Here is a 72,089-nt window from a genome sequence, read left to right as displayed (position 1 = left end):
TCTTGTGGATGGGTGAATGAAATTACTCATGTAGGTCAAAAATTTATTAGTGGTGCAAAGGATTTCCGGACTGTATTATGTAAATAGGCCATTGAGATAGGATTTGAGTTTGTACACGTGAAGAATGAGAAGTGTCGGGTCACTGCTGTGTGTTCAATGCGGGAGTCCAAAGGTTGTTTATGGCGAGTACATGCATCTCTAAAGAGTGCTAATAATTTTTTCTACGTTAGAACTCTACATGATGAGCATAGTTGTGGAGCTGCAGTTCGTACTTCTAAAAACTCAAGAATGAGTTTAAATTTGGTTACAAGTTTGATTGTTAATGAAGTTCTTAGGAATCCCCAAACTCATCCAATTGATGTTGTGCGTCAATTTACAGATCAATACAGTCTCATCATTACGTATAATCATGCTTGGTTTAGAGTTGAGAAAGCTAGGACTACTACTTTTGGGGATTTCTTTTTGTCTAAGGATGAGATTCGATGGTATATGGATATTGTGATGAGCACAAATCCTGGTAGCTATTTGCAGCTTGACTATAGCCATCAAAGTGTACGGTTCAAGAGGTTTTTTGTTGCATTTAATGCCTCTATTCAAGAGTTTAGGCATTGACGTCCTCTATTGTTTATCGATGGAACTTTTCTGAAGGGGAGATATAAAGGCACCTTGTTAACAGCTACAGCGAATGATGGGGATCAAGGTAGATATTACTATAGTTTATTGAAAAGTAACAAGTTATTTATTCTCAGAGTAACATGTTACTTATTTTCAGAGTAAAACTTTACTATATTTGTCCTTTTTGTTTAATATACTTACTAATTGTAAATGTTATTTTTCAAGTTTTTTCCCTCTTGCAATGACAATTGTTGATACAGAGATTACAGACAGTTGGGAATGGTTTTTTATGCATTTGTCAAATATATTGTTGGATGAAAGACCAATTACATTCATATCTGATCGGAACGCCAGACTTGTGGAGGCTTTACCCAAGGTTTTACCTACTGCTTACCACTATTTTTTTCTCTAACATTTGAAGGCCAATTTGAGGGATAGGTTCTTCGGTCCAAGTTTCAACAATACTTTCAAGAGTAGAATAGTTTTTTTGTTTTCTTCATGTACTTATACTCTGACAGTGGGATGTTTTAATTAGTGTTTGAAAGAATTACAATATGAGAAAAAATGGATTATTTGTAGGTTTCTATCTAATTTGCCTTATGACAAGTGGACTAATTCATATTTTAAAGGACAAAAATACGATGAAATGCACTCGAATGTGGCGGAGTCTTTCAATTCATGGATCCGTCAAACTCGTCATTTGCCTACTACAAAGATGATTGATGGATTTGATGTCAAGAAGGAGAGAACAAGCTAAGAAATGGAATACTTTTCTTTGTCCGAAGATGGATTCAACATTAGTAAATGCTCTTAAAAGTAGAACAACTTGGTTGGTTAGTTGTTCAAGTGATCATGTTTTTGAGATTCAATCCCGGCCATCTGTTAGCGTTGACCTCTTGAATAGAACTTGCTCATGTTACCAATGACAATTGAATGGATTTCTTTGTGCTCACGCAGCGACCACTGTCCAAAAGAACGGAGGTGATTTGTATGCACATGTGGAACCATTTTATTACACTAGCAAGTTCAAAGCTTGCTATGCTGAGTCCGTTTATCCAATACCCACTGTTGAGAAACCTCCTGTAGCTATGGACGATCTTGTTGTCCTTCCTCCAATTTGTAAGAAACCACCTGGTAGGCCAAGGAATAATAGGATCCCATCTAGAGGTGAGAAGATAAGATGAGTACAGAGTGGTAGATGCGAGAAGTACGGTCATAATAGAAAGACTTGCAAGGAAACATTGCCATGAAAGACATTATTGCTTTGTAATAAAAGTATGAAAGTAATGTAGTTTTTCTGCAATAAATAGTCCATAGCAATAATAGTATAGTCTTTAGACTAGACTTGTAAGGAGACATTGCAATAAAAGATATTTTTACTTTGTTCTTGAATGGTTGTTAATCCAAGTTTCTGATTTGCTTTGTGGTTGAATTTGACATTTTAATATATTTTTTTAATGTGGTTGAATAAGTTTCATGTAAATGAACTTATAATGGAGTTTGTTTAGCAGGTGTGAAGGTTTGAAATGGTTGTGCTCAGCCAGTGCTTTCAGAGTAAAATTTTACTGTATTTCAGAGTAAACTTCTACTTTATTGCAAAGTAAAATTTTACTTTTTCCAAAGTAAAACATTACCTTCATTCATATGAAAGTAAAACTTTACTGCCTTTCAAAGTAAAATTTTACTATGTTGTTGAATGGTTGTCTATAGTTGTAATGAGCCTGTGGTTTCACAGTAAAATTTTACTTTATTTCAAAGAAAAATTTTACATTTAGAGTAAAATTGTACCTTTTTCAGAGTAAAATTTTACTATGTTGTTGAATGGTAGTCTATGGCTGTGTTGAAGCTGTGGTTTTACAATTTTAGATTCAGAGAGTAAAATTTTACTTTTAAGCAGAGTAAACTTTTACTTTTATGCAGAGCAAAATTTTATTTTATTTTAGAATAAAATTTTACTATTAGACATTATGTTAGTCCTTTAGTAAAATTTTGTTGTATTTCAGAGTAAACTTTTACTTTATTGTAGAGTAAAATTTTACTTTTTCTAGAGTAAAACATTATCTTCATTCACATGAAAGTAAAACTTTACTACCTTTCAGAGTAACATTTTACTCTTATTTCAGAGTAATATTTTAATCTTAATTCAGAGTAAAATTTTACTTTTATGTAAAGTAAAATTTTACTATTAGACAGTATGTCAGTCCCTTGGAAGAACATTTCTAACCTGCACCAAAATTTACCATAATACACAAACTCCCCTGATGCTCATCATGCAATCTTTGTGTAAAAATAATCTAACAACACAATTACATATATCATCAAAGATACACAAGTATAAGCTATATCATTGTATTCTATCCATAACAACGTTCATTCCTACTCAAAACAATATCCTGCTATAATAATGTATTAATCACCAAACCACAGTAAAATTTACTAGAACAATAGACATACCATGTACAATCTATGCTCTTTTAGTATTCTTTCACCTACAATTACTTTTTCACCATTCTTTCATTTACAAAATCCAGAATTATATACATCATTCACAATAGTTCCCAAAAGTTATCCACATCGTCGTCCTCAAGGTCTTATCTCTTGGCTATTTATTTTTTTATTTTTTTAAGGTTGAATTATTCCTTACTCCATGCTTTTGGATAATCATTCAAAAATTGATGCACTATTGATGCTCGAAAATTGTTTATTTCATCATCTTCGATAGAATTTGCAATAGCTCATCTCTTATGATTTGACACATGATATAACATACAATAATTTCACAATCAACACTATTAATAAAAATCAAGATCTTGTTAGATTGAGTCAATTTTGAAAACTACCAATTCAAGCATGTAGTAGTAATGTAAAATACTTACGATGTTGGGCGTTGTTGTGGACTATCTTTCACCGAAACTAAGTTTGCAAACTTTCTTGTACCTCTCTTTCTTTTCTTGGCCAACTTGTTCTCCACATATGTTATCTAACACATTGTATAATTGTTTGGTCACGATTAAATACAAGAATAAAACATAGTAAAAATTTACTGTTAATATGATACAAAGCACTTACAATTTGTTTTGCATCCTTAAGGTAAGAATCTTCTTTGTTGTCTCTTGGCCTTAAAGAATTGTAATGCCTCCACTCACCAAATTCAGTGTCCAATACAAGCAACGTCCAGTAATAAGGTTTTTCTTCCTTCTTGTTCCCATTGGACTTCATGCAAAAGTGAAGGCATCTGTATCCACTTAAATCTTGCTCAAGCACTTTGTCAATTAAATGATTTCTCAAATCTCCATAACCCCATTTCACTAGTGATTGCATTTAATCATATAAGAGTGTCTTGTGTCAAGTTGTGTTGGTGACACACTGTATGAGTTGTCAATCTTTGGCAAACCAAATAGTAAAAATTAACTCTAAAATATAGTATAATGTTACACTAAACCACAGTAAAATTTATCAATTCAAACTAAACACAAATTGATGGCTTACCCAACAAAGGCTTGAGAAAAAGAATGACTTATTCTTTTCTGGCTTCTTTGCTTGTTGCTCAATCTGAAGCATTTCTACAAAGTTGTCATTGACCTACAAAAACAAAAATCAATTAAATATATGTTAATAAAATGAACTGTTTTTAGTTATTAAAGTGAACACTAGTCATTGAAAATTATATGGCCACTTACATTATTTACGGTATCACCATCTCTCAGAATTGCATCAACGTCATGCAATCTAACATATACTCTATTTCCTGTGTCGGACCATATGATTGCATTAGTCATAAGGTAAAAAAAATTTAATTAACACGTTGCAGTTTGATAACAGTAAAAATCTGTTGTTTGATAAAATTAAAATGGTCTTACTCTGTGGTTTCCAAATTGTAAATCTTGCTCAGTAGACACTTATCATTCTCATCAAGCAATTTGCATATTACAGCCTTATCTGGAAACAAAAATCTTTCAACTGGTTTTGATTAGCTTAAAGGCAAGTTGTCAACACAAATCACTTCATTTGATATCACTTCAATTGCTTGTTTTGTGGTCTTTTTTTTCTTTGCCTCTCTTGTCTCACATTCAAAATTAGACATCTATTTTTTCTTCCTTGCCTTGATTTTGATTTTCTTGTCCATGGATGTTTGCAATGGCTCTATGACTATAGGTGTTTCTTTCAATGTAGCTTGAATCCCAAAGTTTTGCTCTTGTTCTACTCTTTTAGCATGTGGCATTTCTTTAGAAGCAAAAGCTTGGGTAGCCGCATGAACAGCATTTTCTTCAATCTGTTCAACCAACTGTTTAATTTCAGATTCAAGTACTTCAAACTCCTTTCTCAGTTTCTCCATTTCTTTCTCTGTGTTGCTCATCTTTTCCATCATTTCTTTTGTTTTTGCCTCTTGATCCTCTTGTATTTTTTGCATTGTTTCCCTCATTTTCTTTACTTTTTCATATTCTCACTTTTCAGCCTCTTGTTTTCTTTTTGAACTCGTTCTAATTTCTCAAGATCAATGAAGCCCTTCAAAGGTTATTATCTCCTAAAGCTTCGGCTACATGATCTTCATCTTCTTCACTCTCCAAATTTTCTTTTATGTCCAATGTATCTTCTTCCTCATAATTGCAAATAAGATTCATTTCTTCTCTGGAAATGGGATTCAGTTCATTGTGATTCACTTGCATTTGAAATAGAAAAAGAAAAGAAGTCAGCAAGAAGCAAACTTTAACCACCAGAGTAAAAAAGTAAAACTTTACTCTGAATGTAAGTAAACTTTTACTCTGTTCAAGAGTAACATTTTATTATGTAAGTATAATTTTAAGCAAAGTGAACCAATAAGGCTAAGACTGAAAAGATGATAACTCTTTGGACTTTAGTGTTTGCAATAACCTCTTCATCAACTTTTTCCTCAATGTTGATAAGTTCTATTGAAGGAGCCTTGGACACAAATTTTTTTCCTTCAGGTTGAATGAGGGTAGTGTGCTCGCATAACCAGTACTATAAAATAAAAAATCAAAATTAGTTAATTCTCTAAAGATAGATTGTGTAATATTTCAAGTAGTTCAATTTACTTACCAAAAGAAGAAGTACATATCCAGTTACATTTTCAGAACTTCCTAATGAAGACTTGATTGAAGCAGTCAACGTGAATGTCACTGCAGTCGACCATGCATATGAATTCATCATTTCCAAATCTTCTACAAGGATGTAGACACCCCATTTTTGACCGACCTTAAGACTCAGACGTCATCGTTTGAGCGCTCGATGATTGTGTATGTTTGTGCTCGTTTTGAGTTTTCGGAGCCTTGGGCTGAGCGCCTTGTCTAGGGACCTCTTAACTTTCTCCTTTTGGCCTGGTTTTTGGACCATGCCTTGTTGTCTTTGCCTAGAGGGAGACAGAGGCCTGTAGACCACTTTTTGTGGCCGTAGACTACCTTTCCCTCTCGTGGGCCACCTTTTGTACCCGTAGACTAGTTTTCAGGGCTTCCGGCTGAGTGTCTCGCCTTGCGGACCCTTGTCTTGCTTCCTTTTTGGTTTGTTTTTGAACCAAACCTTGTTATCCTTTGCCTGGAGAGTGGAACAGGGGTATAGACCAGTTTCTCTCCCTATAGACCACTTTTTGTCCCTGTAGACCACTTTTGGTGGTCGGCCAGCTAGGGTGGGTGGTCTGTGGACCACCTAAGGTGGTCGGCAGCCTGCCACCACCTTCTACTCTCTCTGCAGACCCTCTCTCCCCCTTGCCAACCAGTTTTTGTCCCTGTAGACCATTTTTGTGGTCGATCGACTAGTGGTGGGAGTGGTCGGTCGACCACTTCAACTGGTCGGCAACTTTCTTGCATTTTCTACAGATATTTTTCTTGCCAGTTGTGCCAGCTGTTGGGCACAAAAAGCATCATCTATACACGTGTGTGGAGGGATTGCACCAAGCTTCTAGCTTGTTCAACAAGCTTGAAGCTTGGAATTCTATATAAGGGAGCCTGTGGACGCGCCCTCGGGCTTTATGCCACCACAGTTCGGACTCTCTTTTGTGTCACGGTTCTTAGTCTGAACCAAAGAGTCCAAATCTGGCAAATCATTTTGAGAAAATAGATTTTTAGAAAAGAAGTATCAAACATGGACTGCTTTGCCAAATACAGAGTCGCCACCTAAATATTTTTTTAATGGGGGAATTTAAAAAACCCTGACTCGTTTGCCTAAGGCCACGTGTCCGTCATTACCAAAGTTGCCTCGGCTCGGGAACTTGGGTACGATTGGGGAAGGTCAGCTATGAGCACCCCCTCTAGCCCGATCCGAAGATCGGCCTCTACTAACCATGATATCCAATTTTGAAAACGTTATGTGTTCTTATACCGGTTATTAGCCTAGAATTACTATGTGATGCGCACAGCAAGACAAGTATAGACTAAATTGCCTAAGTCGGAACGAAGCATCGCATTTCCGTTTGTTTGGAAAATGGTTTGAATTTTGCTACTCGCGAGTAGGCTAAAATACGGATTTCAATGAATTATCCCAACTCAAACAATCCAACCTTCACCCACAGGCATTCAGGCAGTTCATATCACATAAGCATCTAACCACATGGTAAGTATGCTATCATGTTAACATTCACACTCATGCAAGATGCTAAAACATAAAAGCTTACCGAGTACTCCAAGCCAAAACAAGAAACTAGTTAGTAATCATGCATGACCTTAGTTAATGCTTAAGATGGCTAATGCAACACATGCAAAATGTAACTAGAAATAGGCTCGGCTATTCTAAGAATGACATGTGAGATGTTACAACTAACACGTATTCAACTTGGAATTGAAATACAATGCAGTTAGTATGATGCACCGAGCCCGGTGCATGCAAGATAAATGTATGGATGCACGCATGCATAGCATAAGGTTTGCTAATTTAAATATGCTCTAATACTAACCATCAAAGCAGGTAAGTAAAAGGGAAAAAGAAGTGGGGATTGGAAGACATGCACACACGCACCCACACTTATTACAAATTTGCCCTCGCTCGAAGGGACCGAAAGAATAATACAATTTAACTAACTATCAAGCTAATTAAATATTACAGACAATTAACTAGTTAAGCAAATTAACTAAGCTAATTAAGCATTAAAAGCAGCCTCAGGAAGAAGGCCCAATGCATGCGCGCTCGGTTCCGCTCGAAAGTCCACTGCCATGCACAAGTTGCCTCTGTTTCCCCTGCTCTGCTCCTCTGAAAATTGCACAAATCCCAAGGTATGCTCCATGGACACTGTGGATCACCACTGACCAAGTGGAAACCACACCGACCATGTCCGGATGGTCATCGACCATTTGTTGAGCTCTCGGCCATCAATAATTGGTCGGTCGGCAGTATAGATGGTCGGCCGGCCAAAGCTTCCTGCAGCAACCTGTTTTGACAGCAGCAGAGGGCAAAACATGGCATGGCAATGTATTTCAAGCAATGTTTGCACCAACCACACTCCTTATCATGTTTATGACTCAAACAAGGATGGTCCTCGATTCTCGGACCATCAATTGCGCATTTCAATGCATGATGGCCCAAGAAACCAAGTGTGCCATTTCAATGTCGAATGAAATGCACTTAAACAAACAATTGGCCCAACCCCTATCATACTCAATTCAAGAGGCAAAGCATGCATGCCAATGCCATGTAACTTAGGCATGTGAGCTAGTATGCAACATGAGCATGCAAATGAAGATGCAAGGATGCAACTAACAAGAATGCAAAGTTTAATGCCAACATGCACACATGCAAGGCATATAACATGTTAGACAACTTAACAAGTAATGCATGCCAAATACAACACCATTCAAGCATGCAACAAAATGTCCTGAACCAAGTATCTAAACATACAATCATGCATACAAACATGGTTCATCACTTTGGCATAAAGAAGCAACTTCTAAGCACACTTAAAAGAGGCTAAACATGGGCATAGGGCAAGCAATATAAGCTCTGAAAATCATGAAAAAGATGTGCCAAACCAACTAATCAAAACAAGCAAAGCATGCATAAAAGCTTGGAATTAGCCCAATGACTTAAACCATGATCATGTGACACATGAAACAAATGATCAAAGTGAATCAAAACAGTCTAAAATCATGCAAAAGTATGCCCCAAAAATCACTTAGATGGCATCTAAATGATCTAATCCTGGAGGCATACACAATAGCACAAAAATGGAGCATGAAACACCAAACCTCTAACACATTAAAGGGGCATCAAATACAAGCATGCAAGCACACCACAAGGACTGAAATGGCATGACAAGTGGTTCCAAACCACTGAAATGATGCAAGAATGGCATGCTAGAAGGGTTAATGCTTAAGGCATACAAGAGAGGTTATATGGTAGCTATACAAAGCAAGGCATGGACAATCCAAATGACCAAAAACAAACCTTCAGCATGCTAAAACAAGCATAAAAGCTTCACAAAGCTAAGCCAAAAACATGCTAGAAACAAAGCTCAAAGCACAAGGCATGTTAAGGCAATTCATGGTATTACAAGACATGTATGCTAAGTAAGCATGGTGTGTCTAAACCAACTCACAACAATGCTATATTATGGCATAATAAGCATAAAAAAATAGTTAAGGCATGGCCAACATACACTTAGACAAGGTGCTCACTAATGAGGCTTAAACGGCCATTATTGAAGACAGCAAGGAGAGGGGGTGGCCCTCTCCTTCCTAGGACCTCAAGGCACCATCCTCACCACTGAAATCCCTCAAGATTTTAGTGGTGAGGAGGCCCAAACAAGGTTGTCTCGGAGCTCAACCAAAATAGCACGAAATGGGGCCAAACAAGCCCTAAGAGGGGTCAAACAACCCCAAAGCTTAAAACACTCTTAGACAACTATTTAGAGCAGAAAAAAATAAGACTTTTATATGTTATACACAAAGTCTAAAAAAAGTTACAAGATAGGTTAAAAAGCTATGCAAAAATGGGGAATAAATGGTGGAGTTCTTACCCTTGTAGACCACCTTCACAAACAATGCTCCAGCTGGTTTTTTGAGCTCAAAACCAGTCAAGAACTTCAAGAACAGCTCCCTAGCACCTCAGTAGCCAAGGTAAGGTATAATGGTGGGTGTTTGTGTGCAATAATAAGACCAAACACACACTTATACATAAAAAAGAGAGAGATATAGAGATGGGGGATATGCAAACCCTAACCCTAATATCAGAGCTCTCTGGAAAAATTTTGTAACCCTAATAGAGGGAGAAGAGGCTCCCTCTTATAGACAATCCCTCTTGTAAAGCTTTCCAAACAAGCTAGTCAAGAGGGAGATCCCTCCATACATGGAGGGGAGCAAAGTGTATGCCAGCTAGCATAGCTGGCATAAAAATATCTGCAAAAGCAGATGAACAGTGGTCGGCCAGCCAAAAATACAATTTGACCAAAATAGATGGCCGGTCGACCATCTAGAGTGCCGGTCGGCCAAACATTTGGCCGATGGCAACAAAACACAGCCGGTGGCCTCAAGCCATGACCGGTGGGGTGTAGGGATGGCCAGCAAGCCATTCCCTGCCCTCCAAAGCAAACACACAAGTATTTGGTGCAAACCCAAACACAAAACAGTCGAGTCGAGAGATCCTGAGGCAAGGCGCGTAGCCGAGACCTCCGGGAACTCAAGACGAACACAAACAAGGATGATCACCGAGTGTTCAAACGGCGACGTCCAAGTCTTGAGGACGGTCAAAAATGGGGTGTCTACAGAGCCTCCTCCCTCTTGCTTTAGGTTTAGAAAATTTGCTTAGGGCTAAATATATCCTTCTATCTCTATATTTCTTCCTATCTCTCTATATTTGTGTTGTTTTGTGCTTAAAAGTGAGTTTTGTTCATACTTTTGCACTAAACACCTAATGAAACACCTTCACTCTTGAGCTAAGGTTCTTAGAGGTTTGTTTGAAGCTCAAAACCTTGGTTTTTGCCTCTGAAGTTGCTACCTTGAAGTTGTTCTTCAAGGGTGAGTCTATACCCCCTTTTAGGCTTTATTTTCATTGCTTATTTGGCCCTATTTGCATGATATTTTAGGCCTAACTTTCAACTGAAAAAAACTTCATTTTCAAGTGCTTAAAGTGTTTGTTTGAGGCCTCTTTGGTGTTGGGGGTAGTCTACTCCCTTTTGTGCCTTGTTTGGCTTTGTTTTGTGCCATCTCTTTAGGTCTTTAAGACCACCTTCTCTTGGTCTTTTAGCCACTAAAATCCAGAGGAATTTTAGTGGTGGAAAGTGTGTTTTGAGGCCCCAAATGGGTGGGGGTTGTCCCCCATCCTCTTCTCTTGTGTGCTTGTGTTGATGGCTCACCAAGTTAGCATGTTTTTCTACCTTCTTGGGCCCCTATCTTAGCATGTTTTAGGCCTTATTTTAGCATGGCATAACACTTTTTTGGCTTGGTTTGATCACCTCATACATGTTTTTTACACTTGTAGTGTAATCTTGTTATTTGGCCTTGTGTGCTCAATTCTTTGATCCATCATGCTAGCCTATTTTGGTTCTATCTCAGCATGTTTTTGGTGTTATATTTGCATGATATAGCTCTGTTTTGGGTCGGTTTGATTACCTCTTGCATGCTCCTTGCACTTGTAGTGTAATCCTCCCTATAGCCTTAACATGCATCATGCTTTGGACCATCATTTTTAGCATGTTTTTTGCTCCACTCCAGCAAGCTTTTACTTATGTTTTGCCATGCTTAAGCTCTATTTTAAGTGTTTTTGGTCATGCATGCCTTGCTTTGTATAACCATAGTGCAATCTTGCTCACTAGCTTTGAGTTTCCAAGTCTCTAGCATGCTTTACTTGAGTTGTTTGCATGTTTTGGCCTCATTTCTACCATGATTTTAGTGTGTGTAGTATGGTCATACTCTCTCATGCGTCACTCTTTCAATGCCTTTGGAGAGTCATGCTTTATGCCTTGATCATGGCCTAACTTGTATGCATGCATGCCTAAGCTTTTGGGCTACCATCTCAGTGTGTTTTGGGTCTTATTTTGCCATGATACAACTCTATTTTTGGTTGGTTAGAGCATCCCTCATTTGCTTCTTACACTTGCAGTGTAATCATGCTCATTAGCCTTGCATGCGTCATGCTTTATACCTCTTGTTCTAACATGTGTTAGCTCTACTCCATGCATGTTTTGGCATTATTTTGACCTGCCTTGGGACTGTTTTGAGTCACCTTGGCCCTTTGGGGCTTGCTTGATATGGCTATGGTACAAGTGCCTTTGCTAGCCTTAAGTTTTGAGCCTCCTAGCATGCTTCATTTGTGATATGTGCATGATATGGCATCATTTAGAATGTAATTTCAGAGCTTTTGTCTTTTCTATACTCCCATGTTTATCACTCTTTCATTGCTCTTGAGGGTTATCCATTATGCCTTGTTTGTGAGCCAATGAATGAGCATGCTTTCCTTCCATTTTGAGCCTATGTTTTAGCATGCCTTTGGCCTTGATTTAGCATCCCTCAACTCTGTTTTGAGTAGTTTGGGTCATGTGGGACTTGTTATGCATGGTTGTAGTGCAATAGCTTTGATTAGCTTTCATGATTCAAGGTCCTTTGCATGCTATACTTGTGTTGTTTGAGTGATGTGGCATCATTTCACACATGATTTCAGTGCATATAGCGTAGCTACACTCTCACATTTGTCACTTCTTCATTATGTTTGAGAGTTGTGTTTCTATGCCTTGTTCATGAGCCATTACGTGAGCATCATTATCTTGCCTTTTATGCCATCATTTCAGAGCATTTTGGCCACTGTTTTGGCATGCATGAAGTCAGTTTGGGGCTGGTTTGGTCCATTGAACATTGCATTACATAGCTCTTGTGTTGTGTCCTTCATTAGTTCCAATGCTTAAGGACTCTAACTTGTCATGCTCATGTTGTTTGCATGTTGTTGCATTGCATTATGTTTGGAATGTTGTTGCATTGCATTGTGCTTGGATTGAACGTTAATCCAAACACGAGGAACGAGGGACGTTTCATATTCAAAGTGATGAAACGTGCCTCATTCCTTAGGTCATCGACACCTTTGATCATGTATGATAAGATGGAGGTTCATCGAGTCTTATTTGTGCATTCATTGACATCGACTCGTGCAATCTTGGCATCTCGGCCATTGTGCATTGCGATGCTCGGTTGGTGGCCCGAGAGACGAGTACCGCACTCCCTTGAGTTTAAGAAATGATAGGGAGGGTGGTTGTGCACACATTCCCTTGCAAATACACTGTCATGCCCTTGTTGTTCTCTATTACAACAAAACTAGAGTTTGGCAAAATTTCTGGTCGGCAGACCAGTAAAGGTGGTCGACCGACCCTTTTTTTTGGTCTACAGCAAGTTTTTCTGGTCTACAAGTGGTCTACACCACCCTTTTCTGGTCGGCAGTGCACCAGGAGGTCCCTATGTTGGAACAGAAACTATCTAGAGGTCTGTGCAGTGTTCTGAGATCAAATCAAATGCAAACAGAGGCAATTCTGGGCATAACAATGGATTTCCAAGCGAGAAACTAAGTGCATGCATTGTTCAACTTTCCAAAGCAGGGCTGAGTAGTGTAGTTTAATGCTTACTTGTTAATTAGCATGTTTATGTAATTTAATTAATTGGTTAATTAATTAAAGTATTGTAATAATTAGTTGTAGCTAGTTATTCAATTTGTTGTGTAATAATTAGTCTAATTAGATTATTAGATTAGTTAAGTAGCTTAGCTTAGCGTAGCTAGCTTGTATTATTTATTCGGACCCTTCGTCGAGAGGGCACAAGTGTTGTAATAAGTGTGCGTGTGTGTGATGCATGTCTTCCAACCCCACGTCTTTCTCCTTTTTACTTATCAGCTTTTAATGGATAGTTTTAGAGTATGTTTCAATTAGCATACTTATGCTTTGCATGCGTGCATCATTTATCTGTCTTTTATGCACCGGGCTCGGCGCATCATTCAAACTGCATTGTATTTCAATTCCTATTTGAATACATGTATCAATTGTTGCATTCATATGCCATCTTAGATAGCCGAGCCTATTTGGTTGCATTTTTACATGTGTTGCATTAGGCATCTTAATATAGCTAGGATCATGCATGATTTCTAACTAGCTTCTGTTTTGGCTTGGAGTACACTGTGAGTGTTTATGCTTTAGCATCCTTACATGTGTGCAAGTGACTGCCATGATAGCATGCTTTCCATGAGGCTATGTGCTTATGTGTTTAAATGCATGAATACCTGTGGATGAAGGTTTGATTGCCTGAATTGGAACAACTCGATGATTGTGCGTTTTAAGCCCACTTGAAGTGACAAAATCATGTTTTTCTAAGCTCACTTGAGGGTGGCAAATCCACGCTTTAGCCTACTTACAAGTAGCACTTTCAAACCACTTTAAAAAACAAACACGAGTTGTTTTGTTCCAATCCGTGTGATTGAGTCTATGCTTGTATGTTGTGCGCATCACATAGTAAGATTAGCTAATAAATCGGAAAAAGAACACATGTTTTCAAAATAACATATCATGTTAGTAGAGCCCGATCTTTGATCGGGCGAGCGGGGGTGCTCATTTCAGGACCTTCCCCTCTCGTACCCAAGTTCCCGAGCCGAAACAACTTTGGTGATGACGGACACGTGACCTTAGGCACGAGTCAGGGTTTCCTAAATTTTTCTAAAAACAAAATATTTAGGTAGCGACTCTGAAATCTGGCAAAGCAGTCCATGTTTGGCGCTTTTTGATTCAAAATTGATTTTTCAAAACCAATTGCCGGATTTGGACTCTTTGGTGATTTATCAGTCTTACATTGCACTTTGTGAGATTAGATTCAGAACTGTGACAGGAGTCCAAACTGGAGTAGTTAGAACTATAATTCGCGCCCTCGCGAACAGAGCGAAGTTCGGGGCAGTCTACAAAGGGCAACAAAAGCTCATCCAACTATTAGACTGGTTGTTGGTAATAGCAAAGTTGCCATAACAAATAAATACATTATTCATGTAACATCCTTAACATCAACTATCGTTGTGCCTTCCAATGCATCTCCTAAAAGCTCTTGTAAACTCTTTACGGATATTCTTGACATATTACGAAACCTTCTCTGCACAAAAGGTGATTCTTGTTTCTTCCCATATGAGACGTCTACTTTTTTCGTTCCAGATTTTATCCCAAAAATCAAAGTAACGTCACTGTCCCGTATGTCACATGCTTTCCCCTCATGCTTGAATCCCTTTGCATGAAAGTCATAAGACTTGATCACATCCATGACATTATTGTCAACTTTCTTGAACTTTTTCAACGCTACATCTTCTTTCTTCCAAAAAGATTTGAATAACATTCCAAAAGGTGTTCTCTCGATGGCAATAATGTGTCTTTCAGTGAACCTTGTGTCTCGCATTAGGTTTATCAATGAAACAACATTTGACCTATATTGTTTCACATAATTCTCCCTTTCCCATATTCCATGTACAATATTCGACTTTGAAGGTTTTCTTGTTGAAGGCATTGCATTGCTTTTATGAGAGCCTTCATCTTCACTGGAGGAGTGCTTTTTCAATCTCGTTGATGCAAGCACAAAATCATCATCACATGCATCGTCCACATCGTTCATGGATTTTTTGCTGCGCTTTTTAGGGAGTTTCTTCTTTTCTACAACTGTTGGTGGAACTTCAAAATCATCATCATCATCACCATCCCTACGCTTGCTTCTAGTAAAAACCATTTTCGAACACTAAAAAGTTTTCCTATATCAACAGTGTAACATTTTACTTTAAACAACAAAGTAACAAAACAATAAGTACTAAAGAAAATGAAGAATAATGCAACAAAACAAAATTGCAAAAACATTATAATGAAATAGTAAAGTTTTACTGTAAAAGTAAAATTTTGCTCTGATTAGAAGTAAAATTTTACTCTGATTGGAAGCATAAAAATGTACAAACATTGTAATGAAACAGTAAAGTTTTAAAGTAAAATTTTACTCTGCCTATAAGTTACACTTTACTCTCATTGAAAGTAAAATTTTACTCTGAACAATATACACTAGAAATTTTTTTAAAAAAAAAAAACATATATTGAACAATATACACTACAATCACATTCACATACCTAAATAGATACATATATAGACACATATTCATATACAAATTGATATACACATTTATATAATAAGCAAAGGCTAGAGAACACATATAACAAAAAATTAAGAGGCATTGATGAAAGCATAAAAATACACAAACATGGCAATGAAACAGTAAAATTTTAAAATAAAATTTCACTCTGTCTAGAGGTAAAACTTTAATATTGAAAGTAAAATTTTATTTTGAACAATATACACTAGAAAATAAAAACACAAAAAATACATATATTGAAAGTAGGGTTTCGAATGCTCACAAACGTGGTGGAATGAAGGTTTCGGATGCTACTTCGGTGATGGAAGTAGGGTTTTGCCCCAACATCTATATAACAAGGAAGCTAAGATTTTGAATCTGGATGGGACTTTTGCCCCTTTGTCCAAATTTTGACCATTAGATTGATTTTAATCTAAGGGCTAAAAACATCTGACTCTCATCTCTTTCAACACACACCCTCTCTCTCTCACACACATACTTCTCTCCTCTCTTTCTGTTTTCAAATTTTGAACACACACACACACACACACACACACACACACTCTCTCTCTCTCTCTCTCTCTACCTCCATCGGAGCCCCTTCTCGTGCTTCCCTGTCGGAGCCCAACCCTTACCGTGCTTCCATGTCTTCATCTTATCTCTTCCTCCCTCCCTCTCTGCCGAAATTAAATAGATCAACAGAGGAACAAGGGTTGAAAGGGAGTCGTCACTGCCGGAACCGGACCAAAGTCTATCCTCGGCCAGAGCGTCACCGTCCCCGAACCGAAGTTTGTATGTATTTGTGTGTATAATATATATAATTTGCATTTTGGATGTATGTGTATATATGTATGTATATACATATGTAAAAATTTAAAATAACTTTTCTTGATATGGTTAATTTGAAACATTTCAAATTAATTTCCTGAGAAACATTTGCTGTTTGAATGAGTTATGTTATAAACATGTTAACATTTCAAAATTGTTCTTGAGAAACATTTCAAAACTCTTCTTGATAAAAGCACACCCTCTCAAGAAGAGTTAACATTTCAAAACTCTTCTTGAAATGTTTCTCAAGAACAGTTTCCTTTAAAAAAATGTTTCCTGTTTTGAAACATTTGAATGAGTTATGTTATAAACATCTCCTGTATATATATATGTTTTATCGAGAAGAGTTATATAATTTCCTGTTTCTCTTAATCTAATATGGTTAATTTGAAATGTTTGATTTTTTACATGGTTTTGATTTATGAAATGGATTTGATTATTTAAAAGCCAATATGTATGTATTTGTGTGTATTATATATATAATTTTGAACACACACCCTCTGTTTTTGTCTCTTTGTCAATATGTCTGAAAATGTAATATGATGGCTCTGTTTTTGAACACACACCCTCTCTCTCTCTCTCTCTCACGTACTCCTCTTAGCTCTTTCAAATTTTCTTTGGGAAGACACTATGCTGTGTTTGGCAAATTAACAATTTTCTTTGCGTTTGTTGCTTTCAGAACTTCAGGATTCAGTACAACTTTTTCCTCACAGCTCTTCATACCTTTCATCTGAATCCTCTCCTTCTCTTATCTGTAAACTCTCTCTCTCTCTCTCTCTCACACACACACACACACGCATCTTGCACGGATTTTCTTTGGAGAAATTTTTTTTGGTCCCCTCTGACTCTTTATTAAAACACCCATTATTCATCTTCTTGATGTAAAATTTTTTGTTATTGCTCACTTTTTCAAATTTTGTTTGTTGTAGTTGGTTATTATCTTCTGAACCAATAGGATATTCTTGATGCTATGGCTTTAATTTGTGATAATCTGTTAAACCTATGTTTCAGTTTGTGAAAGTTTCTTAGACCTATCTTTATCTCATTGTTTTGGATCTAATATCTAGAAATCTTTTTTTTTTTCAAAGAGTCAAGGTAGAGTTGCAGTAACAAAAGTTGTTCTTTGTAGTTGTCATCTAGGTAGAGTTGTGCTGTGTGGGGATGTCGAACAAGATTCAGTACTTATTTAGGGGTTGGATTGATGTAATGAAACATACAAACTGAATTTTGAGACCTCCACAGCAAGGGTGCAAAAGTTTTATCTGGTTACTCTAATTTTGTATGTATATCAACAGGTTTACACTAGGTCTTTCCTTGCTGCACTCTACTTCCACCATGCATATCAACAAGTGAAAAATTCAACTTCAGTGTTTCTTTTATTTGTCCTTTTAAATTTGTATATTAAAAAAAAAATTGTTTAGTACAGTTAAGATGGTCTGAATCTTTTGATAAGTTCAATTAACAATGACTATTCTATTGTTGCTTCTATGGTAAATTTTGTAATCACTTCCCCTACCATATTGTTATTAGCTTGCAATTTGTTTCGTTCAGCATCTTAATACTCAATTGAGGGTTCAATGCACTTTTGTCTTAATAATTACATAGAGTACAGGGATGTATATGTACAGTGTTTCTCTTAGTTTATATCATTTGTTCAATGCACTTTTCTCTTAGTTCATATCATCTGTTAGTTCATTTTGACAGATTACTATTTTACATAAAACAACATATTACTATTGTTCCTCATTTTGAATTTTGGAGAAAAAATATAACAACAAATTACTATTTTACATAATATCAAGGGTTTGATGATATAGATATAAAACAACAGATTATTGCTCCTTTAAAAATAAAAACATTCAGTGTGTTTGGTTTAAGTTTTTTGAATGAAGTTTTTTGAAAACTGAATTTTTTGGTTTTCGTATTTTTTTGTTTTTAGTGAATATTTTTAAAATTTTAAACATTTTTTTTACCTTTTTAGATGCACCTTACTTAGATGTATCTAAAAAGTAAAAATATTATGAAAAATTATTTTTAAAAATTAATAAATACAAAAAAATACAAAAAATGTACTGAATTCTCGTTTTTTTTTTTTTTTGTATTTTTGGTATTTAGTGAATTTTTAAAAGGTTTTTTCAATTTTTTTTTACTTTTTAGGTATGTTTATGTTAGGTATGTCTAAAAATTAAAAAAATTGCTCAAAATATTAAAAAAATTCAGTAAAAATAAAAAAACATGAAAAATAAGAAAGTAAAATTTTCTGAAAAGTGTTTTTGAAAAGTGGTAACCAAGCATAGTGATTGACACTTATAAAATTTTATTTTGATGATATTGTTTCTTTTCTCTTATCCAAGGGTTTGTTTGGAAATTGTTTATTTTATTTTATTTTATTTTATTTTTTGTGGCTTTTTAATTATTTACGAAAAAACTTGTATAAAATAAATAGGAGTTATTCTTTGTGTTAGTTTTTGGCTTTTTAACCAAAATATATAGGAGTTAAATTAATCTTTTTCTTTTTGTTTTTCTTTTCTCCTTCAATTAATAGGTTGATAGAGTAATGTTATACAAACTAACAACTTTATAATTTTTTTTACTTATTGATGTGACACTTAGGGCGTGTTTGATTAGTAGTATTATAGCATAGGATTAGAATTGTTAGTTCATGGACTCACAATCTTATATTTGATTGTTAGTTCATAATTTTAAGTATAAAAGAAAAGAAAATAAAAGAAAATAAAATGAATACATAATAAATGGTTATGTCACGAATTTGATTGGATAACGAATTATTCACTAATTCCTAGGATTATTAATCATTTTATTATTAATCCTATTAATCAAACAAGGCCTTATTACGTTATTAAAGTGGTACTATTTCAGATTTTGAGTTTTAGTTATTGCATAAAACACCCACTTATAAAACGTTGGTAAGAATTCTTTTGCAAACCATTTTGATAACATTCAAATTTGATTTACAAATAACCTCTCTAATTTCATTTGGAATGCTATTAAATGTCATTTTCAATATACACAACCAACCAATCATTAATTACGTTTTTTTTTTTCCATATGCTTTTACTTGAATAAAATTTTAATTGGCAACCCCATAAAATTTTAAAATTTTTTTGTTTGTATTGATAAATTTTTTTCTCTCTTTGTTTTGTTTAAGAAAATTTAATCTATTAAGGGTATTGAATGATGGTGTTAGGTAGAGATTTGGAAAGATAAACGAAAAAAAGTGAGTAAAATATGAATGAAATATAATTCACATTTTTTCTTCTTTTTCATTTTTATTATCTTTTTCAAATACATATTCTAGTTCATGATCCAAACACAGTTTAAAATAATTAAATTGTTGGTGTTTAGTTTCTCGCACAAGCTCATAATGAGCAAGACATTATTTGCAATTTATCAATACCTAAAGCAGTGTATCATAACTTTTTTTAAATTGAGGAATCAAAACCAATTTATAGGAGAAAAAAAAAATTAAGTAAACCAATTTATTTTTTATCTTTTCCTTTTTTTTTTTTTCACTTGGTAGAAATCAAATTTCAGGAATAGGTTCACTTGGTAGTTATTTATCTTTCAATGCTGTAGTTATTTATCTTTCAAGGTCCACAAAATCCACAAATTTCATAAATAATGTGCTATGAGATAATGTTCTTTTGTCCACTTTTTTTGTGTGTTTATTTCACAATCATTTTAATAACACTTGGAAAGTCAAATCTTAGATCTTTTAAGGTTAATAATTCAATTCTCATAATATTTCTTTAAGGTTAGATATTTTGTTATGTACATTGAAATATTTCTTTATCATATCTATCTTTTGTGAAACAAAGGTTAGCGTAGTTATATCTTGGAGACGTTTTAATGGTTAACCACCCGATGGATGAATTATTTTTTATGAAATTATTTGTTGGCTTTTTGACTTTAGCGGTTGACTTTATGAAATATATACTTTTTTTTTTCTTTTCTATCTATTTGTCCACTTTAGGTGCACAAGTATACTTTTCACCTTTTGTTACTATATATATTTCTACTCATTTGCACCCTTTTCTATCTATTTTCTTTTGATGTTGTTTGGAGTCAGATTGTGTTACCAATCCCTCAAAATGTCCTCATATAGACTGATTTATTATTTTTATTTAATGTTTGGAGTGAAATTATTATTTTAAAACTGTGTAGATGTGCAAAGCTTTTGTTATTTGTTAATTTTAATAAATAGATTCTTGGAAGCAAAGAACTAAGTGATTGATGTGTTTTATTGATAGTTTCTGTTGGAAATACAACTCATTTTGATAAATTGTTTAATTTTAGTAAAATTTGGTGGCGGAAAATGATTGATAGGTTATTAGTTTGGCATCTACATATCTATGTGATTTTTTTTATCAATTCTTTGAATGAGCATCATAATGTTTGCAGTTACAGTTACACCTCTTTTTGTTCAATACAATTCAATAAAGCTTAAGCCGTCGATATGTTTGATTCCTAACAATAATGTAGGAGCCATCAATATGTTAAGTATCTATTGATTGCTATGTATATAATATGTATTTAGTGAAGTTAACTTTTGTATTACAGGTTTGGCAATACTAAGCTGCATCAACCTCTAAAATTTCCAGCCATTTGTTATATTTATATAGATTTACAGTCTAAATGGGATGAGATAAAATGGGATTTAATTTTATGATAATGTGTTTAGTATGTATATGATAATGGGTCTCAAATATAATAAGATTTAAGTTTCTGATAATGTGTTTTATACAAACGAGTTATCCTCTACCGTCTAGAACTTGATGTTTAGTGGATGGAGCTCTCAATTTTGCTAAATAAACTTTCAAAAGGCTTTGATAGTCAAATATGCTAGTTTTTCGACATTTTTTTTTGTCATTACTTTGCTGGTTTTTGGTTTTTCTGGGTGTTTGATTATTGAAAAAAAGAAGGATAATTTTATAGCTTCTGAAATTGTGAGATTGACTTTGACTTGGTTTAGTTTGACTTGACAAAATTGTGAGACTTTCAATACATTATTTTTTGTTTGCTTTTTTATCTATTTGTCCACTTCAGGTGCAACAATATATATTTGTTGACTTTACAACTACATATATTTCTACTCATTTGCACTCTTTGCCAAGTTAATATTCAGATTGTGTTACCAATACCTGAAAATGTGGATTCATATTGTATTACCAATACCTGAAAATGCTTGTTAATTTTAATAAATACATTCTTGGGAACACAACTCATATTGGTGGTGAAAAATGATTGTTGGGTTATTAGTTTGTCATCTGCATATTTGTGTGATTTTTTATTAATTGCTTGAATGAGATATTTTATTCATGGTATATGAATTAACTTTATAAATTTTACAGTTCCATTTAAACCTCTTTTAGTTCAATTAAATTCAAGAAAGCTTAAGCCATTGATATGTTTCATTCCATTTAAGTATCTACACTTGGTGAATTAAAACAACCTATGTATTGCTACCTTTCCATGAACAAAAATAACTCTTGTCTTGCTTGGATTTATATGTATTTACTGAAGTTAACTTTTGTATTACAGGTTTTCGCAATACTAAGCTACAACAACCTCTAACATTATGGATAATGTAAGTTGTCTTTTTTAAAAAAACTAGTACATAGATTTTAAAAAAAAAAATTGTATTACAAGTTTTGATTATAAATTTTTTTTCCCTTATTTTTTACAGCTAGATGGAGACTTACAACGAACTGTAATATTCATTCCCTTTACTCATCGTCTTACAAAATTTCATTTTGTGTACATATCAACTACTCATTTGTTTTTGTATGTATAGGTTCAGTTTCTTCAACAAAGAAATATCGGTGTAGTGATTCGTGATGAGCATGATTTCAATGCTGTTCGTATTTCTAAGGTCAGCCCAAAAATCATTTTCTTATCATTTTGTTCATACCCATTTTCATTTTTATTATTATTATTTCTTATAGTTTGGTTATTTTTTAAAGGCAATGGAAAAGGGAATATGCAAAGGCAATGTCGAAGGGAAAAGAAAAGGTGACTTATGCTTGCAAGGGCAAGGGAAAGGAAAATGCATGTCCAGCGGTATGGTTCTTATTGGTTTTTGTAGAGTGTTTTTTAAAATTATTTATTTTCGTATGTTTGTATTTTAAGCCATAATTGTATGTCCAATTGTTTAGTTTAAGCCATAAACAATTGTTTATTTTAAGCCATAATTGTAGAATGTTTTTGAAAATGCATGTCCAATTGTTTATTTTAAGCCATAATTGTAGAGTGTTTTTGAAAATGCATGTCCAATTGTTTATTTTAAGCCATAATTGTATTTTAGCTTTTAAACTTTGCACTTTTTCAAGTGTCCTGTATATATGTGGAAATCTGCACCACTTTTCAATGTAAGTGCGCGGAAATTTTGAGATAAAGACATAAATAGAGAGGAGGGAGAAAGGAATAGAATGTGACAAAATGGGCAAATGCTTTTCTTTTCTTTTTTTTTTTCCAGGTACATGTCCTCTTTAAATGGGATACTTTATAAGCTGGCCGAACATTTGTTTGTTTGTGTAACAAAATCACACAATTTATTATACAGATTATACTTGGTTGTAAAAAATGACAAAGGTTACTGATGCTTGCAAGGGCAAGCGAAAGGAAAATGCATGTTTAGTTGTATGGTTGTTATTGATTTTTGTAGAGTTTTTTTATTTTTTATTTTTGTATCTTCATATATATTGAATAAGCCATAATTGTTTTTTATTTTCAAAACTATGCACATTTCTTTGTGTCTCCTGTATATTCTTAGGGAGAAAGGAATATATAGGGGACACTTTATGAAGGAATATATAGTGAGAAAGGAATATATAGTCTCCTGTAAGTGCATGGGCCCAACAAGAAAATCGTGTATGTGTCCTGTTTAAATGGGGCTACTTTATGAAGCTCACAAGTTGGCCGAACATTTGTTCATTAGTGTTACAAAACTACACAATTTATTATTATTATTCTTATAAGTTGGCCGAACATTTGTTTATTAGTGTAACAAAACCACACAATTTATTATGGGTAGTTATGGGCAAGAGTATAATGCATTTTTTTGAAAGAGGGGATATAAAAATGGAAAATGGTATTTTGTTTGGACAGTGGAAAATGGTACTTGATAATATTTGCATTTTAGGCATCCAATGATCTAATATTCACATTTTAGGGACCCAATGGTTATGTTATATCAAGAGTTGTATTAGCTCAATGTGCACGACGAGAACGTGAAAGAAATGAAAATGCATGCTTTGCATATCAATCGGGACAACGCTTGCGACAAAAACGAGAGAGATTAGGAGCATACGTTAAAGACTTTCCTTCATTAACACTGAGTCGTCGCAGTCACGCATGCTTAGAATAGGGTACAAAGACAATTGAGGATACTTCGTTGGCACAAAAACGAACAATGGTTACACATGCATCCACATGTTCGTTCTCTATCATTGGTAAAACATGTTTAATCCTATAAATAATACTCTTACTTTTACATGTGTATAAATTTTAATTCAACAATGATAAAGACTACTAATTTTGGAGCTCTAAAAAGATCACTAATGACATGACACTCAATAAAAAAAGAAAAAAAATACGACACAAGGTCAAAACATCAAATCATTCATAGTAGGGTCCACTGCCACATCATTAGTGCTCTCACTCATTTTCCATTTTAATTTATGGACAACAAATATTTGTAGGCCTAATTCTACAATCACATACCTTCAAGAGGATCTATGTACAGATGTTGAATTAGAAGATATGACTATAAGTGCTGCGATTAATACTCGATCACACATGAATTCATGTCGTCATTCTCTCGGCAAGATGGATGTGTTATGTCCTTATTGTTCAGCCTTACATTGGATGGATGAAAAATTAGCACAATCATGTCGAAAGCGTCCCCTATTTGGAACTTGTTGTTCAAAAGGAAAGGCTAGCTACCTCTGCTTATGACACCCCCTTCACCGCTTCAAGCATTATATGATGGGGATGATGATCAAGCAAGATCGTTTCGATGTTATACTTGATTGTACAATGCAGGCAATGCTTTTACAAGTCTTGGTGCTACATTGGATCCAAAAGTACTAAGGGGAAGCGACCCTACATCATTTATTATCCATGGGGAATTGCGACATCAAATAGGATCACTTCTACCACAGCCAGGGCAGGATGCGACTTATGCTCAATTGTACATTTATGATCCTGATTTAGCTTTAGAAGTTCAAAATCGTAGAAATCCTCACTTACAAAGGGATGTTTTCAAAACTATTCAAGATAGTTTGTTGTAAGTTAAAGCATTTGTAGACAAATTTTGCCAGGCTTATGCAATTTTGAATCAATTAGCTTTAACTGGACAAAATCTACCTGTTCATCTTCACTATAGTTCAGCAACAGACTGACGACAGTATAACCTACCAACTACTGATGAGATTGCAGTTGTAATACCAGGTGATGGAACCGAGGTTACTGGAATGAGAGATGTTGTTTTACATCTACAGGGAAATAATGAACTTATGCAAATTAATGAATGTCACCCAGCGTATTTTCCATTGCATTATGTTTCATTATTCCCGTATGGTGAGCTTGGATGGGAACCTAAGTTGAAATTGTGGGACGTTAAACATGATCGGCCTTCAACTGATCGACTTACTCAAATGGATTTTTATAGTTATCGTTTGTTTGAGCGACCTATAGAGTATTCAACAATTTTGAGAGGTGGGAAACTATTCTAAGAATTTTTAGTAGATGCTTGGGCCGCAACTGAGCAAAATCGGTTGACGTACTATAAGCTTAATCAAAGAAAAATTCAGGCTAAACTTTAACAAGATTTGAGCGATATTAATCCAGATGACTTGCGACCTAATCAAATTGGTCAAAGGTTTATTTTGCCATCTTCATTTACTGGTAGTCCAAGACATATGTTTGAAATCTTTCAAGATTCAATGGCTATCACGCAATACAACCAGCACCCAGATACTTTTCTCACCATGACTGCAAATCCCAATTGGCCAGAAATTACTTCAGCATTATTACCACACCAAAAAGCTATTGACCGTCCTGATTTGATTGCCCGTGTTTTTGAGCTAAAAAGAAAGTGTTTGATGAAGGAGATAGAGACAAACAAAGTGTTCGGTAATAAAGTTGCACATGTTTTTACAATTGAATTCCAAAAACAAGGCCTACCACATATGCATGTGCTTCTCTTTATTAAATGTCCAGATAAAATTCGAATATGTGCTCAAGTAGACAAATTAGTTTGTGCAGAACTTCCAGATCCAAAAAATGATCCTACATTTTTTGAAACTGTCAAGTGTTGCATGGTACATGGACCATGTGGTGCTCGAAATCCCCAAGCACCATGTATGGAAAATGGTAGATGCACTAAGAAATACCCTCGAGCCTTTGCAGAATCAACAACTATGGACCAAGATGGATATCCAATCTATCGTCGTCGCAATAGTGGTCAAGTATATACTGTGAGAGGACAGGAATTTGATAATAGGGATATGGTACCATACAATGCATATCTTTCTAAACGGCTCAACTATATATAAATGTAGAAGTTTGTGCTGAAGTGAGATGTGTTAAGTATATACATAAGTACATTTACAAGGGTTATGATCGCACAATAATGGTTTTTGGATTGATTAATGAGATCCAACAATAACTCGATGCAAGGTATATTGGACCATCAGAAGCTGTTTGGCGAATATTCGGTCATCATTTGCATGCAGAGATGCCAACAATTGTTCACTTGGCACTTCATCTACTTGGAATGCATCGTGTTCTTTTCAATCCTAATGACTCATCAGAAATGATTCTTTCTAGAGCTGCGCAACAAAAATCGACTCTTACTGGTTTTTTTGACTGTTGTGCTTCTAATGAAAATGAATGCCAATTCACTTACCAAGAATTTCCGCAACATTTTGTTTGGCTCAAATCAGAACATAGATGGAAACCAAGAGAACATGGATATGCAATTGGTAGAATGTACTTTGCTAGCCCAAACTGTGGTGAAAGTTTTTATCTGCGTTTGTTGTTAACTGTTGTCAAAAGCCAAGATCGTTTCGATGTTTACGTACAGTTAACAATGTTTTGCATGAGATGTTTAAATCATCATGTGTTGCAAGAGGTCACTTAGAAGATGATGAAGAATGGATACAGTGCCTGAAAGAGGCTGCAGTTATGAAAACCGAATATCAATTAAGGAGATTGTTTTGTATTATTCTGACGCAATGTTTTTCACTACAACCGCATGCGTTATGGAATCAATTTTCAACGCATATTTGTGATGATCTTGCACATAAGCTTCGTACATTGTTTGTCATTTCTAATCCAACTGAGGCTCAAATTAAAGATTATGGTTTGTATCTTTTGAATCAAATGCTTCAAGAATCAAGAAAGACTTTAATTGACTTCCCGCCCATGCCACAACCTACAACAAATTGGAGTGCAACAGTTGGTAACCGATTGATATTCGAACATCAACAACTACAGAACGAGGCACAGCAGACAGATGTGCAAATTACTATTGATTGCCTCAATAATGGACAACGAACTACTTATAACGCAATCACTTCTTCAGTCTTTGAAAGTAAAGGGACTATTTTCTTTTTGAATGGGGGTGCCGGAATCGAAAAAATATTTTTGTATAATACGATTGCATTAAAATGTCGTAGCCTTGGCCATATTGTTGCTACCGTTGCTTCATCTGGAATTGCATCATTGCTATTAGTAGGAGGTCGCACTGCACATTCAACATTTTCCATTCCATTGGACGTCTTGGAAAGTTTAGTTTGTGGGTTTAGCAAGCAATCATTACAAGCTGAATTGTTTAGAGAAACAAAACTCATAATTTGGGATGAAGTTCCTATGCAACATAAACATTGCGTTGAGGCGGTTGATCGCACACTTCGAGATATTTGTGATAGTGAAAAGCCATTTGGGGGTATCACTGTTGTTCTTGGTGGAGACTTTCAACAAATCTTACCAGTTATAACCAAAGGAGTTTGTGAACAAATTGTGAATGCGTCATTAAGACACTTTGTTTTGTGGAAGGATCTACATGTTTTATCTTTAGATTTCAATATGCGCTTGAATCATGAAAACCTTGAAAATGCTATTTTTGCAAAATTCTTGACGGAGGTAATACTCATTCGAACTTTTTCCTTATTAAATGGTGCTTCAAATTGAGTATACTTTGATTATATCATTTCTTTTAAATTTATTTTATTTTATTTATTAGATTGGGACAAATCCGCAAGAAATCATTAAAATTCCATCAATAATACACAAATGCTAGGATCTAAAGGAATTACTCTCAGCAGTTTATCCACATTTAGATGTGGCAAATACATCAACCCCATCATTTTTAACTGAACGCACCATTCTTTCAGCACAAAATGATGATGTCAGTGCTATCAATAATGCTGCATTAAATATTTTTCCAAGGAATACATATACGTATCTTGCTGCAGATAAGATGGCTAAAGATGATGAAATTGATCATTCCATTACAAACAGATATCCTAATGAGTATTTAAATTCATTGGATCCTCCTGGGCTACTAACTTTTAAGGTGGAGTTGAAAGTGGGTTGTCCTATAATGTTATTAAGAAACATTGCACTGAAAGATGAACTATGTAATGGTACAAGATTGATGGTTTCAAGGTGCGACACTCGCATAATTGAAGCTCGAATCTTAACTGGAGAGAAGTTTGGCAATTTGGCATTTATACCAAGGACATCATTGACTCTGTCTTCTTTAGAAATACCTTTTCGAATGACAAGACGTCAATTTCCAGTTCGATTGGCATACGCCTTGACCATTAATAAATCTCAAGGACAATATGTGAAATTTGTTGGGGTTGACTTGCTTACACCTGTTTTTAGTCATGAGCAACTATACGTGGCATTATCCAGATGCACGTCTTTCAATCATATCAGTATCCTCCTCCCCAAGGATGAGCCAGATTCCACTACAAATATTGTTTACCCTGAAGTTTTGTTATAGTGATATGTTCGGAAATTGATAAGGTGTTCGTAAGAATTGTGGGAAAGAACAAATTTGAAGACATTGTCAAACACATATTTTTGTAAAGTATACACATTTTGTAAAGCAGATGATAACTATGACCCACTTTTTGTAAAGCTTTCCACCGATGTGGACTTTGTTGCATTACTAATATTTTTGTAAAGCTTTTATTCCCCAATATTTTTGCATTTCCAGTATAGCTAAGTTTGACTTAAGTGTATTTAATATAATGTTTGTTTGGATTATGTAGTGGCAAATCTTATTTTATTTTTTTACCTCCAGTTATTTTAATGGCTTTATTTTGGGGACATCTCTGTATGGGTGTTTTTAGGTGTGTTTGTATTTTGTTTTCATGCATAATTGTTGACTTCTCATCTAGAACATGTTTCTTTCCTATAATAGGTTTCATGCTCCTTTGTACCAATTAACTGTATCTAAGGTCAGCTACTTCTCATGCTCATTTTGAAAATTTAGTATTGTTTGATATTATTCTGCTTTTGAAACTCCATACCTTTTGTTTTCCTTTTGTACTTATAAATGCACAATTTATAGATTGTGCTACAACGGATTTGAACAATATATTTTTGGTACCTATTAATAGTTGGAGCTATTTGATGTTTATTTAAATTATTTTTTGTTTTTGTTGCATATATGTTTATAGCATTTCATTACACCATGTTAACCCATTAAAGGTATCCTAATTGTGTAAGGTTTTTTTTTTAGTTCATGAAATTTTTTAAGATTTAATATTGTCATTTCTAAGATTTAATAGTCATTTTCTATTGCATAACATTTGTTTAGGGTGCACTCCAATATGGCATATGGCTGCTTGGTCTATTTATTACTTCCATTTTTGAATTTTTTTAAAGTTTAACAAGGGAGCTCTGTTTTTGGTTAGTTTACTTTTTTGTTTTGTTTTTGATTTTTTTTTTTTTTTTTGGGACAAATTTGTTTGGGTTTACTTACAGTGTTTATGAAAGAGATCATGCTTTAATTACACCTGAAAGTTATGTGATCAACCCTTTACTTGATTGGTATATTGCAACTCTATGTTTTGACATGTGTCTTGGATATTATTAAATGGATATAGCATGAACTAGAAATTAACGTTTTATTAGGATGTCTTTCTTTTATTTTATCAACCAAAAGAAACACAACATAATCATAGTATATTGCCTTAGTTGTCCTATTATTTTTTCTACTTGGGAGTTGATTATTTAAAATTATTTAAAATTAGAGGAGGTTGATTATTTACTTGGGAGTTTTTTCTACTTGTTCTCATTTTTTGTCAAGTGCTTCGAATAAGGCAGTAAAACTAGAGGAGGAGAACATGCTAAGATCAAGTTAGCGGGACTATGTTAAGATATAGGAGGAAAACATGTTAAGATTAGGGGAGCTGAACTATGTTAAAACTATAAGAGGAAAACATGTTAAGATCATTTTCATTTCAAGTATTGATACTAGCAACAGTTGATGGCTATTGGATGACTTTAAATCTTTTAATTTGGCTATTTATTAAAAACAACAATTTCTATTCTAAAGTTGTCTATAGTTGATGTAATTGATGATTTTCACATTAATTTGTCAAGTTATACTTTGCATTTGGCCTAATCCATGTTATTTGTTTTATGTTATTTCAATCAGATATTTGTAGTTCGGGGTACTGTGACACTCACCAATTTATCAGGTGTTAGCCACAAACTAATGGTAAGAGTGTTGACTTCATCTTTTATTTTGAATCAGTTTATTACAATTGAGTTCTCCACGTGGTACCAAAAAAATATTGTCTTTCTTTTGAATTGAATTGATTTATTACTTTGGACATGTAAGTTGTCACTACTTTGGACATGTCAGTTGCCTTTTTATTTTTTTCCTTTTTAAATACACTCTCCCCCCTCTAATTGTCTTCTAATAAAATTATGTTCTCTTTTATTTTCATAGGACGATGGAGATTTGCACCAAACTGTAATATTGGCTCTCTTTACTCATCTTCTTATTTCATTGGGAAAATTACAAATCAGTGAGTTTTTAAATATTTTGCGAAATTATCACCTATTTATAATTTTTCTTATTTAATTTACTCTTCTTACTATACATTTTCTTTCAGGTATTGATACAAGTAATACTTGATGGCTATTGGATGACTTTAAAATCTTTTTAATTTAGTTATTTTGTAAAGCAACAATTTCTATTCTATAGTTGATGTAATTGATGATTTTCACATTAATTTGACAAACCCGATGAGTTGCAGGAATTATTTTTTTTACAAACTTAAATTTCACCATTTAAGCAGTTTTATGAAAAATGTATTGCTATATTGTTGGGATGCTATGACATAGAGTTGATTTCTTCTTCATAATATGATGCATTTAGTTTTTCAATTTATAGTTGATTGCAAAATTCATTTATGTTGGATGATGATTCATGTCTTTTGTTATATAGATTGTCTATTCTTTGTTGCAGAAAATTTAATATTGGGGCTCCCTCCGCCATATAAAGATGTGTCAATGCTTTCTTCTGATTGATTGAAAAATTATTTCAAATATTTGCTTTATGTATCTTAGTATGTAAACAATTTCTATAGATTACTATTTGTTAGGTTATGGTGTTTATGTTGTCTATATTTTGTTATTTCAATCAGATATTTGTGGTTTGGGGTACTATGACACTCACTAGTGTATCAGGTGCTTAGCCACAAACTAATGGTAAGAGTGCTAACTTGGTCTTTTATCAAGTGCTACAGACTCTACAAATTTTAACATGATACGTACAATTTACAGTTACATTTTGATCCCAATATTATTTACATCGTGTTTTCAAGCACGGGCATACACTAGTCACTATCTAATTTAGCTAGCCATTCAAACTAACTTAACCAATTTTCAAAATAAAAATGCTATATACAGAAAAATCAAATTCCATTTCAAACAATAAGTAGTTACCTAATTGATTTTTACAGATTTTCCAATAATAAGTTTAGTTTCAAATTTCAGTTAACAGCAAGACAATGAAAATTACAGATGGCTAAGGGCTCAAAAGTTCAATACAGTCATAAAAATCACCTGAATAAATCAATCACAAGCTAAATTTATGCTCAATCAATTGAACAACATATTATATCACAACAATCACTTTAACAAACCAACCCACAAGTAATATCTTGAAGCAAATTTACAATAACATAACACCAACTTTGCTAAAACAAGTAAAAAAAGGTAAATCATATGTGAGCAAAAGAAATCAATCATAGCGATTCATATGACACAAATCCCACATAACTCATGTCCGAGCAACTATAAACATCAAAAATTAATAATAAAATGTAAAACAACGATAAGACTCCAACAGTTCAAATCCAAAACCATGATAGAGAGAGAGAGAGAGAGAGATCGTTCATACCTAGACTCCAGGTCGCACGAAGAGAGAGAAAAAGCAAAATGTGTGGGAGAGAGAGAGAGTTTGGGTTAGGATAAGGAGAACAGGCCTAGAACTGGATAACCCACCTACTTCGGCGGTGGAAGTAGGGTTTCGAATGCTCACCGTTTTCAGAGCAACCACTTAATCGATGAAATAGAGTGAGAGTGAAGGAAACAAATGGTTCATATTTGCCCATTTATATAGAAGAGTATTTCAGTCTTTTCACCATGTTTTTTTTATTTGAGGGGCTTTTAGAACCATTACTTTATTTCGTGGGCTTCACACAAAAAAGGCTCAATGGAAGGGGCTTTTCACCAAAAAATCCCATTAATTAAAAGAGAACTAAATGAACAGTGTTATTAGGAAGATAGATGCATCAATAAGTCCTCTTAATTTTTTGATTATCAAAAAGTCTGATTCACCTTTAATTGCTATTACAAATTTCTAATTTTTATTTTTTAGCAATGTTTTTATAAATAAAAAAAAAATGTCACTAATTACTAGTTTTTAGTGACAATTGAAAAAATTGTCACAAAAAACATTATTAATTGTCATTTTTTAACGACGAATTTAGAAAATCATTACAAAAAATAATTGATTGTCAATTTTTAACAACAAATCTAAAAAATCATCACAAAAAATTACCACTAACACTTGTGAAACATTTTGATTTATACAATCACTTGTGGGACTTAATCTTGCACATATCCTTATAATAGGGCCTGTGAGTAATTATGAAAAATCATTAATACCCCTCAGATTTCTTACAAATATAGGAATACCCCCTTTGTTTTGTGAAATTATAAAAACACCTCTTATTTATTTAACAATGTATATAAAGAGTAATGTTATAAATACATAAACCAAATAAAGATGTCTCATAAATGTGAGTTTGTCACGACCCAAACCCGGCCCTATGGGTTTAGCACCGTAACCGGCCAGTAATCCGAGATTACCCGAGGCCTGCAGAACAGTAGTACAGTAAAACAGAGTACAGGGCCTGGCGGAAGCCAAAACAGTAATTAAACAATGCCCAATGAGCTGTGACAGTCTGTATGCCAAAAAGATTTTTCATGCATTCGTATATGTACAACAGTACAGGCTATACAAGCATTTACAGACATTCAGTACAGGGATCTAATCCCTTGATAACAGTACAGTACAGTGGATAACAGTCTATACAGTAATACAAAATAGTAACAGGGACCAGCGGGGGAAAAGACACCCCAAACCATAGCATGGCGAACTCGGAACCTCACAGTGAGGCACTGTGGTTGGCTTGACAAAACTGGAATAACCCTGACGCCTCTAGCTTTGGTCCAGTGCCTGCACACCTACATATATATATGAGCAGTGAGCTAAAGCCCAGTGAATAACATAAAGCGTAAAGGGGTTTAGAATGAATGTCCTTACAGTAATGAAAACAGTTCATTTCATTCAGTATTTCAGTTGCTCAGTACAGTAAACAGTCATATGTGGTACATCCATTAGCATACCAGTAACAGTAGGTCTTAAAAGACCGAACAGTAATGATGGCCATCAGTCAGTAAACAGTAGTGGCTCCACGAGAGAATCGACAGAGATCTCTGTAACAGTAACAGTAAACAGTAGGTGCTAAGGATGCCATAGTACAGTTCAGAAATAGAGGACATACATTCATTCAGTAATACCAGTTCAGTAAACAGTTCAGTTCAGTATTCAAAAGATAATCAGTTGAACATATCTTTACACAATTGTTACTCACAGAGTTTGGGCCACAGTAAGCTAGAGCGCGTCTCCCCAGTCGCCAACCCTACACAGTTAACAGATTGAACACACACTAAGCTACACAGCTGGGAAAGATACCAATTAAATCCCTAATTTTCCTCGGTGTGTTCTATATCTATATCCTCCATAAGATGTCTTAAACTAGGCCAAGGAATGCCTAGAATGGGATGAGGATGCAAAGATGTACTCAAAAAGCAGTTTCAGAATTTAGCAGAAAAACAGAGTCCCGCTCGAGCGCAGGTTTCCCCGCTCGAGCGGTCATGCAACAAAGGTACACGCTCGAGCGTCAACTTTCCCGCTCGAGCGTACTGTAAAAGTACTAGATGGGTGAAATCTCCGCTCGACGGGCGCTCGACGCCCGCTCGATCGTGAGACACATGCCTCCGCTCGAGCGCCCAATCCTCCGCTCGAGCGGACTGTAAAACAGTGCAGAGATACTGGATGCTCGGATTCCCCGCTCGAGCGTCTCTTACCCCGCTCGAGCGGAAGTGCAAAATCTGGAAATTCCAGATTGCACCTCCAAGCCAAAAACCAAGTTCAAAAGCATCAAAACCGATCCTCTTGGGCTGAATTTCCAGAAAACAGTTGTAAACATATAGAATATCATAGTTCAAAACTCAATTTGAGAAATCAAAGCCCAAGGGTGTTTAATTGAAACCCAATTTCAAACCATTTTTCAAGAACAATATGAACATGCAAACATGCATGAATTCAAATCATTTTGAAGTTCCAAATTGATGCTCTAAGGAGCCAATTGTTTCCAAAACATGATGAAATCATGGACTTGAACATAATTGTGAACATGCATGCAATATTTCGCCATGAACTCAACTCAAACTCCAACAACACTAACATGCAAGCATGAATTATGCTCTATATCAACAACCATGAACCAATTCTAGACTTATTTCACTAGAGGCTCAAGAATCTTGCATGAATAAGCTTAAACACAACAAGGAGGGGTTGAAATCCTTACCTAGAGCTTCAATTACAAGGTGAGAAAGCTTAATTTGCAACCTATACTCCAATTCCTTCAATTACCAAGCAATTTACAAGCAAAATGAGATGAAATTCACTCCTCTAGTTCCTCTCTCTCTCTATGGTCGGCAATGCAAGGAAGAAGGCTGAGGAAAACATTTTGATTTAAGTGTAGTGAACTCAAAGGTGTAAAGGTAGTGGCCCACTCAAGGGCAAGGTTGTAAATAAGTCCAATTCATCTAATTAACTCATTTTAATCTAATTTAATCATACCTAATCAGTTTTCAGATAATTATACCATAAAATCACATTAATTATGATGATCATAAAACACTAATCAATTTCTGGTTCGGCCGTCGATAAGGCCTTCAATTAGCAGTTTAAACATAAAACACGAACAGATAATCAAACAGTCAAACAGATGGATTATGCATTTACACAGATACAGTCAGTCAATTAATTCCGGATTCCAGTCAGTCAATTCAGTACTTTAATCAGTCCAATTATCAGTCATAATCAATTCGGTTTAACGGTAATTGATGGTTATCGGTAATCAATCAGTCATTAATCGATAAACAGTATGAGGGTTGTTACAGAGTTCCACATGTGATCCCACATCATGTGGGCCCCACTACTTATGAAACATCTGTCGCTCACATGTGGATCTCACATCATATAGACTCCATCCTTATAAAACATCTGTATCTCATCATGTATTTGATTTTCTGCGTACACAAACTTAGGCCTTGTTTGATAACATCACATTTTAGCTTAAAAATCAAAAAATTATTAAAAAATTCAAAAATCCAACAAACTATAAAAAAAAAATCAAAAATTCTATTTTCTCTTTACTTTTTGCATATCTTTTTGTAAAAAATCAAGAAGTCACCTCAAACAGACTAATTTTTTTATCTCATATTTTAGCCAAAAAATTACTAAAATAGTCTGTTTTCAAACGAGACCTTATTATAACTTTAAATTTCGTATACTCCTTTTTTTTTTAATCTTTTAATACCTTATAAAAAGAGAAAGTATACCTCTCAAAATGGATGGATTCCAAGACCTTGGTTTGGGCTAGTAATCTTGAAGCTATTCATTAAGATGCAGCAAGAGAAAGGTAAAGGATTCAAGCTGATAAAACAATGATAATTCTTTTAGTTGTAATATAATTTTACTAACAAATTAACATCTTACAATCTTGGGGAAAAAAAAATCATTAATACCCCTCAGATTCCTTGCAACTATAGGAATACCCCCTTTGTTTTATGAAATTATAAAACCACCCCTTACTTTTCTGACAATGTATATAGAGAGTAATGTTATAAATACATAAGAGATGTGACGGTCAATCAGACAAGATCGTGGTTAAGGATATAAAATTAATTGGGACAAGATGCTAAAGACGAAGCTGCGGTCCACCACATATTGTTTTTCATCATAAGTGATAATAATCCGTCAGATTCCGTCCCCACCCCTGACAAGATATTTATTGGAGTTTGGGAGGGTAATCCTGAGACCTGGATTGTCAATCCGGACCAGTCCGACCGGTTTCGGATGCTAAAGAAAATGAGATTCAAGCTCGTTGGTGGCAAGGACAAAGAGTACGTTCGTCACGGGATAGAAGTTGTGGACCGGTTCTTCCTAGTTGATGTTTGGACGGACTACAAAGATACGCTGTTGGGAAATGTTGGAAGTATTCAAAAGGGTGCCATATATTTAGTGGCTGCTACTGTTAGTGGAAAGGAATGCAAAATTACTTTAAGGAGTCAAATGTACTTTAAAACTGTTTAGAATTGTAATTTGATCTATTTTATTTCTAATGTTCAGGTTAATGAAGGTGGACGATATAAAAACTGAGGTTGTTGAAGGTGTTTCAACAAGTGATTTCAGTTGTATTGAACTTGCGTTGCCTAATTTATTTTCTCAATTGAGGTTAAGATACAAATAAAAAAGTATTAAGGTTGATAAAATATTCCCCCCTTTGCGCACCCAATGCTAGTGGGTTGGTCAGAGTAAATATTTATGATCGGAGGTTAGACGGTAATGACAGTTTGCAGGCGTGGTTTATTTTCCCAGTGGATTGTCGATGCGAGTTAGTCTATTATGGGAATGGTTATTGTTCAATTAACGACAAACAGGTGCTATGGATGGTGAAGTATCGACTTGAAAATTCGAATATTAAAAGGGGGATTACGTATTGTAAAATGAAGGGGTATCTGAAGTATTCTACGAGTGACATGCCAGAAGATTCGCAAATGAGGGCCCCCTCTATTGTTGTGTTATCTAAAAAATATACTAATGATAATGTTGATGTTTGGCATTGCCCTCCAACGAAGGTCATTCCGATTCTGACACGGACTAAGTTTGTTGGTTTACCGGAGAGGCGAAGAGATTTGTTGTTAGGAGGTTTTGGGGAAAGTGGTTCAGTTATTCATGAACGCAAAGGTCGTCTGAGTTTGTTAGAGATTGATGTACGCAGAGGTGGTGATGACACTAGTAATGTTGATCTTGGTCCGTCGATTTCAGAGGTTGATGTTAGCAAAGAGGAAGTTGATCGTAGAGGATCAGTTGTTATGGATGCAGCAGAATTTTCTAATGTTTTACGAAATGTAATCATCAGTGTAAAAAATAGTGATGTGACTCAAGATGTAATAGTTAATGATAAGGGAAATGTAGTAAGTAAATAAAATTTTGAGTGATTTCATACATAAAATTAATAAAATTTTTCATTAATCATGACAGTGGTTACATTAACATCAAACCATTCTCTCATTTTTGGAGACATTGCATCTAACCAACTACTGCCCCCATTTGTTAATAAAATACAAAGAATTCCTCCTCTAATAGTGAGATCTGGTTGGAACTTAACAAATACATGGAAATCTCTCTGGCAGCCTACTAAATTCTTCATTAATTTGGTAGGGACTGTCGAGTATTTGATGTTGTCTATGACGTTGTAGACGGCGTCTTGGTCGTAGTCCTTGAAGCTTATTCTGCCGGAGAAGTAATTGTGTCGTCTGAGGCTTCTGGCCCAGGCGGTTTTGCCTGTTCTTGAGGGTCCTTCGAAGTAGAGGGAGATTGGGCGGATGGGCCTCTGCTCTGGTTCCTATTATCAGAGGAGGAGGAGAGTTCTTCGTCAGTATATAAATTATTGATATTGTTTTTGTGTATCCCTAATCTAAGGAAGTCGTCTTCCCTCCAAACGGAGAGACAGCAATTTTGACATAACTCGTACTGAACGAAATTTCAACTTACAAACAAAATATTATTTTCTGCCCATTTTTTTACTTCTTCATTTAAGAAAGGAAATGAATTAAAGGGGCTAGCATATGGGGGCCTCTCTCTTTTGTAATGATCCCTCGAAAATATTTTTAATTGGGGATATTTTGTGACGTAATCGGTGGAACATCTTTCTTTACAGAGAGCAAAGAATTGTTCTTCCGTTTCTGCTTCGCCAAGTATTCCCCTCCAGAGTTCGTTTATGTTTTTCGAAGGACTTTTTCCCTTAGCTGAATATTCTCCCCATTCAACGAACTCGCCCTCTTTTTGTATATACTGTCTACTTGCTGTTGGAGAGTGAAGTTTTTCTATATTTGGATGGTAGATCCTCCCGTTGGTTCCAGTGAGATCAAAAATCTCGGGTTTGAAGTTTGGATCTTCTTCGTGCATTGAACCATGGCATGAAGGTGAGGGTTTCCATCTTCATGGAGCTCCCTTGCGACAAGTATGTCTATCAATCCCCAAAAATATTTTCTTTACGGCCACGCAAACCACCAGAAGAGCGACACGTGTACAGCACTATCTGGCAAAGGAATTAAAAGTACTCACACTACTCACACCTGGGCCTGGGTGTGACTTCCTTTTTACTACATCCATACACGTGTCCATAAGTACAGCAATGGACGGCTGGAGGGGGGCGCTGGTAATATTAATACAGAGATTTTATTTTTTTGCACATCTTTTCGTAAAAAATAAAAAAGTCATCCCAAACATACTAAATTTTTTTATCTCATATTTTAACTAAAAAATTAAAAAAATACTAAAATAATTTATTTTCAAACGAGACTTTATTATAACTTTAAATTTCATATATATATATTTTTTAATCTTTTAATACGTCACAAAGAGAATAAAAGGATACCTCTCAAAGTGGATGGATTCCAAGACATTGGTTTGGCCCAGTAACCTTGAAACTATTCATCAAGGTGTGGTAAGGGAAAGGTAAACTATTCAAGCTGATGAAATAATGATAACCTGTTAACAAATCTTACAATCTTGAGAAGGAAAAAAAAAATGAACTCTACAAGTGGACACTCATCATATACCATCTTTTGGTGAGACATATCATTATGTTTTTTTTTTATTATAAGTTTTTTAAAAGAGTTATAGTTCAAATTTATTCTATACACAAATCCAACTATACAAAATTTTCTTTCATCACACAATTATTCACCTAAAAAATTCTGAATAGATAAATCTGAACTCCCAGACTTTTCCTTTTCAAAAGATCCATGACAAAGACAAGCAGCAAACATACAATAGCCGCAGCTGCCCAAGTAATGAAGATCCAATGACTACAACATCAACAAATAAATACAGCATCCAACCAGATTTCCAAGTATTTGCTAGTTTACTTTAAATAATTATAAATATAAATTGTAACAAAAATAATACTAACAATATTTTAAATTTTTAACTTGTCAAAAAAATGTTCCAAAGGAATGCTATGTTTGTGCAATGTGCATACCAACAAATACCAAAATTAAGGCCAAGTTTGAGAAGACTAAATAAGTGCACTTTTTGTCTTTTTGAACTAAAAAATTGAGGTTGAAAATATGGATGTTTGGGTTAACTTTTTGACTTTTTATTGAAAAATGTGTAATAAAAAATTGTAAAAATTGATTTGTAAGGAAAAATTTGAATTGGGAGTTGTGCAGCCGTAATTGTTGACTTTTGGTGAATAGTGTTAACTTTTTAACTTTTTGAGTAACTTTTTAGCTTTTTGACTTTTTTGGGAGTACCCAAACTTAGCCTAAATAGGAAGCTCCAATTCCAAGGTATCACATGTACACGTTCAACATAACACTGTGATAAGTCACTTTAATTCACTTCCTCAACTTCTTTGCTTGAAAAGAGAGAACAGCCCTAGTGTATTCCATGAAATTCATAGTTACACACTAGCATGACTCTTTCTCATAATGATCTGTCTTGTTTTTACTCATTCCTCTTCTGAAAAAATAATTATAATTATAATTTAAAATTCATATTCAAAGCTTTGAAATAAAAAAGAATTAAATTTACCACTGCATAAAACTTACAATTAAAATTTATTCAAACCTTTTCCACATTTTTTAGCTTTCACATAAATTTGTTGAAACATTTGTTAATTAATCATTATTATCCTCCGATAATTCAAAATTAACAAATTAACTAAATCTCAACTAATCATAATCTGATCTGCAACTGCAACTGCAAAGAAACTGTTGTGTGTTTCCCACTCAAGACCTAAAAAAACCCATTAATCAATTCGAAACCTGTGTTTTCCACCTAATCTTCTTCTTCTTCTTATCACTTTGTTCCCCACCAAATTTCAAAATTATTTTTCTGAAGCATTACCAAAGAACCAAAATCAACCCCTATTGATCCATCGATCCAAAAGTTCTCTATATTCCACCATTTCGATTCAAAGTTATAGCCTTTTTAATCGATTCTGCTGATTCCAATTCGCTTCACCCCTGCATTCCTAACACTACCTTCCATTCCACTCTGATCAAGTCCTCTTGACAAGTAACTCCTGACTTCTTTCTTGATCATCTCTTGCATCACATTAAGAAACTCAGTGCTAAACATCGGCTTCTCCACCGCTGCTGCGGTGGATGGTCCAGACTCTGTGCTTTGACTACGGCTATGACTCGGCTGAGTTACCGCACTAGGACTCGGACTATAGTTTTTATCATGAATCTCATACGGATGAGAATCTCCGAATAGAGAGAGAGTGAGCGCAGTCGGAGGAGGAGGAATTACCATCTCCGAAATCGGAGTCGATTCTACAGGTCTCGCTATGGGTCGGAACAAATTCGAATTCACATTCATCTGTGAAATCACTTGAACGCTCGAATCGCTAGCATCCGATGCCGATGCGGATGGACTCTCGGAGTTAATCCCCACCGTCACATCACCGCTTTCCAATCGCCTTATTACTTGACCACCACCACGCTCATCACCACCACCACCGGCGTCGCCTTCGAGCATCGCCGCCGGGAACTTCCTCTTCAGAGTCGAGTTCCAGTGATTCTTCACAGCGTTGTCGGTTCGACCGTTGAGAAGTCTCGAGATCGTCGCCCATTTGTTCCCGAACCGAGCGTGAGCACGAAGGATGAGGTCGTCCTCTTCGGGGCTAAACGCACGGTGCTCCACCTCCGGTGAAAGCTGATTACACCACCGGAGCCGACACGATTTGCCGGATCTCCCCGGAATGAACCTACTGATCAGCGACCAGTTCCGAGCACCGTGTCGCTGCACAAGCTTCTGCAGCGACTCGTCCTCTTCGGTACTCCATGGTCCCTTGATTCGATCCACATCTTTCTGCGTCGCCTCCATTACCCATGATCGATTCTCCATCTAAACCCTAACCCTAATATATAGATATAGTTGATAGATATATATAATTTTACAGGGAGAGAGAGAGAGGGAGAGGCGGGCTAGGAGAGGAGAGGAGAGGAGAGGAGGGGTGGGGTGAGAGAGAAAGGGGAGAAGAAAGAGTTTATGTAGGGTGATTAGGGTAACCGATTGGATCGGTGGAAGAGATGCAGGTGAGGAGCGCAACGGTTACTGGTATAGTAAGTAGGCGGTTGGGTTGAGTACAGCTGTATAACGACACACGTCGCCACATAAGTGCACTGCTGGGTTGGGGTTGGATTTGAGAGAATCCCAGGAATAATTCGTTAGCATGGAGCTTATCGGGGAAGGGTTTTTACTTTCCATATTTTGACCAGGGTAAATTACATTAACAATTTTTATAATTTAGGACTTGTATTATTTTAGTTCTTGATCTTTTAATTGTGATATATTTAAATTTAAATTTTAAATTTTATTTTAAATAAAGACAATTAGTATATTATTGCTTAATTTTATCGACAAAATCGTCCATTTGATAACATATAAATTAATTTGACAAAAATAAATGTTAAAAAAATATTTTAAAATTCTTAAAAATTATTTCTACCTACCAAAAATAAAATTATGTAAAATTAATAAAAGTTACATAATTAATTTTTAAAAATTAATTTTACATTATTATCATCTAAATATATAATAAAAATTAATTTGGTTAAAAAAAAGAAATAAATGTCTAAAAGATTTATCAAGTTTATATAATTTTATCTTTAGTAGGTAGAAATAATTTTAAAAAATTTAAAAATAATTTTTTAACATTTATTTTTGTCAAATTAATTTATATTTTATCAAATTGATAATTTTACCTTTGAAAAATTCAATAGTATCTTCAATTGTCCTTATTTGGAACAAGATTCAAAATTCATGGTCAAATATGTCACAATTGAAAAGTCAATGACCAAAATAACACAAGTCACAAACTATAGGGACCGTTAGTGTAATTCACTCTTTTGACTATTAGACTTTTCATTGTGTTTGGTTGTGAGATTTGAAAAATAAAATTAAAAAAAATATATATGTAAAATTAAATAAAATATAAGCATATTTTATTTACATTTTACTTATTTTTTTATTTTTCTTTCTAAATTTATTTTTAAACCTCTCAACTAAACACAATATTATGATTATAAAAGGTAAATTATAATAATTTTAGGTCTTACCATTAAATTTTCTGAATTTATTTTGTTTGGGATTGTGTGAATTTGTAGGGTGTGGGGTCTATGTACAAAGATAATAATCTTTGAATAGTTAAGTTTGAATTTATAATTTATGAGTTTGGTTATGGTGTGCAACTTACACCTTATACCTTACACTTACACCTTACACTTATACTTTTTGTAAAAAATTAAACCTTACACTTACACCTTTTTTGAGGTTGCACACCATGTGCAACCCACTTACACCTTACACCTTACACCTTACACTTACACCTTCCACTTACACCTTATACTTATACTTACACCTTACACTTACACTTTTTGTGTAAGTGGCACATGGTGTGCACTTGCACACTTAAGAAAACTCCTTTATAATATTACTAAGTTTGGAAATATGGATTGGGTTGGATTTGGGTTATTTTAGTCATAAAAAGATAAAATAATTTTTTAACTAAATAAGACAAAATATTACATCCAACTCATAATCATTATATTCTTTCTTTCATAAAAAATCAAAAATGCCAAAAAAACCTTTCCAAATGAAGCTTTTTAGTCCCAGGTTAAAATAGCTAAAAATTCAACCTACTTCCCAAACGAACCCTAGATAAATTATTGAGAAATTTTTTTTAAGGTTCCTGATATTAAAATTTTATAAAATAAAAGACATAATATTTTCATAATAGTTAGGGTTTCTTAATATTTTCACAGAGAAAATTCGACTCAGAAAAATTTGTGCCGGATTTAGAGAAATTTCGACGTAACTCAGAGAATTTTCGATCTCGACATAAAGAAATTTCTCTGATTTCATAGAGAAATTTTAAAATTTTTCTGGTATAATCACAGAGAAATTTCATCGAGGGACTTTAGTTAATAAATAAATAAATAAATATTTTTGACCTCTCTTACTATATAAAGTTAGAAAGGAGTATTTCACTAATTTTTCCTAAATTATTATAGACTTGTTTTCGCTAATTTTTTTAGTAGAGTTTATTCAATATTTATAATAATTATATATAATTTGAATAATTAAAAAAAAAATTTAATCTCTTTATAATTAAACTAATTTTTTTTTTCGACAGAAATGTATTAGAACTTACGCTAATAAACAAACATAAAATTCAATACGTGTGGGCAGGTTAGAAAATTTTAAAATTTTATTTATTTAACATGAAATTGAAATAATTTTTTTAAGTCATTGATTATATCCTAAGAAAATTAAAGTTTCATTTGGTATTAGTCACGGTAGTCAAACTTTTTGTGTTGAGACTTTTTTAATCTCGTTATTTTTTAATTTTTTTTACTTTTGTTAGAGAAAAAGTATAATGATTATGATTTAGATGTGACATTATATTTTATTGACTTATATAGCTTGTTTTATTTTTTTTATATTTTTTTAACCCAAAATATTTATCAAACGAGAACTAATATATATTATTTTTCTTTAAAAACAGTTGGATTCCAACAAAATTAGAATTACTTTAATTCAATTGACTGAGTTACTTAAATAGCGTTCCCTTTTTTACAAGTTTTTTATTATTAATAGATTTGGAAAGTAAATCAAGTTGGTCGAGCGCAACACATTAAGCCTCCGTTTGAGAATTGGGTTGGCTTTTTAGTTTTTTGACTTTTTTGATTATTTTAGCCTGGGCTAAAAAGCTTGATTTGGGAAGGACTTTTTGGCTTTTTGACTTTTTTGACTTTTTTTGTGAGAGAAGAGTGTAATGATTATGGGTTGGATGTGATGTTTTGTTTTTTGTGGCTAAAATAGCCTATTTTGTCTTTTGTGGCTAAAATAGCTAAAAAAGTCCACTTTAGTTCTTCCCAAACGGACTCTAAAGATTACAGTTTACAAATTATTTTTTTGAATTTTGTTTTTATGGTTCTTGATAGTAAAATTTTGGGCAAATTACATGTATCTCCCTCGAGGTTTAACTAAATTACAGATACCTCCATGAGGTTTATATTTTCATAACAAATTGTCCCCTGAGATTTATATTTTCATAACAATTTGCCCCCTAATTTGTTATGCAAATAGTATCTTCAGAGGGGTATTTGTAATTTCTCAAACCTCAAGGGGTATCTATAATTTTGTTAAACCTCAGGGGTATATGTAATTTGCCCTAAAATTTTATAAGACAAAGAACATATATTTTTATACTAGTAAAGGTCCCTCACCATTTGTACAAAAAAAAATTTGACTTTCTCTGTAAAAATTGAAATTTCTCTAAGCCGGGTGAAATTTTTTTTGAGTCTGACAAAAAAATTTTAAGTCGAATTTTCTCTGTGAAAATGTTAAGAGATCTTAACTATTTAAAAAAATATATATCTTGGACCTTTCCTACTACATAAAGTGTTCGTTTGGGATATGGGTTGATTTTTTTACCTTTTTAACCTGGGGCTAAAAAAAACCTCGCTTATGATAGGCTTTTTGACTTTTATAAGAGAAAAAATAAAATGATTATGTGTTGGATGTAATATTTTATACTATTTGGCTAAAATAGTATATTTTATCTTATATAACTATTTTAGCCCAAACCCTCATCCCAAACAGGCTCGAAGTTGAATAGCGATGTTTCACTAATTTTTCCTTATTTTTTCAGACAATTTTTCGTGGAACCTAAATAAGAAACTTATTTATTTTATATTCAATTATTTCGAAGGTAAAAACATAAATTTTGAAATAACAATAATTTATAAGTCAAAATCTAGGCTAAAATTGATTGCCGTGTTCGATTTGTATACTACTATTATAAAGTGGGTGTTTGAAAAGTTATTATTTTAATAAGTTATTTTAATTTTTGGCTATTTAGGATGCTAAAATCTTTGTGTTTGAGAAGATAGTTGAATTTTTTTGTAGTTAGATATGATGTTTATAAGAAAAAAATAAAATGATTACGTGTTTGATGTGACATTTTATCTTATTGACTATTGTAGTCTATTTTGTCTTTTAGTACTATTTTAGCCCCACACAAAAAAAAAAAAAAAAAAAAAAAAAAAAAAAGGCAAAAAAGCTTCTTCAAAGTTACCGTATTAACTAAGGTGGGGTTCAACAATGACCTTTTTTTTATAAATTTTTTTGTTATTTTTTATAAAGATTTTTTTATTTAAAAAAAAAAAAAAGTTCTACTACTATAAAATGTAAATAAGAAACTAAAAAATTGACATAAGTTTGTTATTAAAATAAATTAAAATGACTTATTTAATGTTTGTCAAATAAAAGCTAAAATTGGTTGTTGTGTTCAACTAGGCTTATAGTATGATGTACTTACCATATTAAATCAAACAGCACAATCAAATTTAGCGTATTGGTTGTTGTCCAATTAGACCATATTATTGCCCATGAACTTGAAATCCAACTAACAACTTTTATTTTAAGTAGTGATATGCAAATTCAATTATGTATATCTATACTATATATTAAGCAAAAGGAGGTTTTAATCCCCAATGGTTGTGAGAGCTCTAATATCTCAATCCTAATTTTCTAATTTTTTGATTTAAAAAAAAAAAACCTCAGCATTTATTAATTTCTCCCAATCCCCATGCCTTTTGGGAGATTTGGTCAAAACCCCTTCATAATTAAACTTTAATGCATTAAAAACTAACATAAACAAAATTCCATGAAAATTTCAATACATCTATCTATGTATATTATATTATCTATATCTATATCTATCTATCTATCTATATCTATACTATATATTAAGCAAAAGGGAGTTTTTAACCCCCAAGGCCCGTGGGAGTTTCAACATCCGAGTCTGAATTTTTTATATTTTTTATTAAAAAAAGAAAAACTCAACATTTATTGATTTGGTCAAAATCCCCTGATCAACATTTATTAACTTTTTTCAATCCACATGTTTTTTCACATGCCTACATTTATTGATACAATCCCCTGATCAGCATTTGAAATCCACTCATACAAATAATTATAGATACAATCCGTGTATAGTTATTGCAGTACCCTTTTTAACTTCTCTCATACACTATGCTTAGTGATAAGATTGTTAAATTATTTTTATAAAAAATCTTAAAAAACATAATTTATATATTAAAAAAAATCTAATACAAATATAAATATTTATAATTATTCCGTGTTAAGCAAAAGGGGGTTTTTAACCCCGAAGGCCTGTGGGAGCTTCAATATTCCAATCTGAATTTTCTAAATTTTTTATTTTTTATTTTAAAAAAAAAACTCAGCATTTATTGATTTGGTCAAAATTCCCTGATCAGCATTTATTAACTTTTTTCAATCCACATGTCTTTCTACATACCTGCATTTATTGATTTGGTCAAAATCTCTTGATCAGCGTTTAAAATCCCTTCATACAAATAATTATAGATACAATTCGTGTATAGTTACTGCAGTATCCTTTTCAACTTCTCACGTATATTATGGTTAGTGATCAAATTGTTAAATTATTTTTTATAAAAAATATTAAAAAACATAATTTATATATTAAAAAAATTTAAAATAAATATAAATATCTATAATTATCTCGTGCATAGTACGGGTGATGCACTAGTAACTTTTATGCAGAAGGTGTGGCTTTCGGAACTTTTATTTCATACACCATAAACTTTTAGTTTATACATGTCATACTTTTTTTAATAGAATTTTACCACTTAATTAAATTATTTTTTTGATAAAACCTGAAAATTTAATTTCTCAATACACACTTAACACCAACTACTACATCCACTTGCAACCCCACCAGCGTAAGACCCCGTTTGGTGTAGCTGTTAAAACAGTTTATAGATTATAGCTTAACAGATTATAGATTATGACTTTAATCAGAAGTTGTTAATCTGTTTGGTGTAGCTGTTGGATTATAGATTTAAGTTGCTGAGTAGTGTTTGTTAAATAAGTTGTGAAATAGCTTTTTCAATTAATTTTTATTTTTTGTTTGTCTACGTTTCTCATAAAAAAAAATAATAATAATTTATAGTCCATTTGAGTCTTTTTCTATTTTTAAAAAAATAAAAAATAAAAAAATTTAAGAGTATAACCATAAATTAATATGTCCACAGCAGAATCTGATAATCAGAAGTAGGGGGTGAGCAGCTTCTCAGAATCAACTTTTTTGAGTTAAAATAAGCTGTTAAAATCAGAAACTGTTTGAAATAAGTTTAACTAAACAGTCCAAAATAACTTTTTCAAAACTAAAAGCCATAAGTTTGCTCTGAAAAGCTGAAACAAACACCACCTAAGCATCAAATCCCCACCACCGTTGGGAGCATCCCGAGTCTAGCTCAATTTTTTTTAGGGCTTAGGCAAATATTTTTGAATTTGATGTGAGTTTAAGCAAAAAAATTCAGAAGTGTGATTAAATTTGGACAGATTTAGGCCCTGTTTGTTTTGGGTGAAAGAGAGGGTATTGGGATTGCTAATACCAAGGTATTAGTAATAGCCTTGTTTGTTTTGGGAGAAGACCTTGAGACTATTAGTCCCTTGGTATTATTAATACCCCCCTTGGTATTATTAATACCCTTGGAGAGGGGATTGGTAAGGAGGAGGTAGAGATGGTATTAGAAAAATAGTGAGGGGATTAGAAATTATTTTATTTTTTTATTTTTTATATATGGGAAATTTTTTTTAAAATATAATTTTTAATTTTTTATATTTTTTTATTTGTTTTATTATTTTATATAAAAATAATTTAACAATTCCTCACTATCAATCCCCTCCATTCTATCTCCCAAAACAAACGGGGACTTAGACAAATACACTAAACAACCCAAGCAATTTGAAACTGAAATTATATATATAACTATTAAATAGACATGATGAGCAATTTAAATCATTAGATCGTATTGAATATATATTATATATACGAGTAACTCAACACAACATAAACTTTTTGGTTTTTTTTCTTCATTCATAAATTGTAAAGAGTGCTGTAGTAGCACATTAATTTTTCAATTTTTATCTTTCTCACATTATATAATTGTTTATTTTGATGTTATTAATGATTCTATTATATATATAGTCAAATTTTAATGAATTAATTAATTCAACTACTCTTAAAAAACTTAAATTAATGTGCAATTTGAGTAATTCGGGCCTAAACCTAAGTTAGGTTGGACTTGAGAAGACAACCTTAGATTACAATTTAGACTTAGGCAAATTTGGACAACTCTCAGCAAAACTCAGGCGGGACTTAGATAGGTGTTGTTTGGTAAACTTAGCTTTTTAGTTTTTTTGACTTTTTTTAGCCTGTGATTTTTTTGTTTGTTTGGTTTTCTTGTTTGGTTTTTTTGCATTGGAATGACAAATATGCCCTCCACTTGGAAAATGATGCTTTTTTTACTTTTTGTTTAAATATGGGTCAATTTGGTGATTTTGCATCAAAAGTCAAGTGTTTTGTCATTTTGTGACTTTTTTTTGTCCTTATGTGCTTATATAGTCCCAATGTGTTTACCAAACGAAGGCATAATTTTTCAACCTGTTTTAATTCGTTCGAGTTGCACTTCTAACAAAAACTCAACATAATTTCTCGCCATCTTTTTATTTATAATCAAAAAAAATCTAATGTCATTCTAACATATCATTTGCACATTATTCTTTATGTTGGCATATTTATGTTCCTTTTTTTTTTTCATTTTGGTTGGAAACACTGGCTCAGTTTGGTTAAAGTCAAAGAAAAATAAGTAAAAAATAAAAAAAAAAATTATGTGTTTGTTTAGATAAAGACTCATAGAAAGTAATAGGAATTAAAATTTCTTATATCAAATTAGCGTGTTAGTTAAGCTAAGAATTTCTTTCAAAATATATAGGGAATTTTTTTTTCCCCACCAATCTTGACAATGTTAATTTAATTTTTTGTCCATATTTCTCTGAACTTCTCTCTATTATGCAGTGATTATATTTTTTTATCATATTTTTATAAATTTTTTTATTTATTCAAATGCATGAAAAAAAAATTTTAATTTTTAATCTTTTGTTTATTTCATTTTCTGTCATTCATTTCTTTTTAAATAAACGAAATGTTGTTGAATTAGTGAAATATCGCGAGAAGACGAGGGCTGAAACTGAAGGCGGGGGGAGGGTGGGTGATAAGTTTGACTGATACCAGGGGACAGGGTGGAGCGCAGTTGCGTGAGTGAATTGAACATTATGGTTTTGGTTTTGGCCTTATTTGGGATGTGAAATTTTAGTGTTTTTTTTAAGTTAAAATTTTAAAAATAAAATAAAATAACTAATAATATAAAATGTTACATTAAATTTATAATCATTTTATTTTTTCTCTCATAAATATCACATCTAATTATAAAAAAAATTAATTATCTTTTCAAACATAAAAATTTTACCTTATTAAAATAGTCAAAAATTAAAATAACTAACTAAAATAACAACTTTCTAGACACCTACCTTGTTTGGTTACATGTATATAAATAAATATATATACATATATATATATATATATTTTTTTGAGTTATGATAGAGATGGAAAATAAACAATTAAAATTTTTTACCAAATCTTTCATATGCGTGTGAGACCCACACATATATGAATTTGTATAAATCTCATACCCACGTAAAAAGTTTGATAAATTATTTGAAATCTATAATATTTTTATTTTTATTGTTTTTTTTTTTTATCAGGCTGCATGTTTGTTGTATTGTATGAAATTATGAGTGTTTTGGAAAGATAATTAAAAATTATTTTTTTATTTTTTTGTTAAAAAGAAAAGTAGATTAAAAGTTAAGAAATGACTTTTAACCCACTTTCTAAACAAAAATATTAAAAATTTAAAAAATTTTATCAAAAATTTTATTAAATATCTCATATATATATATATATATATATATATATATAAAAGATATTTAATAAAAATTTTAATAAAATTTTTAAGACATGTAACATTATTCCTTTTCAAAATAGACCTCGGAGAGTGAGAAAGACACATAAATGAAAAGAAAAGAAAAGTAAGGATTGAGAATTTGATACGGAAGGTACTACTGAAATATGTGTTTGGGGTGAGGGAAAACGACAAAGAGCGGTTGCTTGGATACAGAGAGAGAGAGAGAGAGTGAGACGACGGGAATTATTACTGACACACTCTGTCACTTCCCCAGCCTGTATACCCTCCCCCACTAGTACGACTTCTAACGGCCTCAATCTACCCGCTCTAGCCGGTCACCCCCTCTCCACCGACTTCATTTTAAAATTTACAAAAAAATAAAATTATATTTTGTCATTTCCATTGTTTGATTTCAGTTGAGTCAATAACAGTATTCCCTTTAAACTATAATATATTTATATTTAATTTTTTTAAATTTTAAAATTCAGTTAATTCTTTTAAAATATTATTTTATTACAAGAAATTAAATCATGTATAAAGTATATGATATATTTATTAAAATTTTAAAATAATAATATCCATTATTTATTATTTTAAGATGTAATATTCTTATTTGATGATTTTATTTGCTTTTTGTAGCTTATTTGATAATAATAAAGTGTAAACGGGATCAAATAAGGATATATTATTGTCTTAAAAAATTAATAAATGTGTTATATTTTTTAAACATGATCTGCAAATTTTTTTTTATAAATTTCTAACAAAATCCTAAAAAACAAGAGTTAATTGTAATAAATTAATACTTTGAGAATATTAACTATTGAGTTTTGAAATTCATGGGACAACATGTCAATATGCCATAATTTAAAGGGGTTTACCATAATTTACCCATTTAAATTTTACATTTATTTCTATTACTTTAATTTGAATGATATTGTCCTTAAATTTTAGGATAAATTAAATCGTGTATTCTTGAAATTTCGAGAAAACGTAGTAAATTTTATAATTTTAACATAATTACATTAGATTATTTTAAAATTTTAATTCATATGACACTGAACTCATTTTCATCAATAATCTGTTAGTTTTATGAATTAAAAAAAATAATGTTATCATTTATTTTATCCTAATATATATATGTATATATTTGGTTAAAAAAATATATATTTTTCCCTATTTATGTTTGTGAGAGGGAGATTTTTGCCAAACAAATGGGCCAAGCAAAATCTAATATGAGCCTTGCTCTTGACCTAGCTACCGAGCTACATATATCTTGGATGTTAGGACCAAGCTAGATGATGGGCTTGAGTTGTGGGTCAGGCTAGGTAGAATGAGAACGCTATCCTTGATCGAGGCAAGGATCGTAGTCGAGCTAGGTTGGCACCTTAGTGATAGACAGGACTAAATCGTTCAGAATTGCACGAAGTTTGACCGAGCTGTGGGATCACGGAGTGAACTGGGCTAAGGAAGCCCCTTGCGGCGGTCTGGACAGAGTTAAGTCGGTCTTGATGATGGTTGGGTTTAGACCAACTTGAATTAGCTCGGCGTATAGACTTGTGGAGCGAGCACACTTAAGGATTTCACAATTGATTACCTGACTAGGACATTCCACGTGGCCCAATGGAGTATGGCAAGGAATCAGCTTGGAGTACGCGTCAATACCGTTTGGCAGTTTGGCCAACGCTGTTTGGCAATATTGACGTGCACATGTGTAAAGAAAAGAGATAATAGTACTGTTGCGCATTTAGAAAATGACGGTAGAGATACTGCGCGAACAAGTTGTATGAGCCCTGCAGTGCCTTCATGCAAAAGGTCTACAATCTTCTCTTACTTAGAGCTATCCTTACTTTTGTCTTCTTTCTCTCTCTAAGGGTACTAAGTTGACCGTCAGAGGGGATTTTTGACAACACACTCGCTGGGTAGCTCACCGTCGCTATGCTTTCAAGTTATACGACATCGCTTGAAGAAACACAAAGCTTGGACAGAAGAAGTACTGAAACGAAAAATATTTGCTTCCCATGCAATTTGTATCTTCACACTAATTGTATTAATTTTGATTCATTTAGTCATATTAAAAAGAAAAACAATGTAATTATATTAAAATTATAAAATTATTATATTTTCCTCAAAACTTGGGAGAAGTTCAATGTAATTCTTGCCTGAGTAGCAGGGAAAAATCAGTAGTGACCAGTGAGAGTCACAGTAAAATTACTTTTAAGTCAATATTTTTTAAAAAAAATTAAAATTTTGTAATTTTTATTTTTTAAATCCACTTAAAAAGTGTATTACTTATAAATTCTTTTTTTAAAAAGTCACTAAATACTAAAAAATAAAATAAATAAATAAAACGAAACAAAACGAAAATCAGTAAATTTTCATTTTTTTTTTTGTATTTATTAAAATTTTGAAAAATTATTTATAAATATTTTACTTTTTAAGTATATTTAGTTTAAGTGTATCTAAAAAATTGAATAAAATATTTAAAAAATTTACTAAAAATAAAAAAATACAGATTAAAAACTTAAAATCAAACAAAATATATATTTTTTATTGACACAACTTCTTTTGACATATACATAATTATTATTATTATTTTTTGGCTTTTTTTTTTGTTGGGGGGGGGGGGGGGGGGGGGGGGGGTTGGTGTTAAATTATTCAAAGGTCAATGAGAGAGGGAAGAGTGAGTTGAGGTCATTCAAAATTTCAAACCGGGTGGCGTCCTCATAACGGTTAACGGTGCAAACAAGAAAAACTCCAACTTTAAATTTGAAGGGTAATTTACACCGCACCCTGATAGTTATATTTATTACAATTCTCTTATTATATTTGAATAATTATATTAATTTTTTTATTAATTTAATTTTATGTATAATGATCATTACGGTGAGGGGGAACTGGTATGCAACTTTAAATCTCAATGGATAATCTGTAATGAAACTTTAAATCTCAGGGAGGGGATGCAATTTTCAAAAGGTGAGAAAAAAAAATTATATTAAACATAAACTTCAAGAGGTGTCAATATAATTTAGGGGTTGTTTGGGATGATTTAAATAAGTACAGTTTTTATCTTTTTTATGAAAAGATGTACATAAAAGTAAAGAGATAATGTGATGAAAAAATTTAAAAAGATAAATTATTTTAAAGATGTCAAACTTGGCCTTACCCTTATTTAAAATTTAAGAAATTAATGTGTGTGTGAAAACAGTTGGCACCAATTAAAAAGAGATATACAGGTAAGCATCAACAGCGTAGGTCAAGCTTGGCTATCCTAAATAAGTACACATTTTTTATCTTTTTATTTTTTTTTCATCACATAATCTCTCTACTTTTCTGCACATCTTTTCGTAAAAAGATAAAAAATACACTTATTTAGGCCATCCCAAACAACCCCTTATTTATTTTTGATAACTGTTAACAACCTTTTGTTTTTTTTGGGGATGGATTCACTTTGAGTATTTTTTTATTATTTTGGCACGTGCGGCATTTTTTCTTTATTATTTTGGCACGTGCGGCATTGTTTATACCTTGAGTCACACGTTCCAACTCGTGATATATAAAACGTGTAGGACCGTCTTGCAGTCCACAAAATTTGACCTCGTGTTGCATTGCAGTTGTAAGTCGGATCTACTCTCATTATTATTATTATTATTATTATTATTATTATTATTATTATGTGAGTTGTATTAAAGTTGTGTGTTAGAGTACTTTTGTCTTAAGTAAAATATTTAGATTTGTGTCAAAAATTTTGATTTTTCAAGTTTGTCTAATTGAAAAGGATTTAAAAAGTAAAATTTTCTTTCAAAAAATTACTAAAGACAAAAGGTCAATTTTTTTGAACTTGTCTTTGTTTTTAGTGAACTTTAAAATTATTCAGCTTGCTTGTTTTCATTTTTCAAAAAATTCTATTTTTTTATTTTTCGTGTTTTTTTATTTTTACTGAATTTTTTTAATATTTTAAACAATTTTTTTACTTTTTAGACACACTTAACATAAATACACCTACAAAGTAAAAAAATTATAAAAAAAATCTTTTAAAAATTCACTAAATACCAAAAATACAAAAAAATATATAAGAATTCAGTAAATTTTTTGTATTTTTATGTATTTATTAATTTTTTAAAATATTTTTTCATAAATTTTTTACTTTTTAGATACATCTAAATAAGGTGCATCTAAAAAAGTAAAAAAAATATTTAAAATTTTAAAAATATTCACTAAAAACAAAAAAAAAAAACGAAAATAAAAAAACTCAATTTTTAAAAAACTTAGGGGTTGTTTGGAATGACCTAAATAAGTGCACTTTTTATCTTTTTACGAAAAGATGTGCAGAAAAGTAGAGAGGTGATGTGATAGAAAAAAGATAAAAAGATGGATTATTTTGAGGTTGCCAAACTTGGCCTTAATTCAGAAAACTCAAACTAAACACACTGATTATTTTTAATTTTATGTTTCAGCAATAGAACCTAAAAGTGAATTTTTAAATTTTTTTCTAACTGTACACCAAAAATGAAAAACAAAAAAACCAACAAAGAAACTGCTAAAAAGCAATTTCCAAATTCCACCCAAGAAATTTGGGGATTGGACTTTTTAACATCTGTTTTTTGTATACCAATTTTAATTAGCAAAATAGTAACCATTTGATTTTTAAAAATATTAATGTCTGCCTATAAAATTACCATTAGCTTCATTAGATGTGCAAACAAATTTGTTAAAATGTATGATATATATGTGAATTTGTAATGTGACAATTGGAAACTAAAAAATTCTCTCTAATTTGACATCCATATGGTGAGCTGCAGTTGGACTCGATCAACCCACATTTGTCCAATTAAATTATTATTTTTCTACATAATGTTATTCTCAACAAAATTATTTGAACCATCAAAATAAATATGGAAAATTCAATTCCTTTTAGAACTCTCCTGAGAATTCTAACATTATTAGAAAATGTCGACCCAACTATGTTTAACGTTTCAATGGCAACGACAAAAATACCCTTGAGAAAAATCACTAAAACCCCCCAAATTAAATACACAATAAAAACACAACTCTTATCATGAACATCACCCCCACCCAATTCTATCCTTTCCATCTTCAAACCGTTGCAATGAATTTTTCTCCATGAACCACCACAGTGAATCCCATTCTTAGTAAGTGGTCACAAACTGGCCCAAAAAAAAGGTGTGATTCTCATTCTTGATTTTGTCCCTGGAAATGAATAATGTAATTTTGGTCATTGCTTTCACGGAAAATCCAGTCAGTGCACTCATAAATTTGTGTTAAACTGAACCGGGAGACAGCGCTGTAAAATCATAGGACAAAATAAACAGCTCGAAGTTTGTAACAATCTTATGCAGAAATGTGAACGCACCTGAATCTTCTCCGGAAATTCTCAAACTAGTATATGTTTACTGTTCATTTGAGCAGGGCTATGCAGTCTTTGGAACTGGAATGCTTTCTGATGCTGGTAAAGTCACTGACCGTAACAGCTCCAGTGAGAAAACAAGCCCTAAGAAATGAGAAAGGATAGTGTTTGCCGATGCCTGTAAAAAAATAGATGGGTTAGAACATAAAACAATAAAATAAACTACCATGCTAACTAGGATAGGTTTTCCCCAAATTAAGGCTACTTTTGCCTTAAAATTATTGCTATCAAATAATCAACCTCCCAGAGGAGCATATAGTCCTTTCAACATTTCTAAATTCAATTGCTAAACTCAGAGGATAAGATTTTTTCTGTCGACTATTTTATGCACTTGAGGTTTGTCACACCATGTTTGGTAAAACTTATTGTGGCTGTTTATAACTTTTTTAAGGCAAAAATACCTTGAGAAGCTGAAAAAAGTTGATTATTGAAAAGTTGGGGAATAGATAAATACCTGCACCAAGAATACGTCCAATGCAAGAACAGGGCGGTAACCAGGTGAGATGCCCTGGTAGTAAGGAGTGGCCGAAGAAGTTAAAGCTTTTGCAACCAACAATCCTACCATGGCTTGCATACCAAGGACAGCAGCACCCATGCCCAGAAGATTCACTAATATTCCATTTTTCAAGCTTTTCACAACATCAGACCGAGGAGGAGCCTAAAAACACAAGATTATCTTGCATCTGAACATACTTGATACTTACGGACAAAAACTTTATTATATTTATGGGCAATGAAAAATAAGCATTGCAACCAAATATTAATTTTTGCCTATAATTGGAGTGTGATAAAAAAGATTGGAGGAAAGAAGGAAATAATGCATGCATTCACTGTTTATTATCAAAAGAAACAAAAAACAAAATAAATAAATAAAAGTAAACTCAGGCTAAAAAACACATAAAAAATGAAAAGAAAATTAACTTGGCATTCCTGCAAGTAAAGATCAGTAAAAAACTACTTCATGAAACCTTTTGTCCCAAATAAATTTGCCATATACTCTAGAAATCCTGTGGAAATGAAAATTCCATGCTTGTTTTGAGTCCTAAATATGTATGATGGAATCAAATTGTTCCAGTTCTCTCCACTTTCTAAATACATAATATTATTATTGTAAATGATCCACCAAGGTTTGAACATTGAAATTTTATCTAGAATTGCAGTCTTTGATAAAGATGTGGGTTTATTTCAGAGAGGACTTTGTTAACAGCTTATGAGCTGCAGCCCTTCTTTGTTTCCAATGCCCCATTGTTGGCATTGCTGGCTAACAAACTAGAACCTAAATGTGTGCTTGTTTATGTTGAAGAATAAAATTATGCATTTAAAAAGTAACTACAAGGCGCACAGATTGCACAGACAAAAACAACAAAGAATGATACCACAAATCATATATATGAAATATGGGTATTAACCAAACCACCTGGGTAAGCCATGTGTATCATTCCACCATCATCTAGATCACAGTTTTGGTTGAATCATACACCAAATCTTTCACTGATACCTCAATGAACATAGATTTTAGACTTCCCCTTGCCATTAAGGGCACCATTTATGATGCCTCATAGTACTCTTTGCATACAATGGCTAAACCAACTTATTCAGTTTCTCTCAATTTCTATCCTACACGTGCCGCTTCCAACTTCTCACAAATGTGTCCATTTCTATTCATCTTTGCTTGTCTAGCTAAATACAACTCCGTTTGCATTTCAACTATGCACATTTTATGGATGTACTTATGTTCTATCTATACTAGGAAGCACAGATATAGATACGGGATACGGATACAGCGATACGGCAAAATTTGAAAAACTAGGATACGGGTATGGCGAGGATACGTTCGTAAAAAATATTATTTTTACAATTTTTAGTAATGCAGTATACATAAAAATAAAACCTAAAACAAAAGACAACTTGATAAAGAAGAAATATTTCTATAAAACTAAGAGTCTTCAAGATCAATAGCTTCAATTTGTTCCCCTTCATCAGTGAATATCACAGGACCTTAGCTAAAGCCAAAAAACCATTCTTAAATAAAAATTTCAGCAAATATACTTTTTTAAGTCATCAATGATAACCTAGGAAGCACAGATACAGATACGGATATGGCGATATGGGGATATGGATATGGTGATACATCAAAATTTGAAAAAGTATGATACGGGTACGGCGGGAATACGTTTGTAAAAAAAAATATTTTTATAATTTTAATAATGTAATATGCATGAAAATAAAACTTAAAGTAAATTAATAAATAAAGAGAGGGATTCTTATTAACCTAAAAGTCTTCAAACATTCATAAAACATCCAAAACTAAAAGCAAAACTAAAAGCAAAAGCAAAAGCAAAAGCAAAAACAAAAGTAAATGCAAATGCAAATGCAAATTAAACATCATCCTTACATGCCAACACCAAAAAAAGAATGAGAGCAGAGAAAAGAAACATGAGAGAGTGAGAAAGTGAGAGAGACAATAAGTATACATCAATTTGACAAATTCTATTACTTTAACTCTCACTATATATTCCTCTTATCAAAGAACTAAACAAAATATTATAGGTAATATGTAATTTCGAGTATCCGATACTCCAAAATTAATAAAAAATTAATTAAGAACTATCCGATACTTTTAAGAAGTATACGATACGTATCCGCGAGTAACCAAGGAGTATCGGTATCCGATAAGTATCCGATACGGATACGTCTCCCTTTTTGAAGTATCCGTGCTTCATATTAGGGAACAATAGTCTCGTAATTGTTGTGTAAAACTTTCCCTTCCATTAAATGAGCTATGATACATTTACTTCCTTTAAGTACTAATTTTCTGTCGCCTTATTGATGCTTTGGCTATTCAGAATCAGAACATCACCTGTCTAAATTTCTCAATCCAAGAGCTTCTCCTCCACAATATTAAGCATGTAAAATAACACAAGGGTTGCTACAGGTTAAAAAACCCTCATATATATTTAGTACACGAGCTACTGTTGTAATCTATGAACATACAACATACAATTTTTCCTTTAAATAGAATAGTAGTAGCATGGTGCATCCACATGTATTATTTCTGCCACATTACACATGGGATTCTATTAGACAATAACTGTTGCAATTCTCAAAGGTATGACTATGATCCAAAACAATGGACTCGTGCTGCCCTGATAGATGATCAATGTCAAGAATTGTGAAATCTGGCAACCATAGTCGTACACATGCGAATGAAATAACATACAAAAATTTGCAAATTGATACAGTAATGTCCAATGGAAAACAGAACATCTTACAAGGCATTTGCAACTTCATTAGAAGTGAATTGTTCTTTCACTTTTACGTTGAATACAATTTAAACATTAAAAAACAGAAGAGTGATGCAACTAAACTGCAAAACCACATAAGAAAATCTTAGTTTTGTTTATACTGGAAACTGAGAAAACTTTGAGAAATTACCTTTGAAGGCTCATTAGCAGTTCTTCGGAGCTTATCAGACAGACGGATATACCCAAACGACCAAAACACTGAAATGAATGCGGCTGCAATTCCGCCAGCAGTAGCATAAAATGTAGCAGGCGAAGTGATCTTCCCCATGGAAACAACAGAAAATGAAAGGATCACAGCGGCCACAACTGTGCACACTAGCTGTCCCCAAAACCCTAAACTACCCAACCTCTTGAAGTACCTCGAAGTACTCTCTAGCCTCTTTGAAACCTGCGTCAAAATTGAAACCACAATCCTCAATGGCAATCACATAACACATTCAAAATCCCTTATTTCTTCAATTAACTACCATCATGTAAGAATTAACTCACTAATTGCATCACAAAAAACTTTTTAAACTTTTATTTGTTAGATAATGTCTCAATGGGACCACATAATTAAATGTGGTGTTATCATTTATAAGAAGCCTACAATTTAAGTGATTCAATTTAGTTAATAGGCTTAAGGGTATATGTGTTATGGACCTAATGTGTAGATACTAGTTGTATAATTTCTATTTCTATGAGGGGCAGAAATAGAAATTAAAACATATTGGTTAAAGTTGGTTTTCATTCCTTTTGAACTTCCACAACCTTTCAGTTTTGAAAACCAATTACAACCTTTAAAAGGTTATGGTCCCTATTCCTTCCCAGGGGAAATAAGAACACTGCCATTTTTTTTCTAAATCCTCTCAAGGAAAAACATAAGGCACCAAAGGGGAAAGGATTAAAAGGCAATAACATAATCAATAACAAAGAGTTCATTGATAATCACGTTTCCGTTTAACCGTTCATCAATGGATTCAGGTATGTCATTTTGTCTTGATTTCTTGATAATACACATGGTAAATGATCCAAAGTGTAAGGTTTATGTTCTGAAATTTATGTTAACAATTGGTATCAGAGCCATGCATATCATGTGTCTTATCAGAATTGATATGCTTTATTCATTCTATTTAGTTTCCTAGAATCAGATTCTGAATTTTCTTATGGATGAACATCATGTATTTATATATATATAGATATATCTTGCGATTTGATCGGTTTAATTTGAACATCATAAAAAAAAAAAAAAAAAAAAAAACACTATTTGTTTTTGGACCCGTCAATTCTATTTATATATGTGTATATATAATTGGAATTGCTTCAGATTATATAGCATATACGGGGTCACAAATTTAGAAATCTTTAAATTTAATGTAATTTCATACAATGTCTACAGAAATTTAATTTTCTAACATTCTCAATATATGTCAATTCAAACAAGATGTCACAAAAGTGATCTCTCTTGTCTAGATTGTTTTATATGGAATGTTTTGAAGTTCATGTCTGTGTATCTCATGCGGGTATTTATCGGTCCAAAGACATGATTAAGACTTGGCAGAATTACACACACATTTTGTGGTGATAAACATGTGCCAATTGTCAAGAAAACCTAATGTGAATAATAAATCCATCAAAAGATAGATTTGTTATTTGACATAACTTATTGTCAATGTTTGATCATTACAACAAGAATACCACTTACAGTTAATATCACTACCCAAAGGCTTGGTATTAATGTTGTGCTAGGTATCTTGAGATGTTGTCATTAAATTAATTTATAGAGACATTGTCTTTGAGGAGGAAGTAGGAGTAATCCCACTTCCTACTACTACTTTTGACCAATCACAGGTTCCTATACCTGTCATTGCTCGAGAAGTAATTTCGGATCCTCAACCAGACAATGTTGTTCAAGATAATATAGTTCAAACCCCCATTCAAGATGAGGTAATTGTTCCTGAGGAACAAACTCTACAACCTTAACCTCAAGAATCTGTGCCATTAAGGCGATCCACCAGAGAAAGGAGATTTGCATTTTCAGATGATTATATTGTATATCTCCAGGAACATGAGGTAGAAAATGGAATGTCGAAAGATGATCCAATCAACTTTCGTTAAGCCATGGAAAGTTTCAACTCTCATAAGTGGATAGAAGCCATGAATGAAGAATATAAGTCTATGCAAGACCACTTAAGTTATATTGTGACAATAAGTCTGCAGTTTTATATTCCAATAACAACAGGAGCTCGACAAAATCAAAACATATTGATATCAAGTTCCTAGTTGTAAAAGAAAGAGTGCAGAGTGGACAGATTTCCATAGAGCACATTGGGACAAACTCCATGATAGCAGATCCACTTACGAAGGGACTACCACCCAAGGTCTTTCATGAGCACACTGCTCAGATGGGTGTTGTTCTATTTGAGAACATTCTGGTTTAGTAGGAGTTTGTATTTATATTACTGTTTTATGTCAGCCTTGAGTTTTATCTATGTAATTAGATTAATTTCTGCAGAAATGAAATATTCAGTTTATTACGCTCTGTTAAGTATTGTGAAGTATTGATCTCAATAAAGTTAAGTACGACCAGTTGGAAATAGGCATGTATGGATCACATCACATGTAATTTCCATGCTACGCATCCATGATTGATCTATGTCATTTAGCTGTATTAGTATACGTGACCATTGGTGGGTCGAGTTACGATTGATGTAACGAAGACCGCTTTGATCCTATATTAATATAGTTAATGGACAAGATTGTTTGGATACCCTCAAGTTATGATAACAAATTTCTGAGCTCACTAAAGTTAAGCACATTTTTCAGGATACATATGTGGTCCAGTGGGAGATTGTTAGATAATGTCTCAATGGGACCACATAATTAAATGTGGTGTTATTATTTATAAGAAGCCTACAATTTAAGTGGTTCAATTTAGTTAATAGGCTTAAGGGTATATGTGTTATGGACCTAATGTGTAGATACTAGTTGTATAATTTCTATTTCTATGAGGAGCAGAAATAGAAATTAAAACATATTGGTTAAAGTTGGTTTTCATTCCTTTTGAACTTCCACAACCTTTCAGTTTTGAAAACCAATTACAACCTTTAAAAGGTTATGGTCCCTATTCCTTCCCAGGGGGAAATAAGAACACTGCCATTTTTTTTCTAAATCCTCTCAAGGAAAAACATAAGGCACCAAAGGGGAAATGATTAGAAGGCAATAACATAATCATTAACAAAGAGTTCATTGATAATCACGCTTCCGTTTAACCGTTCATCAATGGATTCAGGTATGTCATTTTGTCTTGATTTCTTGATAATACACATAGTAAATGATCCAAAGTGTAAGGTTTATGTTCTGAAATTTATATTAACATTATTGACTAGTAGCTTTCCACTTGGAACAAACATTGCTCAAGCATTGCAATCTCAACACATCTAGGACAGACTTAGAAAATAAAATTGCTCAAAAAACCAAATTCAATCAAAATTTCAAATTTTTACTAGTTGATTCGTTGCGACCACCAAGAAAAAAAAGTTCTTAATTCCAAATTAATATCATACATACAATGCACTGTAATTTCATCTATCGCGGACTGAAAAAACCTAACAGACAATTCAATTCACAATTGTTCTTCAAGTTCACATCTAATTAAGAATTAACTCATTAACTTCATTCATATATATATATAGAGAGAGAGAGAGAGAACCTGAGCTAGTTTGGCAGCCTTTTCGGGGTCGTCAACTGGGGAAGTGTAAGCAGTAGAAATGGGTGCAGAGGCCAGAGGTGTTGTTGTTCTGTTACTGACTGAAACAAAAGACGAAGATAGAGATGTAGATGAAGAAGAGAGATTTTGGGGAGGTTTTAGGGAAGAGAGAGAAAATGAGTAGGGAAGAGAAGGGAGCCTAGGGGTGTGATTGAAGGAGGGGGTTACTCGGGGGGAGCGGCGAAGGTAACGCAGTAAGGGATTCGCCGCCGCTGACGACGGCGGAGCTGGTGGAGCGCCGCCGGAGCGAACCGCCGGCAACAGTAGTGCTTGCATAAGTACAGTGGTTGGGTCCAAGACTTCAGAGAGTAGCTATGGATGTGCTTTCGGTCATGGAGGAAGAAGGAGCCAATTTGATACTTCTCTTCGCTTTTTGGCTTTTTTACTTTTGTTTTTGCTTTTTGTGTTTTTAAAAATAAAACATTTGAAAAAACTCTTTTGTTTTCATATATTCTGTTTTTATTTTTAGGGATAATTTTAAAAAAAATGAAGGGTAAAAAAAAAATTTAAATGATAATAGTATAAAATTTAATTACATAAATTTATATATAAATTACTTGTACTTTTATTATTTTAAAATTATTTTTTGTCTACACCATTTTTTTTAAAACTCTCTCTTATTTTTATGTGAAAATATTTTTGAAGATTTGAAAAATATGTTCTAGTTTTTTCTTTAAAAAAAAAAAAGGCATTTTGAAAAAAAAAAACACTTTCTAATACAATTTATAAAGGGGAATTTTTTTAAGGGAGCTTTTTTGATAAATCCATTTTCTAAGAGCTTTATTCCATCCAATCCATATTTTTTTTGACTATTCCATTAGGTCCAATTTGAGATAAGAAGACCAAAATACCCTTTTCATCTACTTATGTTCCATTTAGTTCACATTATTTTCTTATATTTCAATAAGTCCTATGGGTGACATAATTACCAAAATACCCTTAATGTGAATGTTCACACCGTCAACGTAAATGTTCATATCGTCAATGTGTAGGGGCCCGGCCCATGTCGATCCTTGTGGGTGCCCGGAAAAATTCGAGTCGGGCCGGGCCGGCCCACAGGCCAAAAAAATAGGCCCGGCTCGGCCTGTTGATAATATGAATATTTACATTGACAAGTTAACATTCACATTGATAGGAGTGTAAAATTGGCCTGCGGCCCGTGGGCGGCCCGAAACCAGCCCGCCGCCCGGGGCGGGCCCGGACCGGCCCGTTCACAATGTGAATATTCACATTGACATATTAACATTAACAATAACATTGACAAGAGTGTAAAATTGGTCCATGACCCATGGGCAGCCCGAAGCCCGGACCCGGGTCGGGGCGGGCCCGGCCCGGCCCGGCCTGTTGACAATGTGAATATTCACATTGATATGTTAACATTCACATTGATAGGAGCGTAAAATTAGCCCGCGGCCTGTGGCCGGCCCGAAACCCGCCCGCGACTCGTGGGCTGCCCTGGGCGGGCCCGGCCTGACCCGTTGATAATGTGAATATTCACATTGACATGTTAACATTCACATTGATAAGAGTATAAAATTAGCCCGCGCCCCGTGGGTGCTCGAAACTAGCCCACGGCCCGTGGGCAGCCCGGGATGGGCTCGGCCCGGCCTGTTGACAATGTGAATATTCACATTGACATGTTAACATTCACATTGATAAGAGTGTAAAATTGACTCGCGTCCCATGGGCGGCACGAAGCCCGTGGACGGCGCGGGGCGAGCCCGGTCCGGCCTGTTGACAATGTGAATATTCACATTGACATATTAACATTCACATTGATAGGAGTGTAAAATTGGCCCGTGGCCCGTGGGCGGCCCGAAACCTGCCCGCTGCCCAGGGCGGGCTCGGCCCGGCTCGTTGACAATATGAATATTCACATTGACATATTAACATTAACATTGATAAGAGTGTAAAATTGGTCCGTGACCCGTAAGCAGCCCGAAGCCCGGCCCGTTGACAACGTGAATATTCACATTGACATATTAACATTCACATTGATAAGAGTGTAACATTAGCCCGTGCCCCGTGGCTGCCCGAAATACGCCCACGGCCCGTGGGCGGCCCGAGGCGGGCCCGGCCCGGCCTGTTGACAATGTGAATATTCACATTGACATGTTAACATTTACATTGATAAGAGTGTAAAATTGACTCACGTCCCACGGGCGGCCTGAAGCCCGTGGGCAGCCCGGGTTTGGGTCCGGGCCTACCCCGGGCCGCGGGCGAGCTTCGGGCGGCGGACAAATTTTACACTCCTATCAATGTTAATGTTAACATGTCAATGTGAATATTCACATTGTCACGGGTCGGGCCAAGCCCGCCTCGGGCTGCGATCAGGCTTCGAGCCGCCCACCGGCTGCGGGCCAATTTTACACTCCTATCAATGTGAATGTTAACATGTCAATGTGAATATTCACATTGCCAAGACTTCGGGCTGCACACGGGTCACGGGCCAATTGTACACACTTATCAATGTGAATGTTAACATGTCAATGTGAATATTCACATTGTCAACAGGCCGTGCCGGGCCCGCCCCGGGCCACCCACGGGCCGTGGGCAGGTTTCGGGCAGCCACGGGGCGCAGACTAATTTTACACTCCTATCAATGTGCATGTTAACATGTCAATATGAATATTCACATTGTCACGAGTCGGGCCAAGCCCGTCTCGGGCTGCGGTCAGGCTTCGGGCCGCCCACGGGCTGTGTGCCAATTTTACACTCTTATCAATGTGAATGTTAATATGTCAATGTGAATATTCACATTGTCAACAGGCCGGGCCGGGCCGGGCCCGCTCCGGGCAGCGGGCGGGCTTTTGGCCGTCCATGGGCCGCGGGCCAATTTTATATTCTTATCAATGTGAATGTTAACATGTCAATGTGAATATTCACATTGTCAACGGGCCGGACCGGCCCGCCCCGGGCCGCCCATGGGCCGCGGGCGGGTTTCGCGCCACCACGGGACGGGGGCCAATTTTACACTCCTATTAATGTGAATGTTAACATGTCAATGTGAATATTCACATTGTCAACAGGCTGTTGACAATGTGAATATTCACATTGACAACGGGCCGGGCCGGGCCCGCCCCAGGCCGCGGGCGGGCTTTTGGCCGCCCATGGGCCGCGGCCCAATTTTATACTCTTATCAATGCGAATGTTAACATGTCAATGTGAATATTCACATTGTCAATGGGCCGGATCGGGCCCGCCCCGGGCCGCTCATGGACCGCGGGCGAGTTTCGCGCCGTCACGGGACGGGGGCCAATTTTACACTCATATTAATATGAATGTTAACATGTCAATGTGAATATTCACATTGTCAACGGGTCGGGCCGGGCCGGGCCGGGCCGGGCCTGGGCTGCTGTCCAGTTTTATACTCTTATCAATGTGAATGTTAACATGTCAATGTGAACATTCACATTGTCAACAGGCCGGGCCGGGCCCGCCCACGGGCCGTGGGCGGGTTTTGGGCAGCCATGAGGCGCGGGCTAATTTTATACTCCTATCAATGTGAATGTTAACATATTAATGTGAATATTCACATTCTCAACGGGCCGGGCCGGGCCCGCCCCGGGCCGCGGGCGGGCTTTTGGCTGCCTATGGGCCGCGGCCCAATTTTATGCTCTTATCAATGTGAATGTTAGCATGTCAATGTAAATATTCACATTGTCGACGGGCCGGACCGGGACCGCCCCCGGCCGGCCATGGGTCGCGGGCGGGTTTCGCGCCGCCACAGGACGAGGGTCAATTTTACACTTCTATTAATGTGAATGTTAATATGTCAATGTGAATATTCACATTGTCAACGGCCCGGGCCCGCCCCGGCTCGCGGTCGGGTTTCGGGCCGCCCACGGGCCAATTTTACATTCCTACCAATGTGAATTTTCAAATATGAATGTTCACATCATTAAATTGCTAATCGTTCAAAAAATATTTATAAGGGTATCAAAATTAAATATAAGGGCATAAGTGTCCAAGAAAATAGTGTAAATCAAGAAAATGGACTTTATGGAATAAAACTATACATACATGGGACTAAATGGATTAAAAAATTCCTTCATGGACTTCTTGGGTTAAAACACTTCTAAATTGGTCCATGGGCGGCGGGCGGGTTTCGCGCCGCCACGGGACGGGGGCCAATTTTACACTCCTATTAATGTGAATGTTAACATGTCAATGTGAATATTCACATTGTCAACGGGCCGGGCCGGGCCGAGTCGAGCCCGCCCTGAGCTGCTGTCTAGTTTTATACTCTCATCAATGTAAATGTTAACATGTCAATGTGAACATTCACATTGTCAACAGGCCGGGCCGGGCCCACCACGGGCCGTGGGCGGGTTTTGGGCAGTTACGAGGCGCGGGCTAATTTTACACTCCTATCAATGTGAATGTTAACATGTCAATGTGAATATTCACATTGTCAACGGGCCGGGCCCACCCTGGCTCACGGGCGGGTTTCGAGCCGCCCACGGGCCAATTTACATTCCTATAAATGTGAATTTTAAAATATAAATGTTCACATCATTAAATTGCTAATCGTTGAAAAAATATTTATAAGGGTATCAAAATTAAATATAAGGGCATAAGTGTCCAAGAAAATAGTGTAAATCAAGAAAATGGACTTTATGGAATAAAACTATACATACATGGGACTAAATGGGTTAAAAAATTCCTTCATGGACTTCTTGGGTTAAAACACTTTTAAATTGGACTTATCAATAAAAACCCCTTTTTTTAAGATTCATGATATTAATTTTAACGGATAAATGATATGTAATATTTTCATAATGGTTGGGTCCCTCAACATTTTTTCCAAAAAATTTCGATTCAAAAAAATTTCAAAACACAAAGAAATTTGTTTGATTTTATCTGTGTGTTTCAAACTAGAGAAATTTTGAAATACAAAGAAATTTGTCTGAAATTTCTCTAATTTTCTGTGTTTTCAAACAAATTACTTACAATTTTCTCTGTGTTTTGAAATTTATCTGATTTGAATTTTTTTTGATTTACTCACAATTTTCTCTGATTTGCATCTTTATATGCATGTTAAGATTCAAACTTTCAATCTTTCAAACAAAACAGAGTTAAGCATAGCATAGAATATGCAAATGTACAACTTCAAAATTTCACTGATTCAATCCAAATGTCATGTTTTCTCTCCGGCTATGTTTGGCATAAAAAGCATGGGTTAAAATAATCACAAAAAGACAAATAAGAAGATGGTTGGCATAAACTATAAAAACTAAAAAGTTATTAAAAAAATTAAAAAGTTCATACTATTTAGGAGAAGCTTATTTTGTCCTTTGAATTCAACAACCCAAAAGTCAAGTTAAAAAGTTAAAAGAGTAGAATGGTCATTTTTCTTTTACTACAATATTTTATTACACATCTTTTCGTAAAAAGTTAAAAAATTATATACCAAACATACATTTTTTTTTCTCTATTTTTTTAGCTAAAAATTCAAAAAGTGCACTTATATAGCACATCCCAAAGAACCACTAAAAAATAATAAGACAAAATGTTACGTCCAAACCATAATCATTTTATTTTTTTTCTCACAAGGGCCATTTTGGCAAGCTGGTTTAAAAACCAATTTTTTGGCTCACTACTACAAAAACCGTTAAAGATCACACTTTAACAAATGAAAATATATCACTTTTATCCAAAGTGTGATAAAAAAAAATTAGATTGATATTTTAATCACACTTGGTAGGTGTTTAGGTTAACCTAAAAAAGATAAAAAGTTACTACAAAAGTAAAAAAATTTATACTGTTCACATTTTTTTGGGGCGGAAAAAAGATTCACTAGTCACACGCAAAAAACAAATTTGCCCTTATATCTGTTCGTTCCTCTGCCAAAAAAAAAAAGAAAAATGTTTGGGAGCACTAATTAGTGTTCCCACTAATTAGGTGGCAGTGGGTCCCGCCATTAATGATGTGATGTTTTGGTCTTGGAGTAGTATTTTTTTTTTTTTTACTTTTTTAATGCATTAGTGCTATTAGTGGTGATATTTTTAGTGGGATGAATCATTGTTGAAAAAAAAATTCAAAAAGCTTGCACAACCGTATTGACATGCATGTGCAAGTCAGTACTCAGATGGGTGAATTAATAATTTTGCTATTTTATATAATATTTTAATATATATTTTTTCGTAAAAAGTTAAAAAATTATCCAAAATAATCATATTTTTTCCTCTACTTTTTTATCTAAAAAGTCAAAAAGTACACTTATATAGTTCATCCTAAACAATCTCTTGATTTGATTAAGTGTGATAATATTTATTTTTTATGTCACTTTTCAAATAAGTGTGAATATATATATATATATATATTTTAATCACATCTTTCAATTAACATATGATTAAAGATCACACAAGAGGAATTAAAAATATCTCACTTTTATTAGTAGTGTGATTAAAAAATTTAAAATTGCATCTGAACACCATTATTTAATTATTATTTTTTTTTATTTAAAGCAAATAAGCTAAATAAGTTTGCTTATAAGTGCTACAAAACGTGACCTTTGAAGAACACTCACATCAGAATTGAGTAATAGGCTTCAATTTGGATCTGCATCCTTACTTTATACTGTATCAGTATCCTGTGCTTCTAGCATTGAACTCTGAAACTATTTTTGTGCACATATAGATGGATGTAATTTTTTCAATTCCACTTCCATGTATATTTGCCATGATGCCCTTCAATATAATAGTGCACGTCACATAAATGGAGCAGCTTTTTCTACCTGAAATGACCCATTTTATCTAATTTTCACTTCTCCCCTTACATTTTGAGATATTTTGCTGTTATTAGGTCCTATATTCATGACAAATTTTTCTTTAGCTTTACACTGTTGTCTTGCAATGTGATCAGATGTTGAAGCATTCAATTGCTCATGTAATCATTCCTTCTTATTTACCTTCATATAGTAGGTCTTGATTGTGTTGGCATATGCATCCTTTTTTTTTTTTTTTCTATTTTTATCTGTTTATTTATTGTGAATTTTCTAATAAATCCTTATTTTCCCATAATATTTCATGAAAAATAGGTCTAATTTGATATTTTCCCTTGTTTATTTTTGGAAGCTTCTGTTGTGTATTATGCAGTTGTTAAAATGACCTTTGCCTTTGTAAACAATAGAGGGTGGGCCGCAGGTAATTATGATTCTAGTTTAGCATTAGTGATGTTGGAGATGAAAACCTCAGTTCATGAGCTTTGGCAATATTTACCCCACCCAGCTCCCTTGAATAATCCGATTTTTCCTCCACGGAGGTAAGGGGCTAAAGAATCTACTATAATTCATGTTTCAAAAATAGATAATTTTGTATCTGACGTCTTTATGGCATAGCTAATATATGAGTGTAGAATTTGACTCCATATAGTTTGTTAAGACACAAGTTCTTTTGTAGAGGAGAAATATGAGTAAAGCCCAAATAACATCAGCACAAGAGAACTTGATAACTGAACTCTCGAGTTATGATGCCAGGACAACCTTTTGCTGCTTTGTGGATTACATCCTCTGCTCGTAAATTTAGGAAAAGGAAAAGAGAGAAGAAATGCACAATTCATGAAAAGAATGTGTAGCAATAGATAGTGAATATACTCTCTTTCTTTGTGCATGAAAATAGGCCTTGTTTATTAACTAATTTCTTATTTATATTTTTGGCAGAGGAACTAGATGATGGGGACTATCTGTTTGCGCTCCGTATGCTGATGGTATTTTTCCGGAGAGAGTTGTCATTTGTAGATGCATTGTACCTTTGGGAGGTAAGGGGGAAGCTATGTCCTTGTTTGATTACCCCCATAAATGACCTTTCTTCCATTTGTGAAAAGCCATGATTCTGAAAGCCTTGAGATAAGGTCGTGGATTTCAGCTATGTTACACGGACTCTTTTATTTCTCTTATTGTACCTGTGTCCACCAATTATGATAAGGGTGTGGAACATGAGTTTGACACCCGTACTTAATTTGGATACTTTTTATATGATTTTGAAGAAAAAGATGCTCACATTTGCTAGTATTAGCTTCTCACACAAATATGAGGTATAAATTCCATATTTTCTCCTAAATCTCATTTACATTTTAAAATAATTTACATCATCTTATTTAAGAATATTTTATAATATCCAATACATTCAAGTGCTTATGACCTGTCCCTGTACTTATACCCAACTTTTGGATTCATATCCCAATATCTTGAGATTTTCAGATTTAGGAAGATTTGATGCTTGGACATGCACCAACACCCAATACTTATTCCTGCGCCCAGGTATCATAGGGTTTTAATGTGCTTTGCCTATTGGATTTATGTTAAAGTGTTGCATTATGTGATTTGTGATTTAGTCTAGGTACAGTATTCTTGTAACCTTCTTGTTTAGCTGCTGGTTGAGAGGTTGTTTTCCTTTAAGATTTTGGCCATGCATTTAAGATTTTCATTTTGGATTTATTGATTCTATGTATATGTCATATCTATATGGTAATCCCAACATTTATATTAGTAACAATCAAAGTGGTTATTCTTTTCTATTGATTCAGGAGATGAAGAGTCAGTGTGATAAGAAAATGTCCGACTTTATCTTTTGTAAGACTAGAACAGTCTCTACTAATAGTTAGTTTATTCATATGCTTCTAGCCGATTTTTAATTAATTTTGTGTTTTCATTTTTCAGGTCAGAAATTTCTTGGAGAGATGCAAAATATGGCCAAAGAATAAAAGAACTTAGTTTTTCAAGTTTTTTCATTTTTTAATATATATAAGCACAGTTAAAAACTTTTTATTTAATTCCTTTGTGTATACTTTTGAACATTTAATTTTCATTTATGAAATATATGACGTTATTCCATTCAATATGTGGTTGTGATTCAAAGTATAGTATATAGTGTGTATTACATTCTTCAAATGTGCGTATAAAAATAACATTGATTATTTTTCAAATATGTCAAACCCTTTTTTTGTGACATGCATTAACTGTGATGAGAAATACATAAAGCGTGTAAACTTATCTCATTATTAATCACAGGTTTTATTAGGTATTAATCACACTTAAAATCAGTGATCTAAATATTTATTATCACGGGTTTTATTAGTTATTAATCACATTTAAAAGATGTGATCTAAATGTTATTAATCACACTTAAAAAATTTGATCTAAGGGTTGTTTATTATATGTTTTATTAGTTATTAATCACACTTAAAAGATGTGATCTAAATGTTATTAATCACACTTAAAAAATGTGATCTAAATATTTATTATCACACACGA

General features: G+C 33.7%; 3 protein-coding genes across 3 annotated transcripts; 1 reads left to right on the top strand and 2 right to left on the bottom strand.

Annotated features, from left to right (window-relative positions):
* The first annotated feature begins 25,466 nt into the window (after positions 1-25,466).
* LOC114273363 (uncharacterized) lies at positions 25,467-28,537 on the top strand. Its single transcript, XM_028215122.2, has 4 exons — positions 25,467-25,656; positions 25,744-26,033; positions 26,833-27,669; positions 27,827-28,537. Exons 1-4 carry the CDS (start codon positions 25,467-25,469, stop codon positions 28,535-28,537), a joined length of 2,028 nt encoding a protein of 675 aa, XP_028070923.2.
* An 11,457-nt stretch (positions 28,538-39,994) lies between these two features.
* Positions 39,995-41,627, bottom strand: LOC114273391 (transcription factor MYB73). The gene has a single exon (XM_028215169.2). It carries the CDS (start codon positions 41,339-41,341, stop codon positions 40,421-40,423), a length of 921 nt encoding a protein of 306 aa, XP_028070970.1. The 5' UTR covers positions 41,342-41,627; the 3' UTR covers positions 39,995-40,420.
* A 13,547-nt stretch (positions 41,628-55,174) lies between these two features.
* Positions 55,175-63,255, bottom strand: LOC114273389 (protein TIC 21, chloroplastic). The gene is made up of 5 exons (XM_028215168.2): positions 62,777-63,255; positions 59,216-59,473; positions 56,235-56,438; positions 55,727-55,898; positions 55,175-55,563 (listed from the first exon to the last, which is right to left on the bottom strand). The coding sequence occupies exons 1-4, from the start codon at positions 63,107-63,109 to the stop codon at positions 55,785-55,787; spliced, it is 909 nt and encodes a 302-aa protein (XP_028070969.2). The 5' UTR covers positions 63,110-63,255; the 3' UTR covers positions 55,175-55,563; positions 55,727-55,784.
* Positions 63,256-72,089: the final 8,834 nt, after the last annotated feature.

This window comes from Camellia sinensis, chromosome 2, assembly GCF_055761805.1.
Source record: "Camellia sinensis isolate YWXY chromosome 2, ASM5576180v1, whole genome shotgun sequence".
Taxonomy (NCBI): Eukaryota; Viridiplantae; Streptophyta; class Magnoliopsida; order Ericales; family Theaceae; genus Camellia; species Camellia sinensis.
The sequence above is the reverse complement of the archived record's forward strand: the minus strand, read 5'-3'. Positions and strand labels throughout refer to the sequence as shown.

Excerpts from the sequence above, each read along its gene's own strand:
- LOC114273363 (XM_028215122.2), top strand. The coding sequence starts at position 25,467 with ATGGCTATCACGCAATACAACCAGCACCCAGATACTTTTCTCACCATG. Across the intron at positions 25,657-25,743 it reads AGAGACAAACAAAGTGTTCG|ATAAAATTCGAATATGTGCT; the intron begins GTAATAAAGTTG and ends TTAAATGTCCAG. Across the intron at positions 27,670-27,826 it reads TTGCAAAATTCTTGACGGAG|GATCTAAAGGAATTACTCTC; the intron begins GTAATACTCATT and ends CACAAATGCTAG.
- LOC114273391 (XM_028215169.2), bottom strand. The coding sequence starts at position 41,341 with ATGGAGAATCGATCATGGGTAATGGAGGCGACGCAGAAAGATGTGGAT.
- LOC114273389 (XM_028215168.2), bottom strand. The coding sequence starts at position 63,109 with ATGCAAGCACTACTGTTGCCGGCGGTTCGCTCCGGCGGCGCTCCACCA. Across the intron at positions 59,474-62,776 it reads AGGCTGCCAAACTAGCTCAG|GTTTCAAAGAGGCTAGAGAG; the intron begins GTTCTCTCTCTC and ends ATTTTGACGCAG. Across the intron at positions 55,899-56,234 it reads TGGACGTATTCTTGGTGCAG|GCATCGGCAAACACTATCCT; the intron begins GTATTTATCTAT and ends ATTTTTTTACAG.